General features: G+C 36.6%; 1 protein-coding gene and 3 long non-coding RNA genes across 8 annotated transcripts; 1 reads left to right on the top strand and 3 right to left on the bottom strand.

Annotated features, from left to right (window-relative positions):
- Positions 1 to 9544: 9544 nt before the first annotated feature.
- LOC100854202 (uncharacterized) lies at positions 9545 to 18592 on the bottom strand. Of its 3 annotated transcripts, XR_009467886.1 has the most exons (7): positions 18404 to 18592; positions 17294 to 17382; positions 15471 to 17149; positions 12523 to 15104; positions 11440 to 11506; positions 11030 to 11077; positions 9545 to 10934 (listed from the first exon to the last, which is right to left on the bottom strand). It is a non-coding gene; the product is annotated as an uncharacterized LOC100854202 (long non-coding RNA). The 3 variants fall into 3 exon arrangements; XR_009467887.1 differs by having other exon boundaries at positions 9545 to 10875; positions 12523 to 17149; XR_002031910.2 differs by lacking the exon at positions 12523 to 15104.
- A 12664-nt stretch (positions 18593 to 31256) lies between these two features.
- On the top strand, positions 31257 to 32519 carry LOC104881753 (uncharacterized). 3 transcript variants are annotated; one of them, XM_010662935.3, is made up of 2 exons: positions 31257 to 31989; positions 32079 to 32519. In XM_010662935.3, the coding sequence occupies exons 1-2, from the start codon at positions 31525 to 31527 to the stop codon at positions 32124 to 32126; spliced, it is 513 nt and encodes a 170-aa protein (XP_010661237.1). In that variant the 5' UTR covers positions 31257 to 31524; the 3' UTR covers positions 32127 to 32519. The 3 variants fall into 3 exon arrangements, with proteins under 3 accessions (XP_010661237.1, XP_059599222.1, XP_010661236.1); XM_059743239.1 differs by having other exon boundaries at positions 31258 to 31989; positions 32084 to 32519; XM_010662934.3 differs by having other exon boundaries at positions 31273 to 31989; positions 32060 to 32519.
- A 480-nt stretch (positions 32520 to 32999) lies between these two features.
- Positions 33000 to 33403, bottom strand: LOC109124029 (uncharacterized). The gene is made up of 2 exons (XR_009467885.1): positions 33289 to 33403; positions 33000 to 33162 (listed from the first exon to the last, which is right to left on the bottom strand). It is a non-coding gene; the product is annotated as an uncharacterized LOC109124029 (long non-coding RNA).
- An 18739-nt stretch (positions 33404 to 52142) lies between these two features.
- On the bottom strand, positions 52143 to 56366 carry LOC100854387 (uncharacterized). The gene is made up of 2 exons (XR_787693.3): positions 52495 to 56366; positions 52143 to 52341 (listed from the first exon to the last, which is right to left on the bottom strand). It is a non-coding gene; the product is annotated as an uncharacterized LOC100854387 (long non-coding RNA).
- Between the last annotated feature and the right edge of the window lie 15723 nt (positions 56367 to 72089).

Raw genomic sequence — 72089 nt, 5'->3', positions numbered from 1 at the left:
GCTGAAAAAAGAAAATCAAGAAAATCATTTGAAAACAGTGAAAATGCATACCAGAGGGAAAATTGGCAGCAACGGGTTTGTTAAAATCTGGATCTTACTGCTTATGGAAGGACTGAGGACGATTCTTTAAAATAAGAATCATTTGGATGAAAATGATTTTGAGAATACAATTTAAAATACGTAAAAATACGAGGATAACAAGAGGGTGCAAGAGGAAGAGGGTAATGTGCACCAGAATGGCCGTGCCAGAGTGGGGCTTAGGGGTCCAGCTGTGACTCCGTTGCTGGTGGTTGTAGGTGTTGCCGTTATTCTCTCTAAATTTTCCCTTTCTACTCTCTTGCACGCATTCAAGTACCTTACATTGCTGCATTCCCGAGCCTTATCTGATTCCTTGAAATCCCCACATTCGGATTTACTTCCAAGAGCTTTGGCATTAATTCCCTGTATGAATCTCTAAAATTTTCTGAGAAATTTAGTCTTTCTAAACTACCATTTCTGATAACTGGAGTACTGAAGGTTGAAGAATCATATCCAATTGGTTTCAGCTTTGGAGGGTGACCATAGGTCGTGGTAAAAAATGAAGGCAATTTCCTTTTCCTCACGCCTTTCTGTATGCCCATATTCATCTGTTGGCAGCCTGACTTCCTCCTCAAGTTTAAGGTGCAGGGAGTTGCCTAAGTCCTTTTCACGTCAATACGTTGATCTGCTTGAAGTTGCTCAATTTCTTTGACAAATCTCCATTTTCGGTGTCTCAAACTATAGTTCAGCTTCTTTACTTCTTCTACCTCAGAACAAAACTTGCAAATCAGAATTCTCCAACTGTAATTTTATATTAGAATTCTTTAATTTCCCCGCTTTATTTTCTGAATCGTGTTTGGACATCACCACCTGTTTCAATTTTGTAGACCAATTCCAGATCTAAAGGTAGAGCTTTCTATTCCTCTTGCAATTGAGAGTGCAAATTCTGTAGATTCTAGGGAGTCATTTCAACTTGGACAGATGGCAGGTGTTTATTCCCAACATGGATTTAAAATTGCACTCTCCTTACTTCTATCTCCAAGTATGAAAGCAACATTCTTGTAATCCCCTTCTGAGCACAAATTCCCATTCCCAATGACATTAAAGTTAACAGCAGTAGCCTTCATTTTCACAAAATCTGTTTCAACTTGAACATTCATTCTCTCCTTGTTATAAAAAGGAAAATTATGTTCCAAAATTCTTCGCGGACTTCTTTTCCAAAGTCTGAATGTGCAGTAGGATCACTATGCACAAATCTCAAATTACCATACTCCCCATTCTCTGATTGATCACCCTTTCTTTTGTAGTAATCTCATCAGGAACTGATTTTTCCAAGCTATAATTCACGGTATTTTGGCCCAGCTTTTAGTCCAAGAGACACAACTCTTTGATGGTCGAACTTCCCTTCAATCTCAGGCAATTCACGAACATAAATTATGGAAATATCACCAGGCTGAACCATAGCACCAGCTTCGCTGTCTTGTCAAACTGAATATGGTAAAATCAATTCCTAAAGATGTCTCTTCTCTCTTCTAAATAGCATCAAGAACACCATGTACTGTTTTGTGGGATTTATGTGGAGCTTTCTTGTCTTCATCGTCATTTTAGTCTGTTGTTTGAATCATGACCTTACGCTAGATTGCTGACAATACTCTTTGACATTGCACCCAACATGAAATCTGAGAGGACAAAAAGAGTTTCTAGGGATGAGCCCTTCTCTGTTATGTTATGATTCCTCTTCAGGCGTCTTCACTTCAGCTGATCAAATGTTGTATACTGAATTTGAGGGTTTGTGACCAAAAGAAAAGAAATTTCAGGACCATCAAAGGCTTCACCCTAAGTTCCAGCTGTAAGGTTTTGCCAGATTTTTTTTAGCAAGGTTTCTTATGCGCTCTGAGCTTTCTGAATGCAGCAGCAGCAGAGAACACCTCCAAGACTTACAGAATAGTATTTTCAAATGACGGATTATCAGTTCAATTACACACCATGTTCAGTATGTCTGTAAGCAATGATGTCTATCCATAGGCAATTGGGTGATTCGAGATTTCCACCAATGAATATAGCTGGAAGTGGGGCAGCTTCTGGTCCTGAGGAACACCTCCAAGAGGAGTTCAGATTCTTATAATTGCCTGATCCTCCCACAAGCTGTTAGATAAGTGCCTCCATTTTTCTGTAAATCCGTGAGTTACAACCTTCACACTTGGCAGCTCAGGTGCCTATAAAAAGGCGTACTGTGGCCACAGGTGTTTTCTGCTGAATGTTTTTTTTCTCTGTTTCTTTATTTTCTTGATACGTCGTCCTTCTATACACTTACATTTCCTTTCCTAAAACAGGTGCCATTCCCATAATAACTGAAGCCAAAGCAGAACGAACATGCTGGGAAGAATCTGATGATAATTCCTGTGGAAGGACATTTTCTTCACACAAGGAAGAATATGCTGAATTGCAAGTTTTGGGTTCAAAATCCGGCAGAACTTTGTTACTTTTCCTGCAGCTGCTATGCGTACTTCAGCCTCATTGTCACGAAGCAACTGAACATATGCAGGAACCAAGTCTGACCTGGTAGGCTCAGGACCAACAGCTTCACATAGCTCATATAATTGATTCGCAACCATATAGCGAACACGCCAAGACTTATCCTGAGAGAAATTCACAATTATGGGAAGAATATGTGCTACACAATCTTGAGGTTCCAGCAGTTTTCCGAGAGCTGCACAACCCTTAACAGCCAATAACCTAACAGAATCTTGATCATCCTGTGTCAGATCCTCAAATATTGACATGATGTCAGCCTTTGAATGAGCAGCTTCAACAGTAGCAGCAAACTTTCCCAGATTTGATGCAGCAGATCTCTTCACCATTGGCATGTCATCTTGACAAAGCTGGCTGTATATTGCTATTCTGAAGTAGATGACGTATTCTGGAAAGCTGTGCTTGTCTTTTCAACTGGACTAATTTTTCACGACATTCAGAGGAACCACGTACTTTTTCATTTGAATCTTCCCACCAGGCATTTAATTGAATTCTGGATTTTTATCTTACCAATAGGATAAACAAAACAATTCCTGTAGCTTCACTTACAAGATCATAAATACCTTGCTGCCATGCGTTCAATATTAGTCCTGTTTCTATCTTTTAGAGCATATATAGGGACATGCTTTAGGAAGTCCTGCATTATTTGCATTTCGCTTAGCTTCTTGCTCAGTAATTCAATCTGAATATGGGGTTGAGGCATCTAGGATGCAAAGATGACTATGGATTGTACATTTGCTTGTTTGTCCTCTTATCGTTTTCTGAATCAAATTATCTGCTGCTGTGTCCCCTGAAGCTGTAGCCTCAGTAGATGATTTTCGCCAATCAAGGGGAAATATGTAGCCAAAGAAGCGCTCACTTGACTTTCAGTAGCTCATCTAGAATGCAAATGATCCCTCTTATACTTAGAATGCATGAAAGAAGAGTTCCACTTGAAGCTTGAAGATGAGAGGGGAAACCATGCAATATACATTCCCAAAAGACCTTCGATAGGAATCCAGAAGCTCTTTTCTTAACCATTTGATCTAACTTTGATAATAGACCATAAACAGACTCCAGATGACAAGGATTTATTCCACTCTTCTCAAGAAGCCCATCCTGTATGCCTTTGTCAACACCAGTATATTTGAGAAGCAATAAAGGTGAAAACCAAGCACCATGGTGCTGGCCATTGTCAATTGTAGAGAGAAATGCTTTCCGGTAAGCTTTTAAATATATGTTCAAGAAAGATGACAATATCCTTGAGATTTTAGCAACTTGCCCAGCTTCTAGTAAATTGGAAATTAGGCCTTCCGCAAAAGTAAGATATTCATTATCACTGGATGCATAGTCAGGAGAGATTGGACCTATTCCAGGGACATTGTTATTTTTTAGGCAATATCCCCCAATTCCAGTTTGAAGCAAGGAGGGTACCAGAAACAACTGCATTCTATTACTCAAGAAATCCCAGCGTAGGTTCTCAATGTCATATGTTATGCGCACAGCGAGCAAGTGCTGTAGTACACCAATTACCACGTCCGAAAAGCTAATGCTCTCACCAATAACACCAGAATGATCTTTCAAGAATAAGGTCTTCCATAGTTGTAGCTTTCTTGCCTTTCCAAAACCCCAGTATCCAAGAGAAAAGGGCACATATATCATCCCAATTCAGGCATAACAATTGGATGGCAAGATCATCTCTACAAAGTGAGGCAGGAAGTGATGCAACATCAGAAAGTTGATTGACCAAACTACCGAGGAAAGCGCCTTCTTTGGTCCATGCACTCATTATGTTCTCAACTTCTGAAGATAAATGGAATGCCATAAGGAGAATCTCAATGTGAAACATAGAGGGAAGAGTCCCAAAAAAAGTTCCTTGAGGCTTGGACATTTTGAATGGAGAGCTTTTGTCTTCTCAACAATGAAATCTATATCTCCTCTGTAAATGTTGTTTCTCAATTGACTACCAGTTGAACCCACTCTACAAGTGAGAAAGTGAGCTAGCAAAGTTAGGGTTAGATCATTGTAAATGAAGCAACCACTATCAACATTAATGATTTGCCCAAAAAAGTATTCTTCAAGTGAATCAAACAAAGCATGACGTGTGAGAAGATTGTGCAGCAATTCAAAACAAAATTTCATGGACGTATCCAGTCTTCCTCTGCTCATTTAAACCTGTAATGCTGTCCGAAATCCTATCTTCAGAATAGCAACCCTGACAATTGAGTATGGAAAGCAGAATATCCATGTGCTTCCCACTAAGCATTTTACAACCATCCTCATAAACTGAGGTGTGCCATTCTAGAGAAAAGACAGAGTCTTTTAGAAATCCCAATACTTCTGAAGCAGCTTGAATTAGCATATTGCAGTAATTGGAAGTCGGATTGACTGAAACAGAGGCTTGAACACATCCATCTGTAAATCTTACAGACCGATCACCCTCAGAGAAAAGGTCTCCAAAAAAAAGGGCTTCATCTTCATGGCAGACAGCATTCTCTGTTTCAGAGTTGCAACTGCCCCTGTTATACTACTCCTGTGCACTTCAACATTTACTCTTCAGTTATACCGCCCCCTTAGATGGTGTCTATCCCACACCATGAAGCAAGCAAGATTCACTATAACAGGATCTAATAGCAGCAACAAAAAGGGTGATCCTGAAGTAATGTGCATTTCGAACAGAGAACCCCAAAAATTGAAGCAACTTCTGCATCCAACTAAATCACATCGGGAACCCGGTTTAACAACTTTCTTGCCTTAAAGAGGAAATACCCAATTTGATTCAACAATCTGCTATCATGTGCCAAACCCCACAAACGGCCCACGTTCTACACAGCCTTTATAAATCACCATGTAAAGGCCATCCGACTCTCGAGCAGGAAAAAACTTCAAGCCTTTCCTGTGAAATTCTGGCATGTCACTTTGAGGTTGAGTAACTCCTGCAATGTCTGCAACCATGCTTATGTCAGTCCCGAAGTGAGAATTTGATTGATCATCGACTATTGACTGAGGTTGAATCATAAAAGAATCATCAACTAGAATGCTTTTCTTATTCTTCTCAGAGTGGAAAGAATCACCATCAAACATTTTGATGCCCATGCTTTTGTCCCAATTGACTGGATCTCCAACCGGTCCACTCATATACTCAGCAACTAAAACAACAAGGTTTTGCACCAAATAACTACCTACAAAGACTTGAGGTTCTGATCTTGACTAGACAGCCATGGCCAGGGCCTCCTGTTCAAAGTTTTAACAGGTTAGCATCAGCAGCTCTATTGACCAAACCTGCTGCAATCAGGTAATGGTGTTCCTTGTAGATCGACAGCGAAAGGCATCCTTTGGTGAAGTTTGTAATCACCACCAATGTATGTCACAATTGAGCTACCAGCATCTGGGTGGGGCCGGCTCCTTTAACTCCTTCACTAGTATGTGCTTGTGTGTGACCGGCTTCTACCTGTCTGAGTGAATATTGCTGTGTCAATTCCACTCATCCTTCCCTTAGAATCCAGGAGAGGATCTCTGCTGTTCCCAGGATTTATGGCTGCATCTGTTTGAATTCATCCACCAATTAGGACTCCGGTTTGGCTGAAAATATCTTAATTCCATCTCCAACTTCTTGATGATATCTTTTGAAGAGTATGGCAGGTCTCCATGAAACATAGCCATTGATTCACCTGCACTACCATCCATTGCAAGGCTCTTATAAGTAGTCAGCCAGTGTATTTCTTCTTCCCAACTTGGTTTTGGTTTGAAATGGGAGGGTGTGATCTTGTTCCAGCCCCAACACTAACATCCTTGGATGTGATATTAATCTGTGTTCCACACAAGCCACGATTTATGACAAAGGAGTTCCCAGAATCTGATGGTATTGGCCCACATTTTCACCATAATTATGGTGCCTGGAGGGATGAAAGAGGACATGCAGTTTGGACGCACAGAATGTCACCAAATGTTGACATGGCAGCAGTAGACTTGTCCTCGAATTTGCTCACTTGTACATCCATCCATATAGATCCCTGTTTCAGCATGTTTTCTCAAGGAGTAAATTCGCTTCCATGAGTAAGTCATTCATGCAGTAAACTTTGAGCACAACACGTGATATTAGAACTTTCATCTCCTTTGATGCCACAAATTCAAGTAAGCACAAGCTATAAGATCACCAGTAATAGCGATGGGATCTGGTCTCACCGACAGATTCAGAGTTTCATTAGGATTGCAACCATCAGAAGGTGATTGCATGATCCAGAACATCCTCAAAGCTCTGTAACTTAGCCCAGATTTCCTAACTTCAGCACCTGAGAAAGAATATCTAGATCAATAGCTTCAACGATTTCTGGTTTCCATGCTTTGGTATACCATTGGAAACAGATTTTTCCAACCTTCAAGCTGCTTCTAGAAGTTGGGCCTGCTGAAATTACTCCATGTGCCTCTCACTGCCAGTAAAGTGTTCAGCCAACTTCTTGCATACAGATACCTTTTGAATTTGTGGCATACAAGATGAGTAGCTTTGCTCGCTACCAATGGCTTAGAAAACTGTGCACTCATCAAGCCAACCATTGTCATGACATCATCTCTGTCTTGCCCATGCAGACAAAAACTTTAAAGCTTTCTTGTTGAGGGCTAAATGGGCATGCTACGTAATTGCTGAAAATGAGAAGAGCATTTCAAACCCATCATGATGAATGGCATGAAAACGAATGCATTTCATGATACTCTGCACATCTGGACTATCAAAGGATGGCAGATCTCAAGACTCAGAAATGATGCAACTTGAAAGAAAGACCAATACCAACTGGGTAAAACAAACCTACAGCCAGAGAAACAACAGCAAACCAGGTGGATGATGCATGGTCTTCAAGGTTGTAAGGGAACTCAACAAAAGTAGCTATTGCTTCAATTATCTTTTCAACCCAGTCCATTTGATCCAATGCATTCTTTGTCAAACACTAAACTCAATGAGTGCTCTTGAATCCAACCAAGAGTTCATGATTGTCCATGTAATTAGGGTGCAGGGCATGTGCCATGTCAACAGATACGAGGAACCTCCTCTGAATTGCTATTTGAAGCAGCTTATAATCAGAGATGGAGGAGTTAGTGATTCGTAATAATGCATCCAACATGACGGAAGAGCAAGCTCATGCTAAATCGGATCCAATCTCCTCATGATCAAACAATGCGACCGTTCTAACACCAGTTTCATCTTCAAAAATACTTTCAGAAGCTATTGCATCTCTCAATGCCTTTAGAGAGTAAAACAACATGCAGGGATTATCAAGCCTTCCTGAGAAAATGAATACTTTCATGGGATCAGAAACTGTGCTTGGCCGAGTGTCACATGCTTATAACCCAAAGTCATATATGTAATGTGGTTCACAGCCAAACCGAGTTGCATGCAGCTGTAGGAGAAGTGAGTGATGCCTTTAATTATCAGGCTTTGTTCTTTCATTTGATTTTTTATTTCTCATCAATTTTTCTGTCAACAGGACCATTTTCAGCAACCAGCTGCCTAGAAGGGAACAAGATGACTATGGGGTAAGCAGCCTAACAAAGGCATTTTTTATATCAGCATCTGGGTCACCAAGTTTTTCAAGGACCAATTTCATTTGCTGACCAAAGAATCTTCCATTCATACCTGAACTCTGTAAATGAAGCATCCAGAGGCAACGCAAATTGTGCAAGAAGAACTGTCACCGTCAACATGAAGAGCAAGGTGATTAGACCGGAGGTTTGTAGCAGAAACAAATAGTTTGATTCCGACAGGAAGACGACATTCATCAAGCGCGGATCTATTGGAAACAACAACAAACACAGAGCCTTCATTTAGCCTGCGATCCGCAATATCTTCAATTTGGTACGAGTCATTCTCTAAGGAACCTGTTGAATTCTCTGTTCTGAGAAATACTATGGCTGATGAGAGAGGGCTTGCTACTGAAAGGCCTTGGAAATCCAACAATTCTTGCCATAACATAGGAATATTTTCCGCCAGCTTCATAGTCAGATCAGGATTTTCCTCCAGGACATTGATAGTAGTAATTGCAGTACCCACGAGAAAGGGGACAAGGAAGCAAAGAAGACACATCCAGAACTGCTCCGATGTGGATGATCAATGACTCGAGTGCTTGCAATGCAGAATCCTCTTTCTATGCCTAATGCTGGTCTCATGGCAGCAGTTATAATATCTATCTTTTAAATTGGGACACCAAAGAACTCGGTGAGACCTCTTCCAGTACTGCCCATCACATCAGATGAAATACTCTCACCTAATAAGACACAGAAGTGACATTTCTCCTTCGGTCTGATGCCCTATTGCTCAGCTGTACCTACTTATTTGTGGCGATCCTCATGTGCAAATAATGCGCAGAAAATTCCTCCGAAGTTACAACTAGATGATTTTCTACTTGGACATCAAATCGTGACTTGGACGTTGCCTAGCATGCACACCCCCAATTTGACTCTCCCCTGTGACCACCCAACAAGCCACCTGAAGGAATGCTGCGGCACCAAGTGATGCTTCCAGCAATTCCTCTAGTGTTTTGTGCCCACCTCCATATACATGGTCAGACCTCCTTCCATAATGTCATCCTTCTTTAATACCTTCTGTCTTTATACCCAGCACCAAGGAGGCAACTGCAGCTACCATTTTCATCAAAGTTCCCTTTGCTTTCGCAAGCTGAAATGGACATTGGTCAAAAGAGGGTGACATCCTTGGCATCTGCATGCTTGATTATGGCCAAGGTTGTGAACCCAGTTCCTCCAGAAAGAGTAATAGTGCAGATGTTTTCTTCAAGTTCAGGATAGAGGACCTTTAGTACACTGTGGGTTGAAGCTTGTTCTACTCGTCTGCACCATTGTCTTCTCTATAAGAAAGAACCACTCAGAACCAAACAACAAACTTTGGCATGGAGGCCTATACCCCAATATTGGTTTTTAACCAACTTTAAGAAACTTTTTTTCCAGAAAACATCGATCGAAGTATAACCATCTTTCACTAAAAGCTGGATGCGCCGTAGCAGAGAGAGCACACTTTCAGGAGTTATAATGCTGGGATCTTGAGGAAAGTAGACACATTCCCACTCTGGGCCAAGAAGAATGCACCAGCATACATGGTTGGAAATGGAGCCACTATAGACTTGTTCATTTTGCTTATCAAAGCTTGCATATCGAAGGCTTTAAATGCAGGTTTGTGAGCAGTCATTTCACATACACAGCATCCTAGAGACCAGATCTAGGAGCTTCCCCTAGTCTTCCCTGAAGGTTACAAAATTTACAGTTTCCAGGTCCAAATGGGACAAGATCACCTTCATCTGCCATTCTCAGGGAACATAGTACCCATTTCTGCAGTCACTAAGACTTCTAGGAAAAGAGGAGATGTCTCAAATCCTCATTCTCATCTTCACTACCAGTATATATCTTATCAGACCCAGATGGCAAAGCAAACCCGAACACAAAACTCCAATGCAATTCCGTGGCCACCATTTTGAACCAATAGATTGAAGCACAGATACAATCACAGAAATCCTCCATTGAGTTAATTTCCCTCCACAACCTCACTTCTCCAATCCCAGCAACTTGGCCATTGATGACATCACCCCACCATCAACAAGAAATAGAGCAATAAACAGAGGAGGAAAAACACAGAAACAGAGTATGAACCTAGCTCTATTTCATGGATTGTCAAAAGAGCTAGTAGCAGGTAGCATCAACAAGAAAAGAAATGCAATCCTTACTTATGATATGGGAAAAGGCTCATGATTTTAATAATTTCTCTTATACATGAAGCTAAAATTGGAGCTTTTCTTTGGGGGGGGAGGAGGAAATTAAAGAAAATCAGGAAGTTCGGCTAATTTCTTATTTTCAGTTTTAAATTTGGAATAAATCAAGCAACAACATTTATAACAAAATGTATAAAATTAAAAATATACAATTTGGCCCAATTTGTTATAATCATTAAACAATGAATTTTCTCTAAGTAGTTGTGACCATAGGAGGAAAACAGAGCTAGAAAATTCTCTCATCTCCGATGAATATCTCTTAAAAAGAAAATTCAAGAATTCAAAATAATAAAAAATAAATGCAGAATATGAATGATGAGCGTGAGACAAGAGATAACCGGTAACCTTCGGTTGGTTCTGAATCCTCATTTGCCTTAGGCTTGGTGCTGAATCCCCATTTTCCAATTATTCTTGTAGTGGTCCTGCTAACTTGGGCTCTAAAAAGAGCCCCCACAGTACATGATCACCACCACCAAAGGTGTAGGTTAGCAGGATGCACCTGTTGAGAACAGAAATGGCGAGGACATCTCCGGAACAGATGCCGAGGTGGAGCAACCCCTGCGCCAAGTTCAGGACGCTGTCGACAACCTAGGTGGTTAGAACCTCTTTATCATCACGACAACATAATTCCAAAAACTAATCAACAAGGAAAAACAAGAATCAGAGACAATTTCATATCATTTTCATAACACACCAACCAAAATAAACAAAGAACCATAAACCATTCATACCTGTGAGCTTCAGAAGTTGTACTATCCTAAAAAGCGTCAGTAGCAAAGCTGGACAACATGAACGCAATCAGCAAAGAGAAATCAAGAAAACGCTTACTTCACTCGAAGACTGTTAAACACAGAAATGTCATAAATTCTGAAACTATTTGTCAATATTTTGATATGGTTCTAAGATGATAAACTATTTTTGCCCTAGGATGCACCTTATTCCCAAAACTGAGTAATTCCTGAGTCTAGATTATCTCATGGTTTTGAATTTGTAACTTTTCCATGAAAAATGATACATGATACATGATGGAGCAGTTGATTAATCTGTTTAGTGAATGGTCAATCAAGATCGGGGGAAAAAATGGAAAACTTATTTAAAGTGTAGTATTTAAAGTATGTGAGAAACTTGCCAAAGGTTTTACCTGGACATGGTATTCCACCAACCCAAATTCATACAAGTGATGATCAATCTCCATAGGCTTCTCAGTGCTGCCATGAAAGAAGTAATCTTGATCATTAGTGTAATTTTAATTTTAATGGTGAAGAAATAAAGAAAATGAAATTATAATTGGAGGAAGAATTGAGGTTGAAGCAAGATGATGAGGAGAGATTTATTTGAACCATGTGATGACTTGGATTGGGTTATGATATATGCTCAGCAAGAGAGTCCAAGGATACATAAAGAGGAAGGAAAGATCAATAAAGGTTAGGTCATGTTGTCTGGCCTAATATGTTGAGGGAGGAAATTCTGAAGCTTTAAGATGGTCTGGTGGAAGAGGAGGAGAGTGTGGTACTGGGGTATCTTAAATGGACATTGAGGCTTTAATCCATTACCGCATTCACTGTGATCGTAATCTGAAACGGATTGCTCTGAATGCATCTGCACCTAGGTTGACTATACGAGTACTTGAGCTTCACAGAGTTGGAGTTATAACAACCTAAAATCAGGAGTTCCTTGATATAAACTTAAAAAAGCAAACTTAGGGAAACTGTTTTCCTGATTATAACGTATAATTGGCGTGGAATTGAACCAAAAGCAGTCTTATATGAAAGTATAATTCTTCCAGTAATAAAGATTTAGTAGCATAATCAAATCAAAATGCAAACAAATCAAATCCAAGCAATTCAATTCTCAATTGCAACACCCACAACAGCAAGATTCTCTAACATAAATCAAGATGAATCGAGTCAAACACAAAGAATTCAATCCCAATTGCAACAGCCAAAACATATCAAGATTAATATTCATAAACCTCAATTCTTTATCGCAACACTCATCAGACCAAGATTAATCCACACGAATCCAGAACAGTCAAATCAAATCCAAGCAATTCGATTCCCAATTGCAACACCCACAACAACAAGATTCTCTAACATAATTCAAGAAGAATGAAATCAGACACAAAGAATTCAATCCCAAACATTTAGTACCTGCCTGCAATTTGATTTCTAAACATATTTTCAACTCCAAACTTTGATTCTTGGTCAGTTAATAACAGTCTTACTTGATACAGCGCAGTTGGGGTGGTTAAAGCCTGCAGGGACAACCTAGTAGGTTGCCTATACTCCTGAATTTTAAGTCTGGATTCCAGTCTGGCCCTTCCTTTGACTTGGCGTTTTTCTGACCATCAGCAGTACTTGAGGTAGGTGTAGAATTTCCCCTATCTTGCATAGATGTATTATAGTTTATCTCAGAAACTTCTTTAGATTTAATTCTAAGAGGAGTTTTAGCAGTAACAGCAACTCTCTGCATACCACCAATGGCCAAGTGGCACAAGCAGCACTCATCCTTAATAATGAGTGACTGTGTGCCTTTTTAAGTGTTGCTTCAGAGGTAATAGCCCTTATTTCAAGCTCCTGATTAAGGGAATCCAAGTCATGTCCATCCTCAGCAAATCTTAAGATCTGCTCATTCATGTCTTGATTCATTGTCTCCATTTGGGCCTTCGTGGATGAAATTGCGTACACGCAAGTAGAGTGCTCAATTCTAAGATTCTGCAATTCTTCCAGCATCTGCTTCTGGTTTTCCTCAGGCTCCTGGACAAGGGCTTCACAGTAGCGCTCCATTTGGTCTAAAGGTGACAATCATACCAAGTTTAAGGATGCCTGTTTCAACACAACCAACATGAACAGTGCCAATACCACCAATCTTGTAAACATCTTGGCTTTAGAATACTTTGGTGTTGTTGCATACATCTCATTGCAACAACCTATTATTTCCTTGACACCAAGGGTGAAGGCAAGCAAAGTATGCTCACGAGTCTAACCATTCTGGGGTATACCAGCTTCAAAACAGTTGAGATGCATATGGCGGAGCTTTGGAGCCTGCACCTTTACCTCAACTTTCATCATAGAAGTACCATCTTGCCCATTGCTACTTCACTGTCGATTGGAATAAAGCCCGAGCAGAGAAGACTGTAGCATGTTGTGGCCAGACATGCATCACTAGTCCAATGAGTGAATAGCCTTGTATTGTTGTGACCATGTAGATCTGAACTGACCTGCCAATCAGCTTCAATGCTGTTAAGGTCTTCACCAAAGGAGTCTCTCAATATCCAAAGCTGAGACAGACTGAACTCATTTGGCTGTTGTATTTTGGGTTCCCAAACATTAATGGTGGCTTTAACTCCATAGTTTTTATCTCCTTCAACATAAACAACTCCATGCTGATGGCCACTCTCATTGATTGAGGTCTGGATCTGCAGACCTTGGCAGGAAATGATCTCGTGCCTCTTCCTTCCATATCTTTTCACTGAACATACACTACAAATATTATCCTGCTTTGTTCTTCTGATGGGTATGGTGTCTTCAGGGCATTTATCATTCACATGTCACAGCCGAGTGATTGGAGGGAGTGTCCTGAACTAGGTCCTATCAAGGATATTCTTTCTGCATCTGATTTCTGATAGAATCCATGTTCCAAATTTAAAAGCTGTATTTGAAATCCATTTCGCAAAGGATGACCTTTCTGCCCGTCAGGATATGCATGTCCAGGCTCCAAAGAATTCAGTAAATCCACACAATCGGCTTCCTGTATGTCAAACTTACTTGAGAGACCATATGCTAAATCTGAATGCAACTTCTGATCCACAGGCCACTTAGATAAATATGCAGAATACCCTTCAGAAGTTTGCCACTCTTCTTATTGTTATAGGCCGCATAAGCACCAGACTCAATGCAAGGAATCTGATCAGAATCAGGATGAATGAAATTGAAACTCAGATCAAAGGGAACTTGGGCGAATCTGAGGTAGATGTAAACGGGCAAGCAAGAAGGGCAAGTTGCTGGGAGGCCAAAGCATGGCTTCCTTGTGACAAGAGTGAGTTTCTAGTTGTTCCAGTTCATCCATTAATGGAGAAGATTGAGCTCTGAAAACCCCTTTGGTTGAGAGAGTTAGGGTTTATAAGGTTTCAGAGAAGATGTAGGGAGTGGAGAGAATAAAAAAATAATAATAAATGGATTGGCAGTCCAAATAGGCACGTTCATTGGTTTAAGAAGTCTGAATTTCCCCTTAAGGAAGTATTTTGCTTAGCTCCATTCTCTTAATCCTCTGAACAGTTTCCACAGCATTTTTTAACCTTCTTTGTACCCACCTTGCTGTCTGGAGTTGCTCAGTCATAGCACTAGCACAGTCAAAGCTGAAGGGATGACACAACTCCCTTAGGATTGTTGAGGAAGGACACAAGATTATCAGCTGAATGAGAAACAATAGAGCAGAAAACACCAGCCATATCTATCAGCAAAGCTTACACCAAGCTGCAGACTTCTATTGCACTGATCCTTCAGAGTAGGAATGGCATCCTTGTACTCAATAATGATCCCAAAAGAAGCAAATTTGATCAATGCATATGGAATCTGACATCCCCAAAAAGGAACAAGACATTTGTACAATCCCAAAGCTCCTTCAGCTTTAACAAACTTGGGATATCCATCTGACAGATCTCTAGCAAAGGTAGTCTCAGTCTGAACCCGGACCTCACTGCCTTCACAATCTACTTTGAAAGCATCAGGTGGTGAATGAAACTCACCCCACCCTTCTCTCGCAATCTCCCCAAACCCAATGGATTTTAAATTCTGACCCCATGGCCTCCATTAACAGAGAGAGAAAAACACAAACAGAAAACAGGTGAGACCCAAGAGGAGCCAAGCAAGCAAGCAAACTATTGAATGAGGTCCATTTTCATGTTTTAATCAAAGGGCCAAAAGCAGGTGAAAGAGACAGGGGGCAGAAGCATGATTCTCATACCATACACAGTGAAGCTGAATCATATTGAAGATAAATCTCAAAGAAAACCAAAGATGCAGTATATGAATACGGAAAGATCTAGTCTATCAACAACTTAGAAAGCAACAAGCAATGTCCGTACATCCAATATTCACACCCAATCAGCAAACAATGCTCAAAATCAGCAAAAACAGATGATGACGAGAATGAAATCCATAATGGGCATACCTGAGCCTCTCAAGCAAAGCTTGCTCAGCTTCCAACGCTCTCTCTTCCTCTAGGACCAACAAAACCGTAGCTTCCCCTCTGAAATGGATACCCCTGTCACTCTCTTTAAAATTCCCTCTCTCAGACCACTTAGAAAAACTCCACCAAGACTTCACCCTCTCCTGCTCACAACTTCAGCTCTCAAAACATTTTTCCAAGCCTCTCCCCTGTTCTCTCTCAAAAACCTTAGAAACACACCCACCCCCCACAGCTTGTTTTTATTTGCTCCGGATTTCCTCTGCTGGTTTTTCCGTCATGATCACAAAAATCCCTCTGCTAGTTTCTCTCCTCCTCTCCAACTGTCCCACACACTCTCTCTCTAACAGTTCCCCCAACCTGCTCTCTCTGCTCTAACCAACACCCACACTGCCAAAGGAGCCTCCTGCTCTCTGGGTTTTCTCTGTCTTTCTCTGAAATCTACCAACAGAATGGAGGGTCTACTGCCACGTGTCCCACAAGTGGTCCCAACTAGGGATAATGCCACTAAAATGGTTGCTTTGGATGTTCTTGGCAAGAAAAAACGTGTCTTATAATCAGAAAAACACATAAAACGGGTTATGAGAAAGACTGCTATGAAGGAACCTACAAGTGGGAGATCAGACGAGAAGATCATATATAGACTCAGTAAAGTAGCTTGATGATAGATCCCTATGACAACAGATCCAAATATGATTTTCAAGGCTTAGAAATTTGGCTGATAGAAGATACCAACAGAAGAGGCTAGATAATATATAAACATTATGATTTCTAAATGAGTATAAAATAATTCATGCAACTGCCAACTAGTTTCCACTCCAATGATAGAACATTAACACACACAACATCAATACAAAGAGGGCTTATCATTGTGTCATAAGCTTCAAAAAAAAAAACCACTACCACCATGTAATACCAATAGTATAACTGTCTTGCTTCCTTTCAAGTCATACAGGCTGGTAATTATACATTTCTTTTAGTTTTTGTAAGCCCGCAAACACGTTGCCAATGAGTTCAAATAATGAATTGAGGCTCAAATCCCTGGAAGAATGAAATTTCCATTTTTGAATCATTAAACTAAACCAACTATAGTAACCAGTCAAATAGGCAATACCAGGACAAACAATTGAAGATTTTTCATTAAAGTGTGAGACTAAGAAGTATTTTGACTCAATTTCTAGCATGCCAAATTTCTGCATTTATAGAAAATGAAACCATAGATAAAATTAAATAAATCATTAAGAATGCTAATAGAAACTAATAATCAAGCATCTCATATATCAGTGGCACTAGGGGTAACCTGTAAGGAATTTCACCCTGACTGTCATTGGAGCTTACATCCCTAATAGAAAGCATAAATTGAAAAAACAATTAGTGAATAAAACTCACATAATTTTACATAAACCTAAATCTAAATCGATATAACTCATATAGTTGCTTCAAATTATAGAGATTATGGAGCTGGCCTCCAAGATGTCCATCACGTATCATCCAAATTGTGCACATAGTTAAAGAGGACCTATGTTGCATTACATGAAAATGATAATTCACCTAAAACATGACTCCCTTCCATGATTCATCACATGGATCCCCAACATCTGATCTCTACTTCTCCAACTGTGGTGGGTGATTCAGTTCCTCATACAAGTCTTGAAAAGCTGCTACTGTAGAAAGTAAAAAGGAGGGAATTATTTTGAAATCTTAATCTATGGTCAGGATCCAATGGCCCCACTTAATTACTTAAACTAGCTTTATTCTGATTATCAGGCCATTAATCAGTCATTTTTATTTTTGATACAATATAGAACCTGATCGCTTTTGGGCTTTCATCCATTTTTGGTGGATCCACTATGGCTGCCCAAGAAGTTATGTAGGCCTCATTCATATAGTTTAATCTCTGTAAAGAAGAAAAATAAGTGTAATGAGTTTGAAGAAGGATGTAAAAATAATTTATAAACTTTAATTCTATATTTTTCTTTTTCTTTATTATTTAAATATTTTCTTTTCCTTGCATTTTCCCTCAAATTTTCCAAGAGCCAAATATAGGGTATGGAAATTGAGAAACACTGTAAACCACACAGTTTTGAAATCAGTTCATCCTAAACAAAATGAAGAACAACACACAATCAGCTCATCCAAAAAGAAACGAAGAACACCACACAGAGATTTTCTAACTTGCATCATCAATCACTATCAGAGTAGAAAACATATACAAACACAATATATACATCCAATACTTTTTCACACTAATCAAAATTTCCCCCTCGCAGAAATGAAGAAGCCGCCAGCCAAAGGACAGCCAAAAAAAAAAGCACCAATGGGTTCTACAATTGAAAAGACAATGAAATTTATGCATATGCAAAGAGAAGAAATCAACTTGAAAGAAAAACCCCCAGAAATTAAAATTCATCGTCAATTTCCTTTTCACTGTGCATCCTAGCCCAACACGTTTTAGTAGTTAACTCAAGAAGATAAACCAACATCAAGAAAAAAAGTACCAACCATTTCTGCAAAAACCCCTGTCCAATGAGGCCAAAAGGTCCGTTTGGGTTCCAAGAAACCAAAGAAAAAGAAGAGAAAATGAAAATAAAATTTTACAGGGCCAAAAGGTTGCATTAGGACCAGTCCAGAGATGGGATTCACCCTTTCTCGGCATCCAAACTAACTAAACTAAATTAAATCAACATTAGATCATCTGAACAGCAACGGAGCATACCCGAGAAAAAAAAAACCCAGTTCAGTTGAAGGGTCTTTCTGTTGATGGTCATAATCTGTTTATCCCAGGAACCAATAAAAAAAAAGGTTTTCAAGAACTCATAATCGGTTTTTTCAACGAGAATTCATTCATTGAGAAAACAGAGTACATTTACAAGAAAAATGGGTGAAAATAAAACTTAAGAACTCGGTTTTCAACTTACCTGTGGGGAAACTTTTAGGGAGAGAAAGACGTCGAGATCCTTGAGAATGAGAGCTGAGTACTGCGTTCTTGAATGGGTTTTACAGATTGATGTTGGCAGCTCAGCCTACTCCCCCACTTTTGAAGCCAACGGTGTTCTTGAGCAAGAGCATGCTCCCACTTTTGAAGACGTCACGTGAGAGCTGCCTTCTTGAACGAGTTCGGATGCCGTTAAGCCCACAATCATATTGAGTTTTATTAAATTATTTAAATAAAAAAGGAATGTTTAGGATAGAAATTGTACTTTTTTTTAATTAGGTAACGGGACAATGTCAATAAATCATTCCCCATAATATTTCAATGTTTTATTTATTCATAAAAAAAATATTTATTTCTATTTTTTCACTTTTTTGTTTTATTTTATTTATATTTTTCTCGAATTTTTGTAATATATATTTTAAACTTGTAAACTTAGAAATTTTTTAGAAAATTTAAAAGAAAGCAAAAAAGAAAAATATTACAAAAATGTAGCAAAAAAAACAGATTTTTTTCTATTACAAAATATATATATATATATATATTAAATCATTTAATAATATAATTTTTTTTTAAACTGCCCTCTTTTTCATTTAAAAAAATGAGTAAATAATCCCTTAATATTTTTTTCCCTTGAAAGTAGAGGGAAAAAAAGCACACTAAAATTATATTTGGTTCCTCAAAAGTAAATTAGAAATAACTAAGGACAATATTCCTTCAAATATAATTAAAGTTAATTACAAATTTATATATTTATAAATTATTTAATTTTTATATAAAGTCAAAAAATATATCAAATGAATAATATGCTTAAATTATTAATTTAAAACTTATTATTTAATTCTTACTTTATGTATTAAGATTATTTGGTGAAATTAACTTAAATTATTCTAAATCATTAAATTGACATATTTATCGTCATAAATTATAATTAAGGCAAAAGAGTTTGAGTAATAGTGGAAGTTGTAAAATAACAAAGGAAATCGTGAAGTTAACTAGGATAAATGAGGGTAAAAAAATAAAATGAAGATATGAAATTAAAAATAAGTTAATTGTTTTACTTATTACTTAAAATTATTTTTTTACTTTAAGTCATATCATTAAATTATTTTACCAAATATTTTTAATTTACTTAATGATTTAAATTAAATTATTAAATCACTTTAAGTTGGTTTGCCAAACACCCAATTAGTATGACAACATAAATTTTAAATAATACTTTGAGCATGTTTGAGATACGGGAATGAGAAGTAGGTATGAATATATTATTTATTTTCTTATCGATTCTCATGTTTGGATAATTTAAGTGACAATGAAAATGAAATCAAGAATGATTCCAAAATAATTGAAACCTCACTTTCATCGTTACGATGTACAAATAGCATGCTTCTTAATTAAATTAAAACCGTTATATTACCACATCCAATTATGAGATAGGTTATCCGATTATATGTAACAGGAGCTTTAAATACAATTTTGTCATCCTAGCATCAACAGGAGATACGTCATTACCTATACAATGACCAAGCATTTAATTGTCTCTTTTCCTCACTTGCTTGGTGATTTGCTTTAATCAATTCTTATTGTTGTAAGAAGTAACAATGACAAAAAAAAAAAAAAAAAAAAATCATCAAAAGTTGTTTTATGTTGGGTTGGGATTTTGGTTTGGACAATAATAAAAGGGTTTAATATCCACTCAACCTAACCTTCAATTAATAGACTTATGGCAAGGGTACATACATACATACAAAAGAATTGATTATACTAGTTCTAATGGAATGCAGAATAGAGATGGAGGTTGAGGACTACATATAGAAGGCCAAAACATCATGCAATAACCAAACATTGATTTCCTATCCACCGATGAATCAGCATAGTTTGCACCTCTATAGGCTTCTAGTGTGAGTGCATTATTCCTTTCGAATAGAACTCCCTTTCCTAGACTACCTTTTAGGTAGTGTAACACACAGTAGGCAGCTTGAAGATGTGTCTCCCTTAGATCATGCATAAACTGACTAATCATGCTTACTAAGTATGCTATATCTAGTCGTGTATAAGCAAGATAAATGAGTTTTCCTACCAATCTCTAATACATTTCTTTATCAACAACTAGTTCTTCTTTTGTTTCCCCTGATTTTTGGTTTGGCTCAATTGGTGTAGTTTCTGGTTTACAACCAAGTTTTCCTATTTCTTTCAAGAGATCTATCACATACTTTTGCTGTGAGATAAAAATTCTCTGTCTTGAGTATGAGACTTCAATTCCAAGGAAATATTTCAGTCTTCCAAGTTCCTTAATTTCAAATTCTTTGATCAAACATTGTTTCAGATCTTGTTTCTCCTTCTTGTCATTTTCTGTAACAATAATATCATCAACATATACTAGGAAGGTTGTCACTCCCCCTGTGGTCGAATGTTTGATGAAAAGAGTATGATCTCCTTGGCTCTGTCTATACGTTGCTACTTTCATCACTCTAGCAAATCTCCCAAAACCAAGCTTTGGGCGATTGTTTCAGCCCATATAAGGCCTTTCTCAATCTACACACCTTATTAACCGTTTCCTCTCCTTCAAATCCTGGTGGAATGCTTATACAAATTTCCTCTTCTAGGTCCTCATGCAAGAAAACATTCTTCACATCATATTGTTGAAGTTGCCAATTAAAATGAGCTGCCAAAGATAACAGGATTCTCATAGTGTTCATTTTTCCCATAGGAGCAAATGTCTCTTGATAATCAACTTCATATGTCTAAGTATATCCCTTAGCAATCAATCTTGCTTTATAATTTTCAAGAGAACCATCAGCCTTGTATTTCAAAATGAAAACCCATTTGCAACCCACTAGGTTCTTCCCTTTTGGCTTATCAACAATCTTTCATGTTTTATTCTTTTCCAATGCATCCATTTCCTCTCTCATAGCATTCCTCCACTCTCTTTGTGATAATGCCTCAGATAAAGTATTTGGAACAAAAATAGTGTTTAGACTCACAATAAAATTTCTATGTTGTGGTGACAAATGTTTAAGAGACACATAATGGGATATCGGATATAAAGATCATTTTATGCATTCTCTGGTACCTTTTCTAAGAGCAATAGGAAGATCTAAATCCCTATTTGGTGTTTGAACAGATTATATATGCAAAGATCATTCAGAACTTACCATGTTTTCATTAGCAGGGCTTGGGACGTCATTTGGAACTTGTATCAGGTCTGGTACAGTTGTTTTTCTCGAATACACCTAGGGAAATCACACAGAGTCATTAATACGAACAAAAGCTGGAGTAACTACTGGTGTAGACACATGTTTTGGGACTGACATATGTTTAGGTACTGAGATAGACTAAATGGAGGTTGGAACATTTTGTTTTTAAGTAGAAGGAGATTGAATCGAGATCACCGCGATCTTTATCTTCTATGAGTAAAGTCTCCCTCTGAAGATAAGACTGCATGAAGTATGGTTTCTTTTCAGCAAAGGTGACATCGGTAGATATGTAAAATTTTCTAGAGGGAGGATGATAACACTTATACCTTTTTTGTGTAGATGAAAAGCTAAGAACCACACATTTGATTGCTTTGGGGTCTAATTTTCCTCTATTACTCTAGGTATGAGGCTAATTGATGTTCTGACATGTCGATAGAATTTTACAAGGGTTTCCAACGGAGTCTTGAAATCTAATATTTTTTAGGGTAGTCTATTGATCATGTAAGCGGCAGTAAGAACAACCTCTCCCCAATAAGATTTAGGAACATTCCCCTGAAATAACAGTGCTTGAGTAGTGTTGAGTAAATGGTCATTTTTTCTTTTAGTGACCCCCTTTTGTTGTGGTGTGTTTACATGGGATGATTCATGAATAATGTCTTCTTTTTTTAAGTAAGGTGTCAAATTTTGGTTGAAGTATTCCCTTGCATTGTCTGACCTAAAGATTTTAATTTTTACCCCAAATTGGTTTTGAATCATGGAGTGAAAGTCAAGGACAACATTGCTTACATCATATTTTTGTTTGATTAAGAATATCCAAGTAACCCTAGTACAATCATCAATTAGAGAAACAAACCAATGAGACCCGAAAATATTTGGAATTGTGGATGGTCCCCAAATGTCACTATGGATCAATTCAAAAGGATGAGAACTTCTTTTATTACTAATAGGAAAGGATACACGAGTATGTTTTGCAAGTTCACAAACATCACAATGACATTCTATGATATCAATCCTTTAAACAAAGAGGGAAACATGATATTTAAAACTCTAAAAGAAGGATGACCAAGATGAAAGTGATTGAGCTGAATGACATCTCTATTTGAAGAACTAGGAAATGATAAGGACAAATTATTCATGACTTTATTTGAAGAACCTAATGTTTAAAGATAGTAAAGCCCATTCCTTTCCTTAGCAAGTCCGATCTTCCTTCCCGAACACTGGTCCTAAAAAACACAATAAGGATGAAAAAATGCATAACATTTTAGGTCTTCCGTGAGCTTTTGAATTGAAACTAGATTTGTTGACAATTTTGGTACATGAAGGACATTTTTAAGAATGAGGGATGGTGTCACATAGACATCTTCTAATCTTGCAACTGTAGCAAGAGAACCATTTGCTACCATAATTTTCCTACTACTAGGACACGGAGTATAAGTGCAGAAATATTGTGAAGTGTGACTCATGTCAATGGCTCCTAAGTCAATTACCCAACAGTTGGCCAAACACTTTTCTGAGACATGAAATCTAAAAGGGAATGGAGACTTACCTGAGAGCGCCAATGAACATGCATCAGAAGGCTTGTCAAAAGATCCTAACAAGCCTCTTAAGTCTTTCAATCTCTTCACTATGAAGACCTCCTTTCTCCTGTCTCTCGCTTTGCTTGGTTTGTTCTGTCAAATTAGCCTGAGATTTCTGCTGGCCTCCTTGATTTCCCCATTCTCAGCTTGATGTTGATGGTTTACCATTCAATTTCCAATAATGCTCCCCGATATGCCTTGGGTTATAGTAAGTGCACCACAAATTATCCTTGTTGTCTTTCCACAGATTGTCTTTGTTGTCTCTCCCCAAGACTCTTATTAGGTCTACTTTCCCTCTTTTTTGTGGCTGGGTTTGTTCATTTTTAGTCACCAAGGCTGAACCTTCTAAAGTTTGAGGCTCAAGCATTATACCCCTTCGACTTTCTTCTACCTTAATTAGAGAGATTGTCTTCTCCAATGAAGGTGTCTCCTCCTTTCCAAGTATCTGAACCCTAACCTGATCAAATTTAGGATTGAGTCTAACCAAGAAATCATAAACTCGGTCCTTCTCAATGAAGTTCTTCAAGATGATAGTGTCTTCTGAACATTTCATCTCAAATACTCGATAGTGATCAAGTTCCTGCCACAAATTCTTCAATGAATTGGTATACTCTATCACTGTTCTGCTCTCTTATTTGGTAGCACTTGTCTTCACCTTAATTTCATACACTTGGGCTGCATCACGAGCTTTTGAGTAGGTTTGACGAATGGAGTCCCAAATTTCCTTTGCTGTTGTTAGAAACATATAGGTATCACTAATTGCAGGATCCATTAAGTCCCACAACCATGATGATCATGGAATCATGTTTTTCCCACTCTTCAAACATTGAGTCTCCTTTTTTTGGTCTTATCCTGAGAATATGGCTAAGTCTCCCTTTGCCCTTCAGATATGTTTTAATAAATTGAGACCACTTGAGATAATTTTTCTCATTTAGTCTGTAACTGGCTCTGACATTCTGCAGATCTCCCATCATTTGATTAGAGTTAACCTTGTTTGACGGAATAGAGATTTTTGAAGGTGTGATTTCAAATATGGACATAGTAATAGAGGGCAGAAAGATAAGGAAGAGAAAGGCTAGAGTAAAAAACAACCCTAGAAATGGGTTTGAAGAAGACAACGCAACAATGAAGGTTGACACAATGCAACAATGAAGGCTGCACAGAAAGAGAACCCTAAAAAAGGTTTAGAGCTCTGATACCATGACAAGAAAAATAAGAGAATGATGATTTCTCATTGAACATAATAATTGATACACAACAATATATATATTATTCTAGGAAAAAACTAATTTAGAAAAGTCAAACCTATAAATCCCGTGATTGAAGGGATAATATAAATCCCAAAGGATAATTTTCCTAACTAAATATACATACATTGATTTGTTTTCTAACAATTAGGCTATGATAACTATACAATTCAATAGGGACAATGAAAAATCGAGCAAAAAAAAGTCCTAAACATATGCTAAAAAAAAAAAGCAAGGTGAGAGGGAAAATAATGATAAAAAAATATGAATGTTGGGGACAAAATGGAGGGGCTATAGTGGGACATGATTACATATACAAAAGTAGTGACAGTTGTAATCTTGATTAGGGTTGTCAAAAAACAAAACTATCATCACCTCTAGTAGAACTACCGACTCTCGGAGAAAGGAAGAATAAAAAGTTTTTTTTAAACAGTTGGACCTTCCACTCATCTTGTTCCGATCTTGACACGTCATCTTAATATAAACCAAGTTGATGATATGGAAAGGAGTAAAATTATGTAAGGAGTTATCTTATGAGGAGCTCCTATGCAACAAGTTCATACAATTATTAATGGTCTTGTAGTGCGATCATCTTATTGAAGAACCTACATGGGAGACAAAGTGTAAGATGAAAAGACAATATCCCTATTTGTTTAGGTAGAAGTATAAGAAATTCTGATGACAAAAATTAATGAAGGGGTAGAGATTGTAACAACCCTGGTTTTAATAATAATACTTTTGAAGTTTCTTTTTAACCACCTTTTTACTAAGCAAGCAAGACAATCACCTTCTTTTCTATCCCTTAGCAAGTATGAGGTGTCAAAAACATGTAACCAAGTATGATGCGTTGAGAGCATGCAAACAAGTATGAGGTGTCGAAAGCATGTAACCTAGAGAGGACACTAGTCCGCTTTCATCGCTTGACACCATGTGTGGAATGGTGACTCAAAAAGCTACTGTACATGCCAAGTAGCCGCAAAGATCAAACACGTGCCACGTGTCGTCTCCATGCAATAAGTGAGACACTAATCACTTCCCTTAGATCGACACCTAGCGACGAGTCACCTATATGTTTACTTACTTTAGTTTCCTATAAATAGGGTGTTCACCTACCAAGAAAGGAAAGAAGAGAAGCATGAAAAAGCTCTTATGGTGATGCTATTCCAAATGTTTGATCTTGAGTTATCGTAACAAAGGTCGCACGAAAATTCCAGTCTAAAAGGTGAGTGACCTTATAATGCATGATTTTACTTGGTTTTATAATTGTGTATCTCATGCTTAAAATGTTATATGTAGTGATTATTTTTTAAATATCATGAGATACGCTTTGAAAATGTGTTGGTTTAATACTATGTTTATAATAAATATGTGTTCCTTGTATTCTTGATATATATGTATAAAAATAGTTAAGATGGTTTGGTGATCATGAAGGGATAGGTATGGTTTAGGGAAGCTCTGTCCAATAAGGCTGGGTTTTAAGTAGGACCATTGTAACCCCTCCAATATTTCCTGGGAACTTACCTAGTACGTACTATTCACTAAAAATCACTAGGTACTATCATTATGGTACTTTATACATTATTACTATGGATGCAATTGTACTATACCCTGATTCTATACATGCCATAGAGATGGAGGGGCACATTATAACTAATTGACCTAGTAATCTTTTGTGTCGAGAAATGAAGGGGCACTGGAGTAGTTTGTATGAGAAGTGTGCCAAGAGATGTAGCTGTTATATTGCATGATATTGGAATGTGCTTAGAGTTGGAGTGGCACCGTAACTATGAATTATGCATGTGTTTGATTGATTATACATCGGGTTGTCCGTTGTTGTATGCCTACTTGATTGTGATACCATATATTATCTATGTTGAGTGTTACATGCATAATGAAACTCCATTTTCTATCTTAGACTGACCATTCTAAAACCTGCATTATATGATCATTCACTGACTTATACTCACTTTGTAGTTCCCTAAAATTTTCAAATGAGAACTTAGTAGAACTAGATACCGAGCAAGTAACGGAGGACAGTTAAGAAGGCATATAGTTGTTGTTGCCCTTTTCTTTTTTGCTTCTTTTAAGATAGATTACTGGCATATAGTCATTTATTTAGGTCTATTACAAGTCTTTGGTCCCTTAAGGTCAACTCTTATGTACTCAAAACTTTGTATTTTGGAAGAGTAATGATTATATAGTTCCTTTAACATGTGTCCTTGTGCTACTCTGATACGGTTTATTTGATCACAAATTAATTTTTCTTCATAGAGAGAAGTCACTACCTTGCGGGGATGGTGGTTGCAAGGGCGGGTCATCACATTTGGGGTCTCAATTCTCATGTCTATTTAGAATTGTCATAGTTAAAAACCTTCCTATTTCACCAATTCTTGAGTCTTCTTATCCCTCCCCCCCCCCCCCCCCCCCCTTTTTTTTTTTTAACTTTAACTTCCATTGTAACCTCTCTAATTTTGAGATAGAAGATCTAGAAAGACTTATGTTCTCGCTTTCTTGCTTGCATCTATCTCCATCTGCTCCAGATGCGAGAACTCAGTCTTTATCTTCTTTGGGTTTATTTACAATATTGTCTTTCTTTGTAGTCTTGTCTAATCATTCTAATCAAGTTCCTTTCTTCCCAACTAAGAAATCTCAGGCCCCTCTTAAGGTTAAGTCCTTTGCTTAGTTATTGGCACACAAGAAGGTGAACACCAACAACATGCTACAATAAAGAAGATCCTACAAAGCCCTCAATCCTGATGTTTGTATGTTGTGTATGGAGCGTGGAGAATTGGTAGATCATCTTTTTTTGCATTGCTCTTTGACTATAGGGTTGTGGCACAAATTATTTGGATTGGGGAAGCTAGACCGGGTTCCTCCTAGGAGTATTTCTGATATGATGACCATTGCATATAAGGGATTGGGAAACTCCACCAGAGGATTGGTGTTGTAGCAAAATGCTCATATGATTTTGATTTGGGTTGTGTGCCATGAAAGAAATGCAAGAATTTTTTAGGAAAATGCGAGGACTCTAGAAGTTCTTTGGGATATTATTCATTTCTTTGCTTTCTTTTGGGCATCTTGCACCACAACTTAAAAAGGGCATTCCCCTTAACGTGACCCAACTTAATTGGGTGTGGGTGTGGGTGTGTAGGTTCAAAGGTGTGGACTAGTTAGGAAATGTTTTGTGTAATTGTCTTATGATGTATAGGTTTTTTTAGTATTTTGGAACGTCATTTGTTAAATTATTTGTTTTTGAGAGGATTTCTCATCATTCCTTTGTACTTTTTCATTCTTATTTAAATATATTATTTTGTTGTTTCTCATAAAGAAAGAAAGAAAAAACTACTAGGTTTAACTAAAAGAGTTTTATGCTTTTGGATTGAATTTCAAAACTTTCAAATAAAGTATCAACAATTATTTAATATATACATATGCCCGCACAAAAGAAATTTGGTAGAAAAAAAAAACTCTATAAATTAAAAAACTTGAATTGAGAATTCCCCAGTTTGAACCTAAAAAAGAGTTTCTATGCAACTAGATTGAATATCAAAAGTTTCAAATATTGTACTGAGAATTGTTTATCAGATATATTTGTAGGCCTAATACACATGCACGAACTAAAATTTAGCCAAGAAAAAACATGTAGAAGTATGAGAAGTCATTATCATAGAAAATACTCTACTCTTTAGAGACCAAATCTTCAAGTACATTTTCAAATTGAAACTCTAATGGATTTTCTTCAACCCAATAATTTTCCTTTCCTTCAATCAAGAGTGGAATTCTACCATAGGCTGGTTAAGAGGCTTGATCATCTAAATTAGAAAATTAATAAGAACAATCCAATGGATATATTAATGTCAAACACACTACTAATGAACATAATTACCTACCATTCTGACCAAATGAATCCATATGCACCATTAAAAGTAGCACCTTCCTTAACTTAAACACTTCTGGATTTCGTAAATTCTAAGCTCAAAACTTTTGATTATAATTAATAATTGATATGTTCAAGATACTTGGCCTAGTTAGTTCATGTTTGAAAAAATTGCCACATAGGCCTATGCAATTTACTCGGTTTGTTTTACTTTTTATTTTTCCTTTTATTTTTATGTCTATGTTTTAAAAAGCTAAAGCTCTTTTATATCTACTATAAAAGCCAGACCCAATTCCTAATGAAAGAACTAATGCTTAATGAAAGAACTGATGCTTAATGGAACAGATCCAATTCCTAATGAAAGAACTTTAAGGTTTTAAAGTTTTGTAGTGATTGGAAAATTAAAAGATTTCAACTGTTGTTGATTTTTTTTTGTTTCAAGAAAGACATACCAAATGTTTATAGACTGGATCATACAAGAAAAAGATCATTCTGCTTACCAAGGTCAGCTTTATAGGGTCATTCCCCAACTTGGACACATTGTATGAAATGTAGAAGGTTAGTGAGTCAAAAACATTTCTTTTACTTCAAAAATCCCACCAAAACAAAGAAGGTGTTATTTTTATTAGCAGATAACATAGATTTACCTCGTCATGTATTTTTGTAATCTCTCCTGCCATGACATATTGGCCGCAATGCATTAAATGACAGTCATAATCCATTGGTGGAATTGTATCTTCCACGACATACAAAACCAAAAAGCCTCAAACATGCGTATCCATAATTTCCAAAACCATGCAGACAACCACAAGCCAAATGTAGTATCATCTCCATGCCTATAAAATGTGAAGACCAAGAATAGGCACCATGCATGCACTAACGAATGGATGGTTAGAGCATATGACAACTAATTATAAGTGACATGTATATAAACTTTCATATTGATTCTATGTTTACAGTAGCTATCTTTCAAAAACAATTATTGCATGTCACTGAAGAATGAAGTTTCCTCGAGAAACTGATGAACCTTATGCAGGGGAATAAAGAATATTCATGTCGTTGTTATATAACTTAAGTATTACTTTGCAAGAACCAAACCCTAAGAGAAAGGACTAAACAATTTTTTTCATAAGTCTTAAAAATTTAAAATAAAGGATAATGTTGGTTTTTTTTTCTTCAAAAAATCACTAATAAATGATAAATATTTGGTGATATGTTATATTGGTAGTTAGATCTTTTGTGATCCCTAAATTTTCCTTTTTTTTTTTTTAAATAAAAGACTTGATTTTTTTTCTTCCATATTTTCAGTAAAAAAAAAACTAGGTGTACCAACTTCCCATCCATTTTTTCATTTTCCCCATATGTGATATTTGAACCAATAATTCTACCAATATCATTGATTTTTTTGCTATAGCATCTTAAGCTAGTTTCAAGTTCTAGCCTTTTGATGCTTTAACATTGCATATTTTCTTATAAAACTCCTCATATCTAATGCAAACAAACTACAAATTGGTAAGAATACGAAACAATCTCTTCAATTCAAAGAATTAGTCATATAAGTCAAAATTGAGTTTAATTTTAGAAATTTTCTACAAATTCCATTTTATATGGAGAATCCTTAATCGGGGTGATAATGGAGGTTAGAAAATGATAACTTAATATGTTAATATATCACCTATATTTTTGATCGAGGAACTGCGAATAGGTAGTTGTCATGTTTTCTATACCTAATTGGAATATCTTAAATTTAAAACTTTTGGTCTTATTATATTTGAGTCAATTATTATTTTGGTTGATTATTGAGATTTAGAGTTAGTTTAACGATGTTATTAAAAAACACTTTCAACCTTAAAATAATAATACTTAATATTTTTTTTACTTGAATTCTTCTTGCAATTTTTATAATGACCAACACCTATATGTATTTATCATATCCATGATGCAACACTCCCCTATGCTCCTTAATAAATCACCTTAAAACCATATGGAGGTTTGATAACTTAGTTACTTATTGATATTTGTTTTTTCTTTCTAAATAAACGTTCAAGATTTTTCAAACTTGATCATAATTTTTAAAGTTTTTGAACAAGAGGAAACAATGACATGTATAGATTTTCTTATAATTTTATATTTAACACACCTATATAAGATTTTCAAATCCTTTTTATACCTAAAACCCAAGTAATTTAGTCAATAATTTTGAAAAGATTTCAAAACAAACATACCTAGGATTTATCCCATCAAATTCCAAAAAATAAAAAAATAAAAAGCCAAATTATATATAGTTAGATAGGGTAGGGTAGATCTAGTAATGTCCCCACTCAAATTTCCCATAAAAACATCTTATGTATTATATCATCAAATTTCAAAAAAATAAAAATAAAATCTTATATATAGTAATAGATTTTTAAAAATTAAACTGAATTCCTATAAATGTAAATTTAATTTTTACAACATAAAAAATAATTGCATTTCAAATACCACAAAAAATTTAGATAAAAATAATGTTATAAATTTTAAATAAAACTAAAAAGTAAATTTACTTTATAAATTGAATTTCACTCACCTCTCTCGAGATTGAGTTAAATGTCCTTAACCACAATTAATTTAAAATTTCATCAAATATCGTTTTTTATCCTATTTATTTGTTAATTTCATTTTTTTTTTCTTTCTTCAAGTTTTGAAAATTTATCACAATTGTATAAAAAAACCAAAAAAATAAAAATTATACTAAAATTTCATAGTACTAACTAATAATAAAAATAAAAGAGAACAATTTTGTCATAATTATTAGCTAAATGATCACCTATGCGTATTAAAATGATAGTCTTCTTACCTGTTTATGGTATTTGATTTTTTTAAAACCTTGGATAATTTTGGCTCACAAACGTGTCTGATTTTAATGCAAATTTAGGAACTTTTTGGCCATTGTGCCTTTATGGTAATTGTCCAGGGTAAAAATGTAAATTTATTATCAGAACTCAGGAGTGAAGTTAGCTTAGCTCTCATGCAGGTAGGCTCTATTCAGCACAACCTCCAAGAAACGCTCAAGAAAACTGGAAAGCGAATCGCATATAAACGAGATTTGAGAGACAGCCTCACTCCATGCTTTCCTATCAGTTTCTCGCATTTTCCCGAGAAAATCTCACGTCGTTTCCAAGAAAAAGCCCTACCACCGTATGGTTTCCAACCTCAAGCTGTGATAAGAGATGTTTCCTCCGGTTGACGACCCTCCCGATCTAGGGATCCCACCCAACCGCGGCCCTCTGCCCGTCAGGAGAAACCCTAACTCTAAACCTAACCCTCGCGTTTGTTCTGGCCATCGACGCAATGCCCAGCCGCAGGGGATTCGGGGGGTCCGAGCTCACCGAGGCTCTCTACGTGGGATTCTTGACGGGTTCTTTTATTTTTACTGCTTTGTTTCGTATCTGTTTCTCGCATTTTACCGAGAAAATCTCACGTCATTTCCAAGGAAAAGCCCTGCCACCGTATCGTTTCCAAACTCAAGCTGTGATAAGAGATGTTTCCTCCGGCTGACGACCCTCCTGATCGAGGGATCCCACCCAACGGCGGCCCTCTGCCCGTCAGGACAAACCCTCGCGTTCGTCCCGGCCATCAACGCAATGCCCGGCCGCAGGGGATTCTGGGGGCCCGAGCTCACCGAGGCGCTCTATGTGAGATTCTTGACGTGTTTTTTTTTTAATTTTTTATGCTTTGTTTATAGTTGTTCTGATGATCATGCAGAACAAAATCGGCGTGATAGAGCAGGAGTGGTCGTTTCTTGACGGAATTAAGTCTGGGACATCGTTGAAGTTCGGGTAGGAAAGTTTGTTAAGGAGGTTTGGAGAGCGGGACTGACTCGATCAGTTGCGGTCAGAAATGAGGATCGGCGTTCGGAGGCCTAGGCTTGCTCTTGTGAGTTTTTGCTTTGAGAATGGAGAATGTTTGCGTGAGGTATGATTGTTGGTGATTTATTTTACCGAGTCTTTCTGTTTTAGCTGTTGCAATTGGATTGAATTCTTTGTGTTCGATTTGATTCTTCTTCAATTATGTTAGAGAATCCTGTTGTTGTGGGTGTTGCATTTGGGAATCGAATTGCTTGGATTTGAGACTGTTCTGGATTTGTGTGGATTAATATTGATCTGATGAGTGTTGCGATAAAGAATTGGGGTTTATGTATATTAATCTTGATCTGTTTTGGCTGTTGCAATTGGGAGTTGGGCAGCACAGGCCTCACAGTGCATGTTCACATTGAGTTCCACAGTTGTTAATCCACTAACCTGCAGAAAATGGAAAATGCCATCAAATCAGCAGGAGAATTTATTTTATTTTATTTTATTTTTCAAAGTAGTTGCTGCATGAAACCTGTGAACTAACAACTTCTGGCATGGGTTCTCCCTCAGCTTCAGGCAGAGGGGATAAGACTTTAGCTCTTCTCTTGGTTTTCTTCATTATCCTATTGCACACAGCTTGTGGTTCAACTATTCCCTTTATAGTCACCTGGTTTTGAGCCATATCAATCATAACCTCCTTGACTCCTGTAAATGATGACAACAATGACAAAGAATCAGGTAATGAGAGAGCTGTGAGAGAGCTGTGAGTGAGCTATATTCACGTGGACAGGAAGAAAAAGAGTGAGAGAGAGAGAGAGAGAGAGCTCTTATTTTCATGAGGGACCTCTCCATCTTCTTGGCACATCCCACACAATGCAAATCTACAAACAAGACAAATGGTAATGGTGGCTTAGGTTCCTCCTTCTGCTCTTCTGGTTTTTCTTCTTTCTTCTCCTCTGCTTTTTCCTCCTTCTTCTCCTCTGCCTCTGGTTTAACTTCAGCTGGAGCTTGTTCCTGCCCAGATAACATTATCAATAAAAGAAATCAATGCAGGACTGAATCATACATAAAAAAATAAGATCCACTGAAAAGAATGAAGTACTCAAGAAACAGAAAAATAATCCTAAAGCCCCATTTCACCTTAGCTTCTTCACCCATTGATTATTCTCTCAAACTGAGAAGGATTCAGTGAAAAATGAGGGAGAGGCCTGAGAAAAGAGAGGAGGCAGCTTTTATACGTAGAAGTCGGATTGTAATGGGCGGTGGGTTGTGCAGTTTTTATCATATAAAGCAACCACACTGATTCCAGAGCACATGCAACACCACTAACTGTTCTGGGTACCTATTACTTAACTATTTCTTTTGGAGTTGTTTTCAATCTCCAAGGCTGAGAAGAAGAGAAAGGTGTTTCTGTTTTCTTTTCTTTCTCCTGTATCTTTCCTTCTATTAATATATTTCTCTTCGTTTCTGATAAAAAAAAAAAGAAGAAGAGAAAGGGGGGGAATAACAACTGGGCAGGGTCGGCAGATTTATAGAGAGAAGAGAGGAGGGCTGATGAAGCCAAGCAAGAGAGAATGATACATATAATTAAGAAGGAAAGCACTCCCATCACCCACCAACTGGTAGATTTTACATTTTTGTTTATAAGGTTCCATGAGAATGTGGTCAAGTGGCAGACATGTGTGAGGAGGTATCTAGGCGATCTGGAAGCCAAGTTTGTCCGTAAACTTAGAATGGATCTGGTGTGGGAGACACCACACATCTTCAATGACCAAAACCAAGTAGGTCTATTTTTCTGATTAAATCTAATGACCGACATCCATATTAGAGGAAATGGGTCATTATAAAATGATACCAGAACCAATCCCAAACTCCGATGTGACACTTTTTCTGCTTGACCTCATAAGAAATGTTTGTCTATCTGAGTGGTCATGTAATCATGTGGGATAGAACAAGGATGTTGTGTTTGCATTGGTAGTAATTGTATTTAGTAGAGTTCTTTTTACTATGTAAATATGTTTTAAAGTCGTGAGAGTTTATTAGGCTGCAGGCGGGTAACTCTTTTTATAAATATATTGCCAAAAGTAGCCTTATCATGTCTAGTACTAATAGCCTAGTGCTACATCCTTTCTATACAATTTAGTTGGAAAAGAAGGTATTTTAGTAACTTAGTAGCTGGGGTGAATGAAACTTGGGGATGCTAAAGGGGTTAGGGTTTTGCGTGTAAAGATCTGCATAGTAGAAAGTAGGGATCACATGGGTTGCTGCATTACCATTTAGATCACAAAGCTTAACCCTTTTTTTCCCTTTTTCAATTGCTTTCCCTTGCTGCTCTTTTCGATAATTGGAAAGTTTTTCTGTTAGGCCTCTCTTTCTCATCAAGTGATTAGTTGTTCTTCAACATCAGAATCTCACTACCATATACCAAACTGCAACCTACCCTCTACTTAACCGTTTAGATTGACAAGCTACATTTCTCCTCCCCCTCAATCAAATCGAAACCAAAACTGCCCTTCAAAGGAAAATTTGAAAACTCATCCCCACCCTTTTGGTTTCTGGCTTTTGTCTCCAAAGTTTGATAGAGAAACTTACACCAAGAGAAGAAGAAACCCAACTCAATTTAGGTGTCAAACGTGGAAATGACTCAGCATGGGACAGTAACAAGCACCAACCATGAAAAGATTGGTCCAAGATCTCAACCACTAAGAAATCACCGACCAACCTCTCTCACAGCGTCCAGCCAAAAAGAAGTTAAACCCCAAAGCAAATTTCAAATTTGGTTGACCCCATGTAATATAACCTTCTCCCTTACTGATGAGGGATTAGTGGGGTCATAGAGCTATATTGGATGTGCGGTTAGCTGCATCTTGATGCATTTGCTCAGTCTAGTTATTAGGAAAAAGGAATCATACTCAACTGAAGGCTTTTATGGTATAACCATAGGCTTTTAGCTGCTGCTACCTAAAGCCTTTTCTGCTTGGGCTTTATTCCAATTGACAGTGAAATAGCAATGGGCAAGATGGTACTTCTGTGATGAAAGTTGAAGTAAAGGTGTAGGCTCCAAAGCTCCGCCATATGAATCTTAACTGCTTTGAAGCTGGTATACCCCAGAATGGTTAGACTCGTGAGCATACTTTGCTTGCCTTCACCCCTGGTGTCAAGGAAATAATATGTTGTTACAATGAGATGTATGCAACAACACCAAAGTATTCTAAAGCCAAGATGTTTACAAGATTGGTGGTATTGGCACTGTTCATGTTGGTTGTGTTGAAACAGGCATCCTTAAACTCGGTATGATTGTCACCTTTAGACCGGATGGAGTGCTACTGTGAAGCCCTTGTCCAGAAGCTTGAGGAAAACCAGAAGCAGATGCTCGGAGAATTGCAGAATCTCAGAATTGAGCACTCTACTTGCGTGTTCACAATTTCATCCATGAAGGCCCAAATGCAGACAATGAGTCAAGACATGAATGAGCAGATCTTAAGATTTGCTGAGGATGGACATGACTTGGATTCCCTTAACCAGGAGCTTGAAAGAAGGGCTATTACCTTAGAAGCAACACGTAAAAAGGCACATCGTCACTCACTATTAAGGATGAGTGCTGCTTGTGCCACTTGGCCATTGGTGGTATGCAGAGAGCTACTGTTACTGCTAAAACTCCTCTTAGAATTAAATCTAAAGAGGTTTCTGAGATGAACTATGATACATCTATGCAAGATAGGGGAAATTCTACACCTACCTCAAGTACTGCTGATGGCCAGAAAAAGGCCAAGTCAAAGGAAGGGCCAGACTGGAATCTAGACTTAAAATTCAGGAGTACAGGCAACCTATTAGGTTGTCCCCTGCAGCCTTTAACTACCCCAACTGCGCTGTATCAAGTAAGAATGTTATTAACTGACCAAGAATCAAAGTTTGGAGTTGAAAGTATGTTTAGAAATCAAATTGTAGGTAGGCACTAAAAGGAAAGATCATCCTGGTCTCCAGAAAATCTTGGATGTTATAGATATGCTACTGGCTATTCCTTCAAGCACCCCTCTTGCTAAGGCTCTTGCAGGGTTGCAATTCCTGCTTAGCAGAATCTGGATATTACAAGAAAATGGCTCAAAATTCTCTCTCTCCAATCAACTAGAACCTACTATTCTTTTGACATCCTCATGGAAAATATTTAGTTTGATTGTTGGCCTGCCTTGCTTGATGAAGCTCAGGATCAGTATGAGATTAATGGTGGGAAGTTGTGGTTTCCTTTGTACTCAGTTCTTCAGCATAGGCGATTGATGATATCACTGCATATAATCATTCAGTTGGTGCCTTTGCTTCTCCAAGTCAAAAGGATGGGAATTTTAAGCCTGCTGTTTTAATAGATGGAGATTGCGAACGGCCCTTGATGTGGCCAAGGGAATGAATTCCTAGCACACAAGCCATCCTACTACTGTACATAGAAATCTAAGTCTCCAAATCTCCTTCTTGATAAAAACTGGGTTGTTAAGGCTTGTGATTTTGAGCTGTTACGTCTGAAGCATCATACTTTCCTACCTTCAAAGTCTCTTTCACTGAAGCGTCTCTCTTTAAATCCTCAAAGCAAGGCAATCGCTTGTAGTCAGAGGACTTTCCCCCATGGTTGCTGATCCCAGACATCCTACTGAATCTACAAGTGCAACAAATGAGTCAGTTCTGAAGGTTGCACTTGATCATGGGAAAGCATCATCCAGCAGCACTATCAACGTTCGCATTGCAGTCTCAATCATAACCCCAGGCCCTCACTTCTGCATGCCCATGCAGGTCCTCCTTCTAGGTGCATAAGCTGCTTCCTTTCCCTCCTTTAGATGTGCAGTTCACCATCTCATCTGCCACCTTTTTCTCCTCATGGTGAGCTCCTTTTTTTATTTTTGTTTGAATTTACATGCCTTAAATTGGGTTTTCAAACTTTTTTCCACTAAAATAATTATATTTTCTAAAATTTCATCCTTAGGAAAATAAAATTCAGTTTTAATAAACTTCTTGTTGCCATATTCCCTTTTGGCATGCATTCTTTTATTTTTCTTTTTAAAAAAAATAATTTCTTGATTTTCTGATTTTCTTAAATTTTATTAACATGAATAAATTCTGTAGTTCCAAAAGTAATGGAATTCATCCAAATCCCTATGATCCTTTCCCATGATCATTAGGAAAAAAGGAATTTACAGAATTAACTCACGTAGAAATAAATGGGGCCTTGGTGGGGGCTGACATCCATGATATCTTCTTTGTTAGTAATGCAAGTGAATGCATGTTTGATATTAATTGACCTGGATCTGCTTTTTTATGTTGCATATGAGCTATTTTATATATATTGCTATACCCTAATTTTCTATGAGCGCTGTAGACCCATCTTTATGGACCGGCAGGCACTCTTGTTTTATTTTATTTATTTATTTGTTTTTCCTCTCACCACTTTTTGGGCCACCTTTTGTAGTGGAGACATTCTTTGTAGGGGAGGGGGGATATAACACGTTTTTATTTTTTATTTTTTTGGTTGTTGGTTATAGAGAGTGAGGGAGTCCTTCTGCAGTATGGGGGGCAGAGAGAGAGAGAGAGCTGTGAGGGGGGATTCTTCATGGAAATTTGGAAAGCTATGAGTATTGAGAAAATGTGTTCTTGTGAAGGGAACTTGTGTGCTCAGACATGCATGCATAAAGGAAACTAAGCATCTCTATAAGGGGTACATTAGCTTTGTCCTTGATTTTTTTTTTTAATGGATGAAAGGACATAAAAGTGGAACAAAGTGTAGTTATTTTTATAAGTTAGCAAATGTTAGTTCTGTTTGTAATTCATCATTCCCATCCTTCTCCGTTGTGGGACAGAGAGATTGCCTTAGGCTTCCTTCATGGATATCAGAGTTCTCAAAGAACATACATGTTTGTGTTGAATAGAGATGACATGGGGCGGGTTTTTTTGAGTGTTTGCCCCATCCCACCCCTAATAGGACGAGTTGGGGATTTTTTTTTTAAATTCATGGTGGGTTTCGGTATGTCTTGCCTTGATTATATATAATATTAAATAAAAAATATTTTGATTCTTTTTTTCATTTTACCTTTTCTTTACATATATAAAATAAAAAAAATTATTTTTCATAAAAATAAATTGTAAAAAATATACTATATATTTATATTTAAATTATATTTATATTTAATATAATTTAAAATTTTAAAAATAGAAAAGTTTTAAGAAATGAAGAAAAAATTAAACAGGGCAGGGTTGGCATGGGGGTGACCCATCCTGAACCTGCCCTATTACCATCCCTAGTGTTGAACAAGAGTGCCCCAGACATTGCTTTTGCTTGTTCTCTTCTATAAGCGAATGTGTCAGTTTTAAAGAAAACCTGGGATGTTTTTTTGCAATCAAATTCTGCAATTTCATAATCCAGAATGCAAGCAAAGATTCCTTTTCCTTTAATTTGAATATACAAGCTGAATTGTCTTCAATCTCCTAATGAATTTTTTGTTTCTCATAAAGTGAGTGAATAGATATGCATAATTTGGTGTATTTTTGCCATTGCTTTGCGAAATCAATCTGTGATCAGACTATCTCAGCTATTTGTACTTTTTCAATTAATTGAAGGAGTTTAAGGGTTTGTTTGGCAACGTATTCAAATATGGTTATCAAAAAACAGTTTTGTAGAACAATTTTTAAAAATAATTACCAATTATTTTCAAGTAAAAAAATTCTTTATGGGAACTCAAAAATCGAAGACAAGTTTTTCTGTTTATTCTCCATGAAGGTAAAATGCATTTATGTATGCTGTAAAGTTCCTAAAGTATTCTCTATAATTTCAATGTTTTCTTATAATACTCTACAAAAACTCCTTGAATTAGTTGTAAAAATAACTTGTTTATTTAAAAAAAAAAAAAAATTCTAAATGTGTTTTTTAAGTTAAAAAATTATTTTCTAAATAGCAGAAAACTATTTTGAAGAGTTTCAAAATAAGTATTCCAATATATGTAGGCAAATAGGTTCTTTTCTAATTGGTATGCTGATTTGCAAAGAGAGCGATGTCGCTTGTGCTTTTGCAGTTTTCTTCCACCTTTTTTTTGTCTTTTCTATAACGCTTAAAAATGAGGTCAGTTGAGCTTTTTTAAAAGGTGTACTTTTCTTTATTTCCTTACAATTATCTTGGTCAATTTGGCAGTGACTCCACATATTAAAAACCTTTTCATTCAACTGTGGTGTGTTTGCAAATCCAGTGCAACCAAAATCATTCCACTGGGTTTACTTGGGTGTGGAATGATTTAGTTTTGTTCCTTTATATTATTGCTCTTGAGAACATTTTCTTGCGTGTGTAGGATGATCATTTTTAGGGCTTTATGAAATGGTATTTTGAATTTCTTAATTTTCTCATCATCTCTGATGGTATTTCTGTTTTCTTTGGTATTTCCATTTTAAAGGATGGTTTTTTGCTTGTTCCTTTTTCCCCTTTTCTAAATGCACCAGAAATTACTCCTGGAAAGATTCTAGTTTCAAGGCATAAGATGGAGTATAAAGAAAAAAAATAATTTTTTTTTCATTTTTAGGCAAATTATTTCCACTAAAAGGATTATCGAAAGCTTTTATTATGATACTCCAAGCATTGTCAATAATGTTAGTAGTAAAATTTACATCACAATTAAGATTTCATGCTAATCAATTTGGTAAAATAGAACTTCAACTTTCTTTTTCTTTTGTCCTTCAGTTTTTCCAGTCTATCACACTGCTTTTGACTCCTATAACTGGATGACAAACCATGGGGATCCATTGTTTCAACGTCATGTGGCTGGTTAGCTTCTTTTCCTTCTAGTATGCATTCTTGAAAAAGATTTATCGATGAACTAGGAAAATCACTGCTTCATTGTCACTTCTTCAAGCTTACATGGTTTTCTGTTTTTTACTGCCTCGGTAGCTGGAGTTTGGGGACTTCTAGCTCTTCACCTGGCTGATGATCCTATTTTACCTTTCAACTATGTCTCTTACACAGAACAATTATGGGTAGGCATCTGTTTTCTTTCATTTATCATTGCTTATTTTCTCAGTCATTAAACTAGATTTTTTGAATTGAGATTTTATACTCTGGTAACTGCAACTTAACCAGGTGAAGTGACCTTATTTTCAAAAATTTTGATCTAGCCTTATATCTAAATAGGGAAGTTTTGATCTTTTGAAATGGTATTCCTTTAGGAACTGCTACTCACTGTCATTATATCTAAAGAGAGCAGAATCATTGGTACTTCTTTCTTTCCCTTCAGGGTCTGCCACAAATGCTCGTGCCTCCTTCTCCTTGTTTGACTTCCAGTCAGCGGGCTTCCCGTGTATTTTCCAACATGTTTCTTTGGTGTGACCTGGTCTGCGACAATGATCACACCATGGTCTTCCTTTCTTCTGCCTTGCATCATAGGTAGATCCTTGGGAAACAAGGGCAGTTCCTTCTTGAATGTTTGTGGAGCCTTGGGAGATGAGTGTTGATCCTTCCTGAACATTGGAGAATGGTGTTGTTCCCATCATCAACTTCTTCCTGCTTTCTTCTCTTCTAACCTCTGAGAAAGCTTCTCGAATAGTAGGGAGAGGCTTGGTTCCAAGGATTCTCCCTCTTACTTCATCTAGGGATTTGTCTAATCCCAATAGGAACTTAAAGACCCTTTCTTTTTCAATAATCTTTTTGTATCGACTAGCATCTCCTGGGCACTCCCAATCCATGGTCTCAAACACATCCAATTGTTGCCAAAAACGACTAAGAGTGTTATAGTAGTGAGTCACAATCATCTCACCTTGCCTTAGATCATGTGGGGCTCCCTTGATGTCCAATAGATCAGCAGTATTGTCACTGTTAGAGTATGTTTCCTTTGCTGCCATCCAGATTTCATGTGCAGTATCATAAAACAGAAAATTTTGACCTATTTCTGTGTCCATCGCATTGATCAGCCAAGACATAACCAGATTGTTTTCGGTGTTCCAAACCTTGAATCTTTTATCATCCTTCTTAAGGGGTTTAGTAGTGCTGAAAAGGTATTCATCCTTACCTCTGCCTGTGATAAACATCAGAACTACCTTTGCCCATTGATGGTAATTGTGGCCAGTTAACTTGTGCTGAGTGATGAGGAATGATGAACCTTCTGCACCACCATTGCTCATGAGTTCCTGGCCAAACATGGTTCCCGTAACGCTGCTGCTGGTTTCCGAGGCCATAGGGAAAAGTGATACCTATGAGAGAGTAGACTCAAAAACAAAAACTTAAAGAAGCAACGAGTTGGGACGAAGAAGAAGATTGGTTTGCACCCAGAAAATTGGTTCTGGATTAAAATCGAGAAAGAAGTGATAGGTCCAGGCGGAATTGCTCTGATACCATGAAGAAAATTGTGAGAATTTTCTTTCATATTATTTACTCTGCAGAAATATACATTTATAGGGAAATAGGAGATTACCAACAACCTGATAATTCCTTAAAAAACTCTGTCAGATCCCACAAGAGAGGAAACTATCTTCTATCTATAGAAAAATAATCTATAGCTATTTACAGCTAGCAAATCTCTAATTACAGCCTATAATATCTTCTAATTTCATCCTACAATCATCTATAAACCCGGAATTCCACAACTCCCCCTCAAGCTGGTGAATAGATATTTTCCATTCCCAGCTTGCTCATGATTGCTTGGAATATGGTACTTGCTAGCCCTTTCGTTAAAATATCTGCTAGTTGACCCCCTATAGGCACGTAAAGTGTGCAGATCAAGCCACTATCTAGTTTTTCTTTGACAAAGTATTTGTCAACCTCAATATGTTTCGTCCGATCATATTGCACTGGTTATAGGCGATGCTAATAGTTGACTTGTTGTCATAGTAAAGCCTCATTGGTTCATCCCATCTAATCTTCAAATCATCAAGAATAATCTTCAATCATAACAACTCACATACACCATGTACCATTGCTCTAAATTCAGACTCAATAGTAGACCTTGTAACCATAGTTTACTTCTTGCTCCTCCAAGTGACCAGGTTTCCACCAACGAAAGTGCAATATCCCAATGTTGACCTCTTGTTTGCCACCAAGTGTACACAGTTTGCATCTGTGTAGGCTTCAAGGGTTCGTTCAGTTCCCTTTTTGAAGAGAATACCTGTGGACCCGCATTTTTCACGTGCGTCCCCACTTGATCGGCGAGACTCACTTTTATTTGTGAAAAAATAATTTTTGGAAAAATCGGAGTCGCCACTTATTTTATTTTATTTTTAGGAAAATAAAACAAGAAATAAAACCCTAAAAAAAATGACTCCATAGTTTTGGAAAAAGTACGTCTTTGAAAAACCTGAGTATAGGTTCGAAGATCAGGTTACCTATTGGAAAGGTACCTCTAGGAGGTAGCACCCCTCTAAGCCCTATAAAGGTCTCTACTGACTAAATGTAGCAATTAAATGGTTGATCATGGATACCTAAATAGGCTAGGTGACTTCAAAAAATAGCATGTCAACCAAGAAAGTCTGATCATAAGAGAGAGTCAGGGTGTGTGTCTGAACCGCTTCTTAAGCGCTATCAAAAGACATCGAAGGTTAGTTTGAAAATGTGATACAACATTTGTTTTATCTAAGCAAATCAAGCATGTATTTGAACACCCAAGAATCATATCATGTATGGATATAATCACCAATAGCATACGTGTCTATAGAATTCTCGAAAATAGGTGAGGAGGAGCGTACCTGGATAGCAAGCCAATACTCCTCTATGGGAAACGAAGTTAGCCAAATAACAGATTCAAAATAATCTCATATATATCACAAAGAGGAAGCACAATTAATTAAATATCAAACAAAAAATATTGAAGAAAATATCATGGATGTCGGGCTCCCATCAAAGCCCTAATTGATTTTGCATGAATTGATTCTATGAATCCCATTGTTTGGAATTATGAAGTTTATTCATGCTTGTTGAAAAAAACGAGAAAATCGTGAAAATTAGTTGAAAATGATGAAAAGGCCTGCCGGAAGGGAAATGGCAGCAAAGAGTTTATTAAAAATCTAGATTTTAATGTCTATGAACTCCTAAGGATGAGATTTTAAAGGAAACAAGAGTTATTTAATGGAAAAGATTTTGAAATCCAGATTAAAAATGTGTAAATTCATAAGGGAGAGAAAAAAACATCAAGAGGATAAGTGAATCAAGCCGACCATGCTGGAGAGGGGCCTTTGAGTGTGACTGAGACTGCATTACTGATGGTGTTGGTGCTGCCATTATTCTCTTTGAATTTTCTCTTCCCACTCTCCTTGTATGCATTCAAGTGCCTTGCATCCCTGTGTTCCCGAGCTCTTTCCAATTTCTTGAAACTCCCCTACATGAGTCTCTGAAACTGGAGTCGGCTTCTGGAGATGACCCTAGGTCACAATCAAAATCCATGAAGTCGATTTCCTTCTCCTCAAGTCTTTCTACATGCCCATATTCGAAAGTTAACAGCTTGACTTCCTCCTCAAACTTGGGACTCAAGAGAATTGCTTGGGTCCTTTGCATCAGATGAACCAACACCGGGCTGTTAATTCCTGAATTCATGTCATTAAAGAGCGTTAAGCCACCATAGGTAGAATAGCTCTTCTACGTCGGTGCACTGATCTGCTTGTAATATCTCAATTTTCTTTGACAAGTCTTCATTTTTGTGTCTGAGGCTGTGGTTCAGTTTCTTTATTTCTTCTATTTCTGGATATCCCAGAACAGAACTTGCAAGGATTGAGTGGATTCTAACCTTTCTGCCAATTCAGAATTTTCCAACTGCAGTTTATTTTATAATTCTCTAACCCCTTTGCTTCATTCTCTAAGTCAAGCTTGGACACCACCACCTATTTCAATCTTTGAGGTCCAATTCCATATCTGAAGGTAGAACTTTTTGTTCCTACTGCAATTGAGAGTACAAATTCTGCAAGTTCTAGGGAGTCATCTCAGTTCGGACAAATTGTCGGTGTTCATTCTGTGCAAGGGTCTGAAGTTGCTACAATTCCTCCTGCTTCCTGACAAGCTCGACAGTGTTGAAGGAATTCTTGAAAATCTGAAATATATCTGTGAGCAATCTTGGAAAAATTCGGGCAATCTGTAGGTTCTTCACCTGCTCTCGTCACTAAGTTATCCCATTCTTTCAGATACCTGGACTTGCCACTTCTGATTTGCTTGGAGATCATCAACAAGAGGGCGATCAAGGCAAAGTGGGCCAACTGATTCGTATTCATGTTGGTCAGATGTTAACCTACTGGTATGTTCTGTCGAACTGAGCAACACTATATTGACCCTCAAATCTGAATTTTGTAACCTAGATTCAGAATCAGCAGCATCATTAGAGTTACCGGCAGTGGCAAGCCTTAATTCTTCATTGCTCCATGTATCCATCAATAGCCTTGTTTTGGTTGCATCTTTAGTCTGATATCTTTAGGCTATATGTTGTGGCCCACATTCTGTTTTAGCTCAGGCTAGAAACTGATAGAGTGTACTCTCTAGCGTATTCCAACACCTTGTCTAGTTAAGATCCATGATATTAAATGTCAACCGCCAATCTGAACTTCTGTAGGTGAACACGGATAGCTGCAGATCAGATCAAAACTTTGGAAAAAAAAATCTAGAGATTTGAGATATCAATGCCAAAAAGCTTTAATGGCGTTCATAAGTAGAACCATGTGAAAGATATTTCACGTTGGTGGATGAAAAGTTCCCTTGCTCGTCAACAATTTCTTTATTTGCCTAGAATTCCAAGTCTAAAACCCTTCTTTCATGCTTATTATTCCTTGAAGTCCTACCAAATCTTACCTGAACTGTTAATTGGATACAAAAGAGGTATATCAAGGTCTTTAGATGCCATTTTCATGTCCATGAACTGATGAAGGTGAGCTTCCTTAGGCTGGACAGACTTTGTAGAAACTGTTTTATTTGCCCATTGTCTCTGGTTTGGTGGGAGAAGAGCCATGATCGTCTGAATTAGATGGAACTATTTTCTGATTTGAAGGATGAGTTTCTTTCTAGCAGATCCAGACATATTCTCAGAAATAAGCATGATGTGCCCATTGCATCTAAATCAACAAGATCAACTGTTCTTATGGGCATTTCTGTTGTATGGTTATAGATGCAGAATGTTAAAGTGATTTTGGATGGGCTTTCTAGCAAAAACGTGAAGATCAAATGGATACCGATTATTCAGGCTCTTGCTTCATATTTCTTTTGGCTGTTTTTGGAGCCTGTTTTCATGAATTTGCATCTATGCTAATGATCCCTTTCTCAGATTCAAAATTCAGAATTTATGGGCCACTTATGAAACCTCCGTTTTTGAACTCCTCCCAATTGATCAGGCTGGTCAGGTCGGAATTGCTTGAAGTATTCAAGTTCTTAAAAAAATCAGGTTGTCTACTAGTTCCTTCCACTGAAAATTCATCCAGGAAATGCAAGAGATTTTTCATGACTGCTGAATACCCAGCTAATTTTCGCTTCGGTGTTAAAAGAACACATGCAACAGACATAAGAACCTCACTAGCTTATGTCTCTGGTGGAGAGGAAGAAGAATCTCCTGTCTTGAACTGATCACTATTGTCTTTTACCAGTTCAGGGTGCTGACTCTCTAAAAGATCCACCGAGACAGAGGCCTTCTGTCCACTTAGGTCAGCATCGTTTTCAGTGGTCATTAAGGTCGGCTCATCAGTTATCCTATGCACCATTTTCAGTAGAAACTGCTTCATTTGCTCTGGAATATGTTCCCCTAAACCAGATTTGCTTTCATTAATAGGAACGGTAGCTTCTTTGCTTGGGGAAGTGGATGGAGGATGACAAAGCTTTTCATCAAAATGGTAACTGTGTCTTAATTTCAGTCTGCGCCGCCATGCACCTTCTGTCTTATCAAATTTCCAATGTCTTAAAACCATAGTTTATGACAGTAATTTTTAATTACAAAATTTCTTACAATTTGCCATTGTCGATTTAAAATTACTTTTTTTTTACAAATTATCCTTAATAAATTTTTTCTTTACGTCTGTTTTAAAATTATATATATATTATCTTTATTTTTCATATTTTCTTTGAATTGAAAAAATAATTTTCCCCGTATTCCCATAAAAATTATATATTTATGGTAAATAAAATATTTATTTGTTTTATGAAATTTATCACATATGACTTAAAGAAAATTATTTTTTCATATTATTTTTAAATTTTAAAATAATTAACTAAATTATTTATATTATTTTAAAATTTTATATTTTCATATAAACATTAATGTTAATAATTATAATTTTAGGTTACTTCTTAATAAGTATGGTTTTATGATTATTACGATAAAAAATTTTTAAAAATAATATTAAAATCATAATACTATTAAAATATGGATGAACTAAAAATAATTTTGAAATTATAATTACTAACTGTGGTTCTAAGGAAAATTGTAAAACCACTGTGATTTTAAAGATATTTATGAAACTTTTAAAATCATAATCACCAAAGGTGGTTTTATACACTTCAAAAAAAAAATTCATATAGATGCTTATATGGATGCAAAAAATTAATTTGACAAATATTTTAAGATGGGTACTATTTTTACTTATTTTGGACTTACACTCCGGGTCTTGGCAGCAAAAGTTGTTCCTGTCGCCAGAGAATAAGGGTTGCCTCTAGGGAGCCACTGCCCTCGACTCCAAGTGTACGGTTTAGTATGGTCCATGTGGTCCATGTGGAGGTTTAGTATGGTCCCCACCATATCCTTTCCAGACTATTTACACCAATTATCATCCTTATTTAAAATAAAATAAAATAAAAACACACATTTATGAGAATTTCCCCCAATTAATTTTATATCATTAAATATCCACTTTTTTATTTTTAAAATTTTAATTATATTAAAAATAAATGCAATTTATAATTTTTTTATCATTTATTTTTTTGAGAAGTAGAAATTTTTGTGTTCAAAAGAAAAAAAAATTAACAATTAAATTGTTTTTATTTAATTATATATATATAATCAAAATGAAATAAGATAATAACCGAAAATAACTTGGAGTAAAAAAAAGGGTTCTTTGATTAAAAGTCCCATTAGAACCCAATTTTGGAAATTTATTCCCAACAAATAGGCGGGTCTCCAGGTTCAAACTCATCAATAAAAAGAACCCACTTCGGCCTCCTGCCAGTCCCCAAACTTCTCACAAATTTGTCAGACATCTCCCTTATCTTTGTTTCCTGAAAACAGAACAAATCTGGCTTGAGTTTCCTAGCCACAGACTTAATTACCTTCCCCTTATCTGGATCATGCAAGCCTCTAACATTCCAAGACAAAATCCTAAGCTTCATTTAGGAATTACAGAAATTTGCCTACCCTCATTCCTAACCTCTGCTTCCCTTCCCGCAGCGCCGTCATAATTAATGGTGCTAATGAGCTTCTTCAGTTCTCTTTCCTTCCTTGAACTGGACATGGTACCCCTTTTACCAGCCTTCGACGCACTTACAGAGCACCTCCTACTCTCAATTTCCACAAGGATTCTCATAATGTCTTCTTCAAACCCTTCCACCGAAACACCGACATACTTACAAAACCAAAGGAATTTTTTATTTGCCCAAGGGGATCTCTCCGCACCTATTTCTCCTGCTGCAGAGATTTCAAGAGAAGGCAGTTCCTCTTCTGAAAATTCCTTATGGTCATGCAATCGAAAAATTTCTACATCTCGCTCTCTTAGGGACTCAGCCCCTCCCTTCAGGGGGATAAGCCCTTCGTGATTAGGAAAAACAATAGACCGTCCGTCTTTAAGAATCATGCGCAGCGGCTCCTTCACTCTCTCACTCTTCACCGGTTCGTTAAGCACCTCCTCTGCCTCCCTTGTCCAGGAATCCCATACAGAATCCCCTAATCCAGAAGAAGTCCCAGAAAGGCCCGCAGTAACCCCCTAAAGTAGAAAAGGGGTACGTACCTGATTCGCACCCCTCCGTGGTTGCTTGAACAAGTCCAAGTGCCGGAGGGCACATCTCTTGCGTCGTAATCTGTTGGAGAACCCCGGCTGACGCTTCCTTTGTGAGCCCTAGTGAGCTTCCCGCCTCGCCCTCTTTAGAAGCACTAAGGGGAAATACGTGAGCCTTCCCTTCCTCTTTTTTATCTCTTTCCTGCAGCTGGATTTTTTGGGCCCAAAGTTTTCATCCCCCAGCCCCACTTTCTTTAAGATAACCAAGCCTAATTTATTATTATCCTGATTGGACTTCACCGAACATGCAGGCCCACCAACTAAAAAAAGCCTCCCTTTTAGACTCCAGCCCAAAAACAGTCTCGCCCTAATGGCCCACATTCAGACTCCCCCTCCTTGCACCTGGGCTTCTCGACGCCTAAGTCCAACGTTAAAACACTTAGGAACAAGTGCACTTTTTCCTACGACAGGAGTCTCATTCACCGTAAAGGCATCTTTCGGCAGCGCCTTAGACGCTTGACCCTTCCAGCCTTTTTGGATGGGATTGCTTGATTTTCCAAGGTACCACTCCAACGTCTCCATCACCTTTAGCTGCAGCAGAGTCCCCTAATCCACTCGAGCCCTCATCCACACGCACCAAGGCGCGTGAAATAATCCTCTTCCTGCAAATTGGGGTCCCTTCTCTCCGCCATCAGTTCTCCCTTGGACTTTGTAACAGCATCCACCTGTAGGGCCGAAAACCGAGCTTTGACCCAAAATAATGCTTTTAAAAAAAAAAATCCAAAAAATAAAGTGGTTTTGAAAATAATGCCCGAACTAATGCGTCTGTGCCACATAAGCTGCCAGGTCATAAAACCGTAGTTGGTAACTACGGTTTTATTTTTCTAAAGTGTTTAGAAACCGTAGTTACCAACCACGGTTTTAACTTTTAAGTTTAAAGCCGTAGTTGGTGACTACGACTTTGACTTTTTTTTAAAATGGTCAAAACCGTAGTCACCAACTGCGGTTTTAACTTTATATATATTTATATATAACTTTAATTTTTTTAATAAAAATATTATATTATTTTGATTTTAAATATACTTATTTCATTATTTTAAAAATTATAATATACGAAATTAAATAATTGATATTTTTAATTTGATATAAAAATATATTTTTAAATTTTATTAAAATAATAGGCACTATATTTAATATAAATATAATTAATTAATTAAAATAAAATATAATAAATTATATTTATTTAAAATAAATAAATTATAAATGCCTATTTAGAAAAATAAAAAAGTAATATAAATTATTATATTGATATAGAATAAATAATGTATTAAAAAAAATTTACAATCTAAACCTCCAATCAAAATAATTTTGAAAAATTGAACATTCACATGATTTAAAATTTGAACTTAAAAAATTGGTTTTAGGTTTAAATTTAAAGTTATGATCACCAACTACTATTTTGACTATTTAAAAATAAAAATAAAAAATCATGATTACCAATTACAGTTTTGTGATGTGAATACCTACATGAATACGACACACATCACATTGAAAATTATTTTGAGAATAAAATTATTTTATGAATTTTCTGTTTTAACGAAATCATTTTTGCCCAAAACTCCCATTAGTACCCAATAAGAAACATTTTTCCTATTATCAATGAATTTACAAAAATATTCCAAAAGCATTTTCATATATTTACCAAAACAATTAAACTAAATAGTGAATTGATTGGAAAAACAAAAGTATTTTCTTTCTACAATTGTATAGTTTAAGAAGTGGAAAAACAAATTATTTTAGGTTGGCATTTTAAGTTTAACATTTTAAGTCTTTCCATTCCATTTTGATCCCATTTTGAAAGGAGAAAAATGGAAAAAAAAATTTTAAATAAATTTATCATATTTTAATTTAAGTTCATAATATTATATCTATATGATAATAATTTATTTATATATTTAAATAAATATGCTAAATTTTAAACTTAAATTAAACTTTTATATATATATATATATATATATATATATATATATATATATATCTCTGTGTGTGTGTGATATTATATACTATTTACATATAATATATAAAAAATTATTAATTAATATAATAATTTATATTATTTTTTTCTCCAAATAGGCATTTATAATTTATTTATTTTAAATAAACATAATTTATTATATTTTATTTATATTTAATTTTAATTAAATAATTATATTTATATTAAATATAGTGTCAAATGTTTTAATAAAATTTATTTATATATTTAAATAAAAATGTGATAAATTTTAAACTTAAATTAGACTTTTATATGTGTGTGTGTGAGAGGTATTATATACCACTTATATATAATATATAAAAAATTATTAATTAATATAATAATTTATATTACTTTTTTATTTTTCTAAATATGCATTTATAATTTATTTATTTTAAATAAATATAATTTATTATATTTTATTTTAATTAATTAATTATATTTATATTAAATATAGTGCCTATTATTTTAATAAAATTTAAAAATATATTTTTATATCAAATTAAAAATATCAATTATTTAATTTCGTATATTATAATTTTTAAAATAATGAAATAAGTATATTTAAAATCAAAATAATATAATATTTTTATTAAAAAAATTAAAGTTATATATAAATATATATAAAGTTAAAACCGCAGTTGGTGACTACGGCTTTGACCATTTTAAAAAAAAGTCAAAGCCGTAGTCACCAACTGCAGCTTTGACCATTTTAAAAAAAAGTCAAAGCCGTAGTCACCGACTACGGCTTTAAACTTAAAAGTTAAAACCGTGGTTGGTAACTACGGTTTCTAAACACTTTAAAAAAATAAAACCGTAGTCACCAACTACGGTTTTATGACCTGACAGCTTATGTGGCACAGACGCATTAGATCGGGCATTATTTTCAAAACCACTTTATTTTTTGGAATTTTTTTTTAAAAAGCATTATTTTGGGTCAAAGCTCCCGAAAACCACACCGAATCTTCCCACAACAACGGGATAGAAAAAGAAGCAAAACCCGCTATCACTTCCAGCTTTCCGTGCACCTCCTTACCATTGTTTTTAACCAGGATTCTAACCCATTACATGTTGCGGGAATATTTGGTCTCATCATCCACTGCTATGCCCTGCAAGCATCCCTACCTTTCTGAAAAACTCCAAGTCCCAGAATTGTAGAGGTAGGCCTGGAATTCTAACCCAGGAGAAATCCCTCTGGAAGTCCGTCCGAGAGCATCCTACTGTTGGAACCCACCAATCTAGAAAGCATTATGGCATATTTATCTGTGAGGTAGATTTATATCATCAGTAGCACAATGTTTTTGTCTCTAGTTGGATGGAGGATAAAAAAAAAAAAAGCATGTCATGCCTAATCATTTGTCAAAAAGAGAATGGTGTGTTGTATCTTATTGGACATACTTAGAAGGTTTATATATCCATGCTTTAAGGATAGAAAAATACACACCAAGAATGGACCATTCACCAGGAAATCATTAAATGCTCTATGACTAGTGATACGATCTCATACATATTAGACATGAACACCAAGTTAGGAAAAAAGAAAGTGTATTTAACAATAGAACTGTCATCTATTAACTAGCTGGAACAGCATGCTCAGCTAGGTAGAAACACTTGTTGAAGAGGTTGAAATTAATTTGTGCCTAATCATTTGGCAGATATTTGTAAAGTTAAGGGTAAAAATGCTAGCTACCATTTGGGGCTCTTTCAATTAAAAGAAAAACTAGTAAAACTAAAAAAAAAAAAATTAATTATTGTATGAAAAGGATGAAATAATCTCCACAACTATAAAGTTGTGGTTTTCCTCTTCGACTTTTAGATCTGACTGCATTCTCCTGCCAGCAACAAATATATATGAGGACTCATTCCATTGTTTCATGCACTACACGTATAGTAGTAGCTAGTAGGTTTTACTTTCTCCAACAAAAAAATAAAAATCCATTTTTCTTGTTATAGGGGAATAAATTTCATTGTCCATTTTCATTATCCTACTTTTAATAGTGAAGAGACCTCATTTCAAATCAATATAAAGATAATGAAAACAAAATATTCTATAGGAGGCAAAAAGTGAGCTAAATGGTTAACAAGAATATACTTCTTTCTGAACATATAGAAACTCCAAACATCTATGAGTTAAATAGGATTCAAAATTTACAAGGGTTCGAAACCCAATTTAGTAAAAACAGAACACTTGAGTTGAGAGGATCCCATCCTAAAGTACTCATAATCATCTATCAACTCTCGATCAGGTTCTTTGCCTCCTCTTCCTGAACAACCACACAAAATCCAGTTAGTCTTTTATATAAAATATAAGAAATGAAAATCCAATCCTCTCTTCCTGAAGGGTAAAAAATCATATATTCAAAACTTCAATTCAAAACTCTTTTAAGTGTATTCCAAAATATTTGATCAGAACTTACTTCATCAATCATAGCCTTCCATTTTCACCACCTTCCTTTGCAACTTGGATTAACAACACAAAGTGCTCTTAAATCAACCATGAATTAGAATACTAGAAATACCAGAAATAGAGGATATAATGGCATGGGGTTGGATTCATTCTTCAAGGACACCCCCAAGTTTGGAATCATTTACTCAATAACACATTTGAATTGATAAATAAGCTAGAATACAAGATCATTATTATACAATAAATGGCTGAGTGGAGGGATAACAACGTACACTTAATAATAAACAGGATAAATTGGACATCAAAGATGCAAGCAACTTGAAGCGCATCAAAGATGAACTAATTAAAATAAATTAGACAAAAGATATTCCAAAACATTACTTCATCATCAAATGTTCCAAAACATTACTTCATCATAAAATATCCTCTTTGGTGCTCTGATTTCGTCTAATCCTATTATTATTTTTTTTTTCTAACAGCAACATTACCTAGAATATAATGTATAAATTAGTGATATACATGTAAAAATTTTTATATGCATATGGAAAACACAGGAACACAACTCAACCGAAGAAAGCCTTATCTCATAAATCAAGTAGTTAATTGCATTAAAAAATATATATATAAAATGGATGTGGCTAACTTATACTTTATATCATAAAACACTTATATTCACCAAAAATATGGTGGAGTCTATTGCTCCATTTCAATGCTTCATGCATTTCACATATCATGAATGTACACAACAAGATACCCAAATATTCCTTAGGAAGATACTGTTCCAAAACTAAGTGTGGTTAACTAGTCACATTGTTCCAACAGAAGACATGCCGATACATAACAAGCAAACCTAAGCGACACAACTAATTGAGCCAACTTGCAAGCAACCATGGGTTGGTAACAGGATTAAACAGCTCGTGGCAGCTTATAAATGTTTTCCTTTGCACCCTGTTTGGTTGCCAAGAACAAATAAGGAAAATGAAAAAAACTAAATAAATACAAATTTTAATGAAACCTCAACCCAACTAAGCCAAATGGAGTGGTGTTAGGCTCAATTTGAGAAGTTCTAAACGAAAAACCTAAACATTTTCTTTCCCTAAAATTTTTGCAACAGCCAAATAAATTCATGGAGATGTATATATATATATATATATATTGTGAATTCAATTAAATAGAAAGTAACAAAAGCACTAAGCATACAAAAAATGGAATGAATTGCTTTTAGTCTTACAAGAATTCCCAAAATAAACTTCCTTATGTTCTTTATAAAACAGCAACAATGGTCTGACAAGAGGAATTAAAAAAGATAAGTAATGGAAATCGAGTTTTTTTTCCTTGGGGAAAAAGAGAGAGCAATGATGGGAATGTGGGAGGGTGGACCTGAGAAAATGCCATGAGAAGCACAAAAGTTTTAAAAATTGGAATAGATTATTGGGTACTCACATTCAAGAGATTTCTACGAATCCGAATCCATCTATCTCCGCTCCACTGTAGTGAGGTCGAACACGTTTTACCTTAAGAGTTCTCTTCTAAAAGGTTCCATGTAGTTTCCATTTTCTGGCTACTTTTCCCAATGTTTTTTTTTTTTTTCTATTTTGTCTCTATTTCTCCTCTGTCAGTCCATATTCCCAAAGAAAAAGAACAAACAATAATCCTCACTAATTGCCAAGAAAAAAAAGATCAAACATTGATTTCATAAAGAAAAAGAAACAAATCAAGACAAATCAATAGTGGTTAAAGGGCAAAATTAATGTTCCACCTTTCAGCTTACTTCTCTTAGCTGCCACTCTCCCAGCAACCAAACAGAAATCCCAAAAACCCATAACACGGATTGTTAAAAAAAATATTGGCCAAGAAACAATAGCAAGAATATCATCGACAATTAGGTAAAAAAACATACCAAATCCATAACGAAACAAGCCGGAAAAGTTCAGAAAAATTCTGGGGAAATTTAAGGAACGGGAAAGGGGAAAGCAACCCAGAAAATGAAAGGAATTACCTAAAGGTCGTAGAAAAAACGAAAAGGATCTCAGCCTCAGTAATGGAAAAAACAGAACAAAGAGGAAAAGTAAATCCTTCAAAGAAAATTTTGACTATTATTTTCTAGGTAACCAAACAAAGAACCCAAGAGAGAGCGCGCTTACTTTGGGTTCCGGGTTATTCTGAGCATGAGGTGGGAGCCGTCGTCGGCGCTAGTGGAAACCAGAGTGAAGAGGACGAAGGTTACCTCTTATTTTTGTTAGGGTATCGAGATTTTCCGAGCAATTACGGCTTTTCAGATTTTCTTTATTTTTTGGAAAAGTGGCATCACAACGACATCAAGACCGTATCCACAGCAGATTCACAGATTTCATCATCACGAATTTGGTTTAAGGGATTTTTTTTCAGCATTCTGAAGAGGATAGGAGAGATTCTGGAGGGTTCTCGTCAACAGCAACACTCCCACTTCATTGGTGCAGGATCATCAGAGCTTTGGGGAGGTACAAGACCATTGGGAAGATCATAACGGCCACGCTATCTTGATTGGCAGTTCATCTTCATTAGTTTATCTTCAGGAGTGCGCAGCACCGGCAGATCAGAAGACCATCACTGCACATTCATTTTGGATCATTCATCATTCATCATTCATTTTTTTTGGTGAGGGGAGCTATCACCGACTTTGGAGGGCAATATCGAGAGGATTCTGGACTTTTCTTTGAAGAGGAGATCATCATATACCGAGGGAGAATTCTGGCGGTTTTTGGCTTTCATCTTCTGGCCGGAAAAGAAAGAAACAGAGAGTGGAAGATCGATCTTGAGAGAGGAGAAGTTTTCATCTAGGCGTGAGGATCGATCTGGAGGTTTTTCATCTTTCATCTTTTGGGGATCTTTTGGCCGGAAAAGAAAGAAACAGAGAGGGGAGGATCGATCTCGAGAGAGAAGTTTTCATCTAAGCTTTAGGGACTGCATGACGAATTCTGGAGGTTTTTCATCTTTCATCTTTCGGGGATGCCGGAAAAGAAAGAAACAGAGAGCGGAGGATCGATCTTGAGACAAAAGTTTTCATAGGGGACTGCGTCACGGATCCAGTTGGAGGAGATCACTGCTATCGACCATCATCACCAGTTACGAGTGGAGGAGATTGACACAGCGACAGTCTCCGGCAGAAGCAAGATTTCTGTCTGCATCACCCCTATTGGATCTGAGAGAGGAGTCATCAGACCCACGTATCACCATTCTTGCGCCCACAACAGTTCATCAACGCTGCGTTTCCGGATCAGGCACCAGACTACGCATTGGTTCATCGCCATCTCGAACACCGCCTGCAACTCTAAACCACCACGCATCGAGGAGCATCTGAGGATCATAACAACACCGTTTCGATCTTTCGTGCAAACTGGACATCGCACGGATGTCTTGATCATCTCTCTCTTTGGGTTCGCGTGGACATCAACTTCTTCATCATCATTCAGCATCACCTACCGATTTTGTAGACGCACACCATCACTTCAGATTAGCGCAGCTTCATCACGACATCACATCAATTCACCATCGGCGCGTCATTATTAGTTCATACTCTTTTATAAAAAAAAAAAAGCAATACTAAAATATATTAATACTAGTACTATGATGAAAATAATGTTACCGATGCTACAAGATACTATACCCAAATGTTCATAATGAAAAGAATAATGATACAAATGATTCCACAAAAGAAATCGTATAAAGCAAATATTTACATCCAAACAGTGATAACTAAAAGTCTGCAATTGCTGACTGGTGAAAATTGAAAGCCCAGCATCCGTGGTAAGCATCCAGAATTAGTGATTTAAGTGATGTCAATTGACATAATTTTTGTAAACCACTGTCGGTTACTAATGTCAAGGACCAATTTAAGCTCTCAAGTTATGTAAACAACATGGGTAAGCCAGTGCTTTGACCCTAAAAGAAAACAAGAAAACACGTGGGGGAACACCCTCGGCACCCCACCCACCCACCCAACAGTACCCACACTCACACACCAACACACACATACATAAAAATAAATAAATAAATCAATTGGTGAATAAATTAACAGTAAATTGACTTTTTGTTTCATCAATACAAACTATATCTGTACTTTGAGAGTGCATTAAAGCACTAATAACCTTCCTTCAACATATCTAAATTTTTTAGCACTCCAGTCTTTTTGCTCTCTTCCAAATTTTGACAAGCATATTTTCTTCTTTCTCTTTACATTTCCCTCGAGCCTTTGTCCCCTTTCTGGCCTCATCTTTTTTATACAGGCCATGATCTCTAGCTCGAACCCCTTAGTCGACATTACCAAGAAGTTGCCAAAGGCATCCAGTTCACTTTTCGGCCATCTTTAAGAGAAGGAAACCTCCTTTGGATCATTTCCTATCTCCTCACCTTCTTCCCTTACAACCAAACCCGTTGAGCCTTCCTCTTCATGTTTGAGCTGGCGACGAACCAATGCATGGTCTGGTGCCTGATCCGGAGACGCAGCGTTGATGAACTGTGGTGCGAGCAAGAATGGTGATACGTAGGTCTGATGATCATGGCTTTAGCACCTCTCTCTCAAATGCAATAGGGGTGATGCCGACAGAAATCTTGCTTCTGCCGGAGACTGTTGCTGTGTCAATCTCCTCCACTCGGAACTGGTGATCATGGTCGATAGCAGTGATCTCCTCCAACTGGATCCTTGACGCAGTCCCCTCAAGCCTAGATGAAAATTTCTCCTCTCTCAATCGACCCTCCCCTATCTGTTTCTTTCTTTTCCGGCCAAAAGATCCCTAAGATAAAAGACGAATAACCTCCAGAATTCGTCATGCAGTCCCCTCAAGCCTAGATGAAAACTTCTCCTCTCTCAAGATCGATCCTCCCCTCTCTGTTTCTTTCTTTTCCGGCCAAAAGATCCCAAAAAGATGAAAGATGAAAAACCTCCAGAATTCGTGATGCGGTCCCCTCAATCCTAGATGTAAACTTCTCCTCTCTCAAGATCGATCCTCCCCTCTCTGCTTCTTTCTTTAGCGGCCAAAAGATCCCCAAGAAGAAAAACCTCCAGAATTCGTGATGCGGTCCCCTCACTCCTAGATGTAAACTTCTCCTCTCTCAAGATCGATCCTCCCCTCTCTGTTTCTTTCTTTTCCGGCGAAAAGATCAAAGCCCAGAATTCTCCCTCGGTGTATGATGATCTCCTCTTCAAAGAAAAGTCCAGAACCCTCTCGATATTGCCCTCCAAAGTCGGTGATAGCTCCCCTCACCAAAAAATGAATGATGAATAATCCAAAATGAATGTGCAGTGATGGTCTTCTGATCTGCTGGTGCTGCGCATAAACTAGGGAAGATGAACTGCCAATCAAGATAGCGTGGCTTTTATGATCTTCCCAATGGTCTTGTACCTCCCCAAAGCTCTAATGATCCTGCACCAATGGAGTGGGAATGTTGCTGTTGACGAGAACCCTCCAGAATCTCTCCTTATCCTCTTCAGAATGCTAAAAAGAATCCTTTAAACCAAATGCCTGATGATAAAATCATTGAATCTGCTGTAGATATGTTCTTGATGGTGATACGATGCCACTTTTCCCAAAAATCAAGTTTCGAATTAATAAATAGATGATCATAAGATACTGAGATGGGAGGATGGAGAAAACTGAAGTTAAATATCTGATGATAGAACTGAAAATGATCAAATATCCCCAGCCGGTGTGTCATGATCATGATGAGTTACAGAGACTGATAAGGCAGTGATGATAAGAGCTGGTCTATGTGTGGCTTTGATGAGTTGCCATTCTTCTAGAGAGATGCGGTGCACATATGTAGAAGACGACTATGAAGAAGGCTTCTCTCCTCCGACTGATGGCGCGCCTGTGAAGATGATTCTCCCTGCTAGTGGTGGAGACGCACGTCTCTAGAAAAGATCTAGCTTCTGGAAAAATCCAGAAAAACTCCAAATGTGTACCGATGACGATGATAAATTCCTGGTGATCAAGGACGATGAGCTGAAGAACTCCTGCCAAGAACCCTCGAGAATTCCCAAAGCCCTCCTGATCTGATCCTGTCATGCTTGGTGTACTTCTCTAACAGGTATCATATGCATTCTCTCCCTTGTTGCCTTTTTGAAATGCTGTTTGAAATGGTCTCCCTTTTTGCCTTTGTGAAATGCTGTTTGAAACCCCATCAAGAGTCCTCCCAAAACCAGCGCCAAAAATTCCCCGACAAGTAATAACATAAACAAAATTCGAATATTATGTGGGGATCAACATGCAACATTAATTTTGTTTTTTTTTTATTTCTTCTTTCTTCATTTTATACCTTTTGGATTTTTTTAGAATATACTAGTTACTCATTCTCAAAATATTTTAAATTTCATTTTTTTTCACTCTTTCATTTTTTTTTAAATATTTATGAACACTTTACATATAAAATAATAATAATAACATATAATAAATCATTAATGAGAAAAATATAAAAATAAATATATAATAAAGAAATTGAATTTTTTTACTTAATATTCACCATGGTTTTATCTTTTTTTCTTGATTAAAATGTTTAATATTTTTTATTAAAGAAGATAAAAACTTGGTTGAGGTTATACCATTTTCATTTGTTAAAATTTTTAATTTTCTTATTATATAAAATAAAAAATAAAATACAATTTTCACAAAGAATTTGTATTTAATCATTTATATTAATTTTCTTTTAATTTTATTAAAAATTAAAAATTTTGCATATCTTACCATAAACCAAAGAGCAGTGATATATTATTCCCACTACAGTGATACTTATAATACAATTCAATGTTTTTTTTTTGTTTTTTGTTTTAAATATAAAGGTGATACTTTTTTTTCCTAAAAATTCTAACATGCTATTATTGTTTAAGTTTCTCATTTGTTGCTTCAAATTTGCCTATTTAATGGAGATGGCTTTTCATTTTGAAGGTTTGGGCATGGATGCTCCAAGGATTGTAGAATCTTCAACAGGTAAAAATTCTTTCAAGCGATTACAGTTTATGTTTCTTATTTGCTGCTTCAAATCTGTCCATTCAACTGATGGCTTTTCATTTTGAACGTCTGGCCGTAACTGCTTTAAGGTTTAGTGAGCATCTTCAACAGGTAAGAATTCTATGTTGTTTCGTATAGTAATCTTGAAATCATGCTTGGCATCAAATAACGCATGAGTATACATCAATGAACCACCTCTCATCGTATATACCATAAATTCATTTCAGCCAAATGTTCTTATCAATTTTTAGAAATCCAAGGTGAGGTTGCCATAATTCAGCCAAATGTTTTTACATTGGGTATGATTGGATTGTTTGTGCTAGGTGTTTTGTTATTTCAATATGACTTCAAATTAATTCATAGATTATTCCTCGGTCAGAGTACTTAATTTGCACAGTGTGTTATAGTTTCTTATATTTTATATAAAGCTAAATAAAGAAGAAAACAATATATTCGAATTGGAATGAAGTTCAGATAATGATTAAACAAAAAAACTAAAGAAAAAAACTAAGACAAAACCTAGAATGGCATCCCAAGGAAGAGAAACCAAAGGAACAAATGAGTAGGCTTAGATAGAACTTATCATGACGTTAGAATGATGAGAAACCAAAGGAACAAAAAATAATATCACATAGAACCTACAATGGTGTCCCAATGATAAAAAAATCAAAGAAACAAAATATTAAGTTTAGATAAAACCTAAGATGGTGTCAAAATAATCAGAAACGGGAGGAACAAAGAATAAACTTATATAGAACCTGGATGGTGTCCAAAGGATCATGTCCCAATGATTAGTTACAAATGGAAAAAAGGAATGAGCTTAGATAGAACCTAGAAAGCTATCCCAATGATGAAAAACAAGTGGAACAAACAAATGAACTTAGATAAAACCTAGATGGCGTTCCAATGATAGGAACAAAAGGGATGAAGAATAAACATAGATAGAACCTAAGATAGTGTCCAAACGACGAGAAATTAAGGAAAAAACAATTAACCTTATATAGGGCCTAGGGGGCGTCCCAATGATGACAAACCCAAGGAAAGAATGAATGACCTTAGATAGAACCTATGATGTCGTCCCAAAGATGAAAAACAAAAGGGAGAAAGAATAAACTAGATGGTGTCCAAACGATGAGAAACCAAAGGAATGTCCCAATGATGAAAAACGAGTGGAACAACCAAATGAAATTAGATAAAACCTAGATGGCGTTCCAATGATAGGAAACAAAAAGGATGAAGAATAAACATAGATAGAACCTAGGATGGTGTCCAAACAATGAGAAATTAAAGGAACAAACAATTAAGCTTAGATAAGCCCTAGGGGGCATCCCGATGATGACAAGCCCAAGGAAAGAATGAATGACCTTAGAAAGAAGCTACGATGTCGTCCCAAAGATGAGAAACCAAAGGGAGAAAGAATAAGCTTCCATAAAACCTAGGTGGTGTCCAAACAATGAGAAACCAAAGGATCATGTCCCAATGATTAGTTAGAAATGGAAAAAAGAAATGAGCTTAGATAGAACCTAGAAAGCTGTCCCAATGATGAAAAACAAGTGGAACAAACAAATGAACTTAGATAAAACCTAGATGGCAATCCAATGATAGGAAACAAAAGGGATGAAGAATAAACATAGACAAAACCTAGGATGGTGTCCAAACGATGAGAAATTAAAGGAACAAACAATTAAGCTTAGATAGGCTAAGGGGGTGTCCCAATGATGACAAACGAAGGAAAGAATGAATGACCTTAGAAAAAAAACCTACGATGTCATCCTCAATATTAGAAACCAAAGGGAGAAAGAATAAACTTCCATAAAACCTAGATGGTTTCCAAAAGATGAGAAACCAAAGGATTTTGTCCCAATGACAAATGGAAAAAAAGAATGAGCTTAGATAGAACCTAGAAAGCTGTCCCAATGGTTAAAAACGAGTGGAACAAACAAATGAACTCAGATAAATCCTAAATGGCGTTCCAATGATAGGAAACAAAAGGGATGAAGAATAAACATAGACAAAACCTAGGATGGTGTCCAAACGATGAGACATTAAAGGAACAAACAATTAAGCTTAGGGGGCATCCCAATGATGACAAACCAAAGGAAAGAATGAATGACCTTAGAAAGAAGCTACAATGTCGTCCCAAAGATGAGAAACCAAAGGGAGAAAGAATAAACTTCCATAAAACCTAGGTGGTGTCCAAACGATGAGAAACCAAAGGATCATGTCCCAAAGATTAGTTACAAATGGAAAAAAGGAATGAGCTTAGATAGAAACTAGAAAGCTGTCCTAATGATGAAAAACAAGTGGAAGAAACAAATGAACTTAGATAATACCTAGATGGCGTTTGAATGATAGGAAACAAAAGGGATGAAGAATTAACATAGATAAAACCTAGGATGGTGTCCAAACGATGAGAAATTAAAGGAACAAACAATTAAGCTTAGATAGGGCCTAGGTGGCGTCCCAATGATGACAAACGAAAGAAAAGAATCAATGACCTTAGAAAAAACCTATGATGTCGTCCCCAATATGAGAAACCAAAGGGAGAAAGAATAAACTTCCATAAAACCTAGATGGTGTCCAAACAATGAGAAACCAAAGGATCATTTCCCAATGATTAGTTACAAATGGAAACAAGGAATGAGCTTCGATAGAACCTAGATAGTTGTCCCTATGATGAAAAACAATTGAACTTAAATAATACCTAGATGGCGTTCGAATGATAGGAAACCAAAGGGATGAAGAATTAACATAGATAAAACCTCGTTTGGTGTCCAAACGATGAGAAATTAAACGAACAAACAATTAAGCTTAGATATGGCCTAGGGGGCATCCCAATGATGACAAACGAAAGAAAAAAATGAATGACCTTAGAAAAAACCTATGATGTCGTCCCCAATATGAGAAACCAAAGGGAGAAAGAATAAACTTCCATAAAACCTACATGGTGTCCAAACGATGAGAAACCAAAGGATCATGTCCCAATGACTAGTTATTAATGGAAAAAAGAATGAGCTTCGATAGAACCTAGAAACCTGTCCCAATGATGAAAAAAATGGTGGAACAAAAAAATGAACATAGATAAAACCTAGATGCCGTTCCAATGATAGTTTCCAAACGACGAGAAATTAAAGGAAAAAACAATTAACCTTAGATAGGGCCTAGGGGGCGTCCCAATGATGACAAACACAAGGAAAGAATGAATGACCTTAGATAGAACCTATGATGTCGTCCCAAAGATGAGAAAACCAAAGGGAGAAAGAATAAACTTGCATAAAACCTTGATGGTGTCCAAACGATGAGAAACCAAAGCATCATGTCCGAATGATTAGTTACAAATGGAAAAAAGGAATGAGCTTAGATAGAACCTAAAAAGCAGTCCCAATGATTGAAAACAAGTGGAACAAACAAATGAACTTAGATAAAACCTACATGGCATTCCAATGATAGGAAACAAAAGGGATAAAGAATAAACATAGACAAAACCTAGGATGGTGTCTAAACGATGAGAAATTAAAGGAACATACAATTAAGCTTAGATAGGGCCTACGGGGCGTCCCAATAATGACAAACCAAATTAAAGAATGAATGACCTTAGAAAGAAGCTACAATGTCGTCGCAAAGATGAGAAACCAAAGGGAGAAAGAATAAACTTCCATCAAACCTAGATGGTGTCCAAACGGTGAGAAACCAATGGATCGCGTCCCAATGATTAGTTACAAATGGAAAAAAGGAATCAGACTAGATAGAACCTAGAAAGTTGTCCCAATGATGAAAACCGAGTGGAAAAGACAAATGAACATAGTTTATAGCTAGATGGTGTTCCAATCATAGGAAACAAAATGGATGAAGTATAAACATAGACAGAACCTAGGATGGTGTATAAACAATGAGAAATTAAACGAACAAACTTTTAAGCTTAGATAGGGCCTAGGGGGAGTCCGAATGATGACAAACCAAACTAAAGAATGCAAGACCTTAGAAAAAACCTACAATGTCCTCCCAAAATGAGAAACCAAATGGAGAAAGAAGAAACTACCATAAAACCTAGATGGTGTCCAAAAGAATGAGAAACCAAAGGATCATGTCCCAATGATTAGTTACAAATGGAAAAAAAGCAATGAGCTCAGATAGAACCTAGAAAGCTGTTCGATTGATGAAAAACAAGTGGAGCAAACAAATGAACATAAAACCTAGACGCCAATCCAATGATAGGAAACAAAAGGGATCAAGAATAAACATAGATAGAACCTTGGATGGTGTCCAAACGATGAGAAATTAAAGGAACAAACAATTAAGCTTAGATAGGGCCTCGGGGCGTCCCAATGATGAAAACCCAAGTAAAGAATGCATGACCTTAGAAAGAACCTACGATGTCGTCCCAAAATAAGAAACCAAATGGAGAAAGAATAAACTTCCATAAAACCTAGATGGTGTCCAAACAATGGGAAACCAAAGGATCATGTCCCAAATGGAAAAATGGAATGCGCATAGATAGAACCTAGAAAGCAGTCCCAATGACGACAAAAGAGTAGAAAACCTAAATGAACTTAGATAAAATCTAGATGGCGTTCCAATGAAACGAAACAAAAGGGATGACGAATAAATATAGATAGAACCTAGCATGGTGTCTAAACAATGGGAAATTATAATAACAAATAATTAAGCTTAGGTAGAGCCCAAGGGGTGTGCCAATGATGACAAACCAAAGGAAAGAATGAATGACCTCAGATAGAACCTATGATGTCGTCCCAAAGATGAGAAACCAATGGTAGAAAGAATAAACTTCCATCAGACCTAGATGGTGTCCCACCAGTGAGAAACCAAAGGTTCGTGTCTTAATGATTAGTTACAAATCGAAAAAAAGAATGAGCTTAGATAGAACCTAGAAAACTATCCCAATGATGAAAAACGAGTGGAACAAACAAATGAACTTAGATAAATCCTAGATGGCATTCCAATGATAGGAAACGAAAGGGATGAAGAATAAACATAGATAGAACCTAGGATGGTGTCCAAAAGAGGAGAAATTGAAGGAACACATAATTAAGCTTAGATAGGGCCTAGGGGGCGTGCCAATGAAGACAACCCAAAGGAAAGCATTAATGACCTTAGATAGAACCTACGATGTCGTTAGAAAGATGAGAAACCAAAGGGAGAAAGAATAAACTTCGATCAAACCTAGATGGTGTCCAAACAGTGAGAAACCAAAGCTTCGTGTCCCAATGATTAGTTAAAAATTGAAAAAAGGAATGAGCTTAGATAACCTAGAAAGCTGTCCCAATGATGAAAAACGAGTAGAACAAATAAATGACTTGAGATATAATCTAGATGGCGTTCTAATGATAGGAAACAAAAGGGATGAAGAATTAATATAGATAGAACCTAGTATGTTGTCTAAATGATGAGAAATTAAAGGAACAAATAATTAAGCTCAGATAAGGCCTAAGGGGAGTGCCAATGATGACAAACCAAAGAAAAGAAAGAATGACCTTACATAAAACCTACGATGTCGTCCCAAAGATGAGAAAACAAAGGGAGAAAGAATAAACTTCCATCAAACCTGGATGGTGTCCAACCAATGAGAAACCAAAGTTTCGTGTCCCAATGATTAGTTACAAATGGAAAAATGGAATGGGCATAGATAGAACCTAGAAAGCTGTCCCAATGATGAAAAACGAGTGGAAAAGACAAATAATCTTAGATTAAACCTAGATGGTGTTCCATTGATAGGAAAGAAAATGGATGAAGTATAAACATACGCAGAACCTAGGATGGTGTCTAAACAAAGAGAAATTAAAGGAACAAACAATTAAGCGTAGATAGGGCCTAGGGGCGTCCCAATGATGACAAACCAAAGTAAAGAATGCATGACCTTAGAAAGAACCTACGATGTGGACCCAAAATGAGACACCAAATGGAGAAAGAATAAACTTCCATAAAACCTAGATGGTGTCCAAACAATGAGAAACCAAAGGATCATGTCCAAAATGGAAAAATGGAATGCGCATAGATAGAACCTAGAAAGCAGTCCCAATGACGAAAAACGAGTAGAAAACCTAAATGAACTTAGATAAAATCTAGATGGCGTTCCAATGATAGGAAACAAAAGGGACGACGAATAAATATAGATAGAACCTAGCATGGTGTCTAAACGATGGGAAATTATAATAACATATAATTAAGCTTAGGTAGAGCCCAAGGGGTGTACCAAAAATGACAAACCAAAGGAAAGAATGAATGACCTCAGATAGAACCTTCGATGTCGTCCCAAAGATGACAAACCAATGGCAGAAAGAATAAACTTCCATCAGACCTAGATGGTGTCCGGCCAATGAGAAACCAAAGGTTCGTGTCTTAATGATTAGTTACAAATGGAAAAAAAGAATGAGCTTAGATAGAACCTAGAAAACTGTCCCAACGGTGAAAAACGAGTGGAACAAACAAATGAACTTAGATAAACCCTAGATGGCATTCCAATGATAGGAAACAAAAGGGATGAAGAGTAAACATAGACAGAACCGAGGATAGTGTCCAAACGACGAGAAATTAAAGGAACAATTAATTAAGCTTAGATAGGGCCTAGGGGGCATGCCAATGAAGACAAACCAAAGGAAGGCTTAATGACCTTAGATAGAACCTACAATGTCGTCAGAAAGATGAGAAACCAAAGGGAGAAAGAATAAACTTCGATCAAACCTAGATGGTATCCAAACAGTGAGAAACAAAAGTTTCGTGTGCAAATGATTAGTTATAAATGGAAAAAAGGAATGAGCTTAGATAGAACCTAGAAAGCTTTCTCAATGACGAAAAACGAGTAGAGCAAATAAATGACCATAGATAAAATCTAGATGGCGTTCCAATGATAGGAAACAAAAGGGATGACGAATTAATATAGCTAGAACCTAGTGTGCTGTCTAAACGATGAGAAATTAAAGGAACAAATAATTAAGTTGAGATAGGGCCTAGGGAGCGTGCCAAGGAAGACAAACCAAAGCAAAGCATTAATGACCTTAGATAAAACCTACGATGTCGTCAGAAAGATGAGAAACCAAAGGGAGAAAGAATAAACTTCGATCAAACCCAGATGGTGTCCAACCAATGAGAAACCAAAGTTTCGTGTCCCAATGATTAGTTACAAATGGAAAAATGGAATGGGCATAGATAGAACCTAGAATGCTGTCCCAATGATGAAAAACGAGTGGAACAGACAAATAATCTTAGATTAAGCCTAGATGGTGTTCCATTGATAGGAAAGAAAATGGATGAAGTATAAACATACACAGAACCTAGGATGGTGTCTAAACGAAGAGAAATTAAAGGAACAAACAATTAAGCTTAGATAGGGCCTAGGGGCGTCCCAAAGATGACAAACCAAAGTAAAGAATGCATGACCTTAGAAAGAACCTACGATGTCGACCGAAAATGTGAAACCAAATGGAGAAAGAATAAACTTCCATAAAACCAAGATGGTGTCCAAACAATGAGAAACCAAAGGATCATGTCCGAAATGGAAAAATGGAATGCGCATAGATAGAACCTAGAAAGCAGTCCAATTGACGAAAAACGAGTAGAAAACCTAAATGAACTTAGATAAAATCTAGATGGCGTTCCAATGATAGGAAACAAAAGGGATGACGAATAAATATAGATAGAACCTAGCATGGTGTCTAAACGATGGGAAATTATAATAACATATAATTAAGCTTAGGTAGAGCCCAAGGGGTGTGCCAATGATGACAAACCAAAGGAAAGAATGAATGACCTCAGATAGAACCTACGATGTCGTCCCAAAGATGAGAAACCAATGGTAGAAAGAATAAACTTCCATCAGACCTAGATGGTGTCTGGCCAGTGAGAAACCAAAGGTTCGTGTCTTAATCATTAGTTACAAATGGAAAAAAAGAATGAGCTTAGATAGAACCTTAGAAAGAACCTACGATGTCGTCCCAAAATGAGAAACGAAATGGAGAAAGAATAAACTTCCATAAAACCTAGATGGTGTCCAAACAATGAGAAACCAAGGATCATGTCCCAAATGGATAAATGGAATGCGCATAGATAGAACCCAGAAAGCAGTCCCAATGACGAAAAACGAGCAGAAAACCTAAATGAACTTAGATAAAATCTAGATGGCGTTCCAATGATAGGAAACAAAAGGGATGGACAATTAAGATAGATAGAACCTAGTGTGCTGTCTAAACGATGAGAAATTAAAGGAACAAATAATTAAGCTGAGATAGGGCGTAGGGAGCGTGCCAAGGAAGACAAACCAAAGGAAAGCATTAATGACCTTAGATACAACCTACGATGTCGTCAGAAAGATGAGAAACCAAAGGGAGAAAGAATAAGCTTCGATCAAACCTAGATGGTGTCCAACCAATGAGAAACCAAAGTTTCGTGTCCCAATGATTAGTTACAAATGGAAAAATGGAATGGGCATAGATAGAACCTAGAAAGCTGTCCCAATGATGAAAAACGAGTGGAACAGACAAATAATCTTAGATTAAACCTAGATGGTGTTGCATTGATAGGAAACAAAATGGATGAAGTATAAACATACGCAGAACCTAGGATGGTGTCTAAACGAAGAAAAATTAAAGGAACAAGCAATTAAGCTTAGATAGGGCCTAGGGGCGTCCCAATGATGACAAACCAAAGTAAAGAATGCATGACCTTAGAAAGAACCTACGATGTCGTCCCAAAATGAGAAACCAAATGGAGAAAGAATAAACTTCCATAAAACCTAGATGGTGTCCAAACAATGAGAAACCAAAGGATCATGTCCCAAATGGAAATATGGAATGCGCATAGATAGAACCAAGAAAGCAGTCCCAATGACGAAAAACGAGGAGAAAACCTAAATGAACTTAGATAAAATCTAGATGGCGTTCCAATAATAGGAAACAAAACAGATGGCGAATAAATATAGATAGAACCTAGCATGGTGTCTGAACGATGGGAAATTATAATAACATATAATTAAACGTAGGTAGAGCCCAAGGGGTGTGCCAATGATGACAAACCAAAGGAAAGAATGAATGACCTCAGATAGAACCTACGATGTCGTCCCAAAGATGAGAAACCAATGGTAGAAAGAATAAACTTCCATCAGACCTAGATGGTGTCCGGCCAGTGAGAAACCAAAGGTTCGTGTCTTAATCATTAGTTACAAATGGAAAAAAAGAATGAGCTTAGATAGAACCTTAGAAAGAACCTATGATGTCGTCCCAAAATGAGAAACCAAATGGAGAAAGAATAAACTTCCATAAAACCTAGATGGTGTCCAAACAATGAGAAACTAAGGATCATGTCCCAAATGGAAAAATGGAATGCGCATAGTTAGAACCTAGAAAGCAGTCCCAATGACGAAAAACGAGCAGAAAACCTAAATGAACTTAGATAAAATCTAGATGGTGTTCCAATGATAGGAAACAAAAGGGATGACGTATAAACATACGTAGAATCTAGGATGGTGTCTAAACGGTGAGAAATTAAAGGAACAAACAATTACTTAGATAGCGCCTAGGGGCCGTCCCCATGATGACAGACCAAAGTAAAGAATGAATGACCTTAGAAAGAATTACGATGTCGTCCAAAAATGACAAACGAAATTGAGAAAGAATAAACATCCATCAAACCTAGATGGTGTCCAAACGATGCAAAACCAAAGGATCATGTCCCAATGATTAGTAACAAATGGAAAAAAGGTATGAGGTTAGATAGAACCTAGAAAGCTTTCCCAATGACAAAAAATGAGTAGAACAAATAAATGAACTTAGGTAAAATCTATATGGCGTTCCAATGATAGGAAACAAAAGGGATAAAGAATAAACATTGACAGAAGCTAGGATGGTGTCTAAACGATGAAAAATGAAAGGAACAAACAGTTAAGCTTAGATAACGCCTAGGGGGCGTCCCCATGATGACAAACCAAAGTAAAGAATGAATGACCTTAGAAAGAACCTACGATCTCGTCCAAAAATGAGAAACCAAATTGAGAAAGAATAAACATCCATCAAACCTAGATGGTGTCCAAACGATGCAAAACCAAAGGATCATATCACAATGATTAGTTACAAATGGATAAAAGGAATGAGCTCAGATAGAACCTTAGAACGAACCTACGATGTCGTCCCAAAATGAGAAACCAAATGGAGAAAGAATAAACTTCCATAAGACCTAGACGGTGTCCAAACAATGTGAAACCAAGGATCATGTCGCAAATGGAAAAATGGAATGCGCATAGATAGAACCCAGAAAGCAGTCCCAATGACGAAAAACGAGCAGAAAACCTAAATGAACTTAGATAAAATCTAGATGGCGTTCCAATGATAGGAAACAAAAGGGATGACGTATAAACATACGCAGAATCTAGGATGGTGTCTAAACGGTGAGAAATTAAAGGAACACACAATTACTTAGATAGCGCCTAGGGGGCGTCCCCATGATGACAAACCAAAGTAAAGAATGAATGACCTTAGAAAGAACCGACGATGTCGTCCCAAAATGAGAAACGAAATGGAGAAAGAATAAATTTCCATAAAACCTAGATGGTGTCCAAACGATGAGAAACCAAAGGATCAGGTCCCAATGATTAGTTACAAATGGAAATAAGGAATGAGCTTAGATAGACCCTAGAAAGCTGTCCCAATGACGAAAAACGAGTAGAACAAATAAATGAACTTAGATAAAATTTAGATGGCGTCCAGTGACAAAAAACAACAGGGATGAAGAATAAACATAGATACAACCTAGTATGGTATCTAAACGATGAGAAATTAAAGGAACAAATAATTAAACTTAGATACGGCCCAAGGGGCGTGCCATTTATGACAAACGAAATGAAAGAATGAATGACCTTAGATAGAACCTATGATGTCGTCCCAAAGATGGGAAATTAAAGGGAGAAAGAATAAACTTAAACCTAGATGGTTTCCAACCCGTGAGAAACCAAAGGATCATGTCCCAATGATTAGTTACAAATGGAAAAAAGCATTCAACTTAGATAGAACCTAAAAAGTTGTCCCAATGATGAAAAGCGAGTGGAACAAAGAAATGAACTTAGATTAAACCTAAATGGTATTCCAATGATAGCAAACAAAAGGGATGAAGAATAAAAATAGACAGAACCTAGGATGGTGCCTAAACGGTGAGAAATTAAATGAACAAACAATTAAGCTTAGATAGGGCCTAGGCGGCGTCCCCATGATGACAACCAAAGTAAAGAATGCATCACCTTAGAAAGAACCTACGATGTTGTCCAAAAATGAGAAAGAATAAACATCCATCAAACCTAGATGGTGTCCAAATGATGCGAAACCAAAGGATCTTGTTACAAATGGAAAAAAGGAATGAGCTTCAATAGAACTTAGAAAGCCGTCCCAATGACGAAAAACGAGTAGAACAAATAAATGAACTTCGGTAAAATCCATATGGCGTTCCAATGATAGGAACAAACAATTAAGCTTAGATGGGGACGAATGGGCGTCCCAATGACGAAAAATGAGTAGAACAAGTAAATGATCTTTGATAAAACCTAGATGGCGTTCCAATGATAGGAAACAAAAGGGATGAAGAATAAAGAAAGATAGAACCTAGTATCGTGTCTAAACGGTGAGAACTTAAAGGAACAAACAATTAAGCTTAGATAGGGCCTAATGGGCGTCCCAATGATGACAAACCAAAGTAAAGAATGAATGACCTTAGAAAGAACCTACGATGTCATCCCAAAATGAGAAACCAAATAGACAAAGAATAACTTCCATCAAAGGGATTGTGTCGAAACGATGAGACACCAAAGGTTCATGTCCCAATGATGACAAATCAAAGGAAAGAACGAATGCCCTTAGAACCTACAATGTCGTCCCAAAGAAGAGAAACCAAAGGAAGAAAGAATAAACTTCCATCAAACCTAGATGGTGTCCACCCAATTAGAAACCAAAACTTCGTGTCCTAATGATTAGTTACAAATGGAAAAATGGAAGGAGCATAGATAGAACCTAAAAAGTTGTCCCAATGATGAAAAACGAGTGCAACCAAGAAAACTAAAGGGATGAAGAATAAGTATAGATAGAACCTACGATGGTTTCTAAATGATGAGAAATTAAAGGAACAAAGAAATTAAGCTTAGATAGGGCCTGTCCGTGTTCCAATGATCACAAACCAAAGTAAAGAATTAATGACCTTAGAAAGAACAAACGATGTCGTCCGAAAATGAGAAAGAATAAACTTCCTTTACACCTAGATTGTTTCCAAACTATGAGAAACTAAAGGATTATGTTCCAATGATTAGTTACAAATGGAAAAAACACATCAGTTTAGATAGAACCTAGAAAGTTGTCCCAATGAAGAAAAACGAGTGGAACTAACCAATGAACTTAGCAAAATCCTAGATTGCATTCTAATGATAGGAAACCAAAGGGATGAAGAATAAACATTGATAGAACCTAGGATGGTGTCTAAACATTGAGAAATTAAAGGAACAAACAATTAAGCTTAGATAGGGCCTAGGGGGCTTTCCAATGATGACAAATGAAATAAAAGAATGAATGACCTTAGAAAAAACCTATGATGTCGTCCCCAATATGAGCAACCAAAGGGAGAAGGAATAAACTTCCAT

This window comes from Vitis vinifera, chromosome 15, assembly GCF_030704535.1.
Source record: "Vitis vinifera cultivar Pinot Noir 40024 chromosome 15, ASM3070453v1".
Lineage (NCBI taxonomy): Eukaryota > Viridiplantae > Streptophyta > Magnoliopsida > Vitales > Vitaceae > Vitis > Vitis vinifera.
This window is presented reverse-complemented; position numbering and strand designations above follow the sequence as displayed.

Excerpts from the sequence above, each read along its gene's own strand:
- LOC104881753 (XM_010662934.3), top strand. The coding sequence starts at position 31,525 with ATGTTTCCTCCGGTTGACGACCCTCCCGATCTAGGGATCCCACCCAAC. Across the intron at positions 31,990-32,059 it reads AGCTCACCGAGGCGCTCTAT|AACAAAATCGGCGTGATAGA; the intron begins GTGAGATTCTTG and ends ATGATCATGCAG.